General features: G+C 51.6%; 3 protein-coding genes across 4 annotated transcripts in view; all 3 read left to right on the top strand.

Moving 5' to 3' along the window:
* The window catches only part of ilf2 (interleukin enhancer binding factor 2), a 31285-nt gene extending 26301 nt beyond the window's left edge, over nt 1–4984 (top strand). For both annotated transcript variants that reach the window (XM_067975865.1, XM_067975866.1), the window contains 3 exons: nt 1056–1146; nt 3100–3273; nt 4826–4984. In XM_067975865.1, the coding sequence (XP_067831966.1) occupies nt 1056–1146; nt 3100–3248 (240 nt within the window). In that variant the 3' untranslated portion in view covers nt 3249–3273; nt 4826–4984. The remainder of the gene's footprint in view (nt 1–1055; nt 1147–3099; nt 3274–4825) is intronic.
* An 8993-nt stretch (nt 4985–13977) lies between these two features.
* On the top strand, nt 13978–51764 carry LOC137306571 (atrial natriuretic peptide receptor 1-like). The gene is made up of 22 exons (XM_067975855.1): nt 13978–14970; nt 17684–17883; nt 18891–19004; nt 21614–21749; nt 22261–22355; nt 24207–24342; nt 25545–25632; nt 27332–27452; nt 28728–28802; nt 29498–29575; nt 30595–30699; nt 30942–31013; nt 35094–35253; nt 36431–36583; nt 43836–44004; nt 44859–45005; nt 46362–46485; nt 48437–48505; nt 48975–49149; nt 49573–49671; nt 50208–50299; nt 51368–51764. Exons 1-22 carry the CDS (start codon nt 14196–14198, stop codon nt 51428–51430), a joined length of 3246 nt encoding a protein of 1081 aa, XP_067831956.1. The 5' UTR covers nt 13978–14195; the 3' UTR covers nt 51431–51764.
* A 6915-nt stretch (nt 51765–58679) lies between these two features.
* ints3 (integrator complex subunit 3) overlaps nt 58680–70619 on the top strand; it is a 64944-nt gene continuing 53004 nt past the window's right edge. Inside the window, exons 1-3 of the mRNA XM_067976018.1 lie at nt 58680–58885; nt 67529–67612; nt 68402–68485. Of these exons, the coding sequence (XP_067832119.1) occupies nt 58811–58885; nt 67529–67612; nt 68402–68485 (243 nt within the window). The 5' untranslated portion in view covers nt 58680–58810. The remainder of the gene's footprint in view (nt 58886–67528; nt 67613–68401; nt 68486–70619) is intronic.

The following is a 70619-nucleotide window of genomic DNA, read 5'->3' as shown; positions in this document are numbered from 1 at the left end:
TCCCAAGTTCTTAATTTGTGTCAGAGCCTGTTGAATCTTGAGGTGCATCATAGTCTGGCGGATTGGACTAGGCCCAACGTCCCCTGTGGTTGAATATCCTGCTAATGCTCATTGTTTAGGATTACCCACGAAGGATGGCCTTTGAACGATATATCAGAGGCTCACTGGCATCTGTGGTGCCAAATCCCAGCAAGGGTTCAACACCTTCAGAAGGGTAGAAAAGTGTTAAAATCCACCGCAGTTCCCTGCAGTAGGCTGAATATTAGAGAAGAACTTCTTTGTATTCAGAGAGGAATCTGTCTAGCAGAAGTATACAAGATCTTCCATCCTTTAAATCAATCATGCAAGAATTTTCAGAAAGAGGCAAAGACCATTAGGCCCAGCACTTGTAATGTTCTTTCTAACCGAGTTTCTGACTTCACCACATCTAGTGTGTGGAGGAAATCTTTTGACCCCTCATCCTTCTCTCAAGAAATGCATCCAGTTGTATTCTGAACCCATTTAGTGTCTGCTTCATGGGTTCTCCCTGGTAACTGCTTGGCTTCTCTCCTCACTTCCTCATTTTTAGACATGTGCCCTCTGATGTTTGAATCAACTTCACTCTTGTAGCCAAGCCAGGGTGTCAGCCTACTTGACTAAGTGGTAGCACACTCATCACTGAGCTGGACGTCATCAGTTCAAACCCCACTCCAGAAACATGAGCACATAACCTAGGCTGACACTACAGTGCAGTACTTTATTTGCAGAAGAGAGTAGTGTATTTCTGGTGTCCTGGCCAACATTTATCCCTTAAAACAACGTCACTAAAAACAGATTATCTAGTCATTTATCTCATTGCTGTTTGTGGGACCTTTCTGTGTGCAAATTGACTGCTATATTTCCCAACAACAGTAACTACATTTCAAAAAAGTACTTCATTGGCTGTCAAGCACTTTGGGGCATCCTGAGCTCATAAAAGGTGCGATACAAATTCACGTTCTTTGGTTCTTTCTTTCCATTTTCCTCTCTGAATAACAGAGTTGAATGCACTTAAAGACTTGTTCCTCTCATTCTAGGACATGGTGTGTTTCACAGCGCAGACTCTGGTCCGCATCCTTTCGCACGGAGGGTACAGGAAAATCCTGGGACTAGAAGGAGACGCCAGCAGTAAGTCCGATCCACAGTCCTATTTTGTGCCATGCCCTCTTTCCCCCACTCCAACGTTGTTTTCCAGGAACGTGATGCGTTTCTCCACAAAACCTCTGCCCTTTGAGAAACTGGAATAACTGACCGCTTAAGTAAATGCATTTCCTGCTGTGGTACTGAACCACACCAGTTAAAAGATGCCAGCTTCAATTCCTAAGCCTATGATGGGTTCGCTAATCTCAGCCGGGGAGGTGATAACTGGTCTCCTCACCTTTAGTCAGCTGGGCCTCCTGCTCCTGATCAGTGACCAGAGCATGTGTGTGGGCATTAGGTGAAGACTGGATCGGGCTTGGTTGTGATGTCTCCGTGGTCAGTTGAGCACCTCTGCTCGTGAAGAATGACCACTTGGCACCAAGGGCCGGGGGGGGGTTGCGAGGAACTGCAGGAGTCAGTGCCTTCAGGGGGAGGAGAGGAGAAAATCTCTAGTACTTCATCTGTCACTTGGCCTCCCTGTCGCAAATGTCAGCAGAATGCAGTGGGAGGTTAATTCCTTTCTAATTTTTTAGATAAGTCGCTGAGGGTAGCAGTCAAGCTGCTTAAACGAGCTGTTATGTTGTGCACATTCAGCACACAGCAGGCAGGCCTGATCTCAGTGGACCTGTGCTTTGTCTGATATGCTGATTTATGCAGGAACATGCAAATATTTTGGATTCTTGTGAATTTCGAGTAACAGCAGTAAATTCCATTGGGTCCCCAGTTTATATCTGCCTCCTATGGACGCCAGTGATAGTGATCTAGTTTTCTGGTTTCAAGATTTTAACTGAGGCTTTAAATATTTAGATTTGAATATTTTTAAATAACACATGGCTGCTGTCAGGGTTTGGTGCACAGAAATCCCCCCCCCCCCCCCCCCCCCACAAGTGCCGACTGGTTCAAATCTATGGCATGTGGTACTTTACCTAAATGGCTAATCTTCATGTGTGAATATAGATGGCCAGCGTCACAAGGCTATTCGGGTAGAGGTGAGGGGAGTAGGTACAGTCTAGGCTATTCAGGTAGAGGTGAGGGGAGTAGGTACAGTCTAGGCTATTCAGGTAGAGGTGAGGGGAGTAGGTACAGTCTAGGCTATTCAGGTAGAGGTGAGGGGAGTAGGTACAGTCTAGGCTATTCAGGTAGAGGTGAGGGGAGTGGGTACAGTCTAGCTGGCAGCCACGTGCTCATTCCAGCATGAGGCGCTGAGCAGTAATCAGCAATGGGCTCTTGGCTGACATTTTTTTCACACTCTCTGGCACTGAGGCCAATTGTAGGCTTCGTGCTGCGTAATTTGTCCGAGGCCTTAGGACCTCCCTGGTCAAAACAGCTCATTTACCCGCAGTGGAAACCCGTTTATACATATTCTCACAAAGTTGCAAATTAAAGCATCAGAGGATATGATTGTAGAGAAGAGGAACAAGGCTGATCCCAGGTGTGAAGGGGGTGAGCCATGAGGCAAGAGTGGAGAAGCTCGTGTTCTACCATCTAGTGAGAAGAAGGTTAAAGTGGGGGGGAGGGGGGAACCTCATGGAGGTATATTAAATGGTATACAGATAAAGATCAGCCCTGAGTATTACTTCAGGGTCAGTCGAGCGAGTAGGACAAATAACATAAATTAGTATCAAATACATCTGAAACATCTTGGAACAATATCTTTACTCCGAGGCTAATTAAACGTTTGAAACAGTCTCCCAGGAGAGGATGCGGAGTCGGGGTGTAATTAGATGCTCGGCTGGGTTAATTGTAGCACAGGAGGTTTGAGCTTGCATACTGTTCCCTTGTCCATAGCCTGGACTGATGTTCCCAGCAGCGATTGCTACCATGAGTGTGTCCCGTTCAGTGGTTGGGGCTTTGACGCTTTTCCCGCACATGCTGGGGGATTAATCTGTGTGACGGTGCCCCTGACGCGTTGAAATAGTGATCACTTGCTTTGCTTGCCAGGCCTAGCTGTGGAAATGTCCACTTGGGATGGAGTGATAGTGACGCCCTCAGAGAAAGCCTACGAGAAGCCGCCTGAGAAGAAGGAGGGAGAGGAGGAGGCCACAGAAGGAGCAGAGGAGGAGGAAGAGAACATGGAGACCACGGAGTGAAGGACTCCAGTGACAGTATTTAGTGGTATGTGTAATCCCACTTTCAATCTCTGATCCACTCAGTTTTGTCACCGGCATTATTTAGTGTGTTGGCACCATCTTGCTGAAACATCGCTTCAATTTATCCTCTTAAACAGCCCCCAACCCCAGTGACAGACCTGTACCCACCAGTAAGTCACTCCTATATTATACAGCTCGAAATGCTCGCTCTGGGTACAGAGCTAAGCTTGGAATGTCAAATCCTGTAATTGTACTGCTGGCTGTTTTCACGGTTGAAGTGGACGAAGTTCCACTATTGTACTGTAGCGCTATCCTTGTGACAACGCTGCCACTTTTAAACTCAAATGTGCCAAATTCCTCTGTGATCATTGGTGAGGAAAGGCGTTAATGGATGATGTTTAAAATGGCCATGTTACTGTTTCAGTTTTTATCTAAACATCTTATCCGTCTTTTGGATGAGACGTTAAACGTCTGTCCTCTCGGGTAGACATAAAAGATCCCATAGCACTATTGGAAGAAGAGCTGGGGAGTTTTTCCCCGGTGTCCTGGCCAATATTTATCTCTCCACCAACATCACTAAAAACAGATTATTTGGTCATCATCACGTTGCTGTTTGTGGGAGCTTGCTGAGTGCAAATTGGCTGCCACGTTTCCTATGTTACAACAGTGACTACACTTCAAGAAGTACGTCATTGGCTGTAAAGCGCTTTGGGACGTTTTGAGGTTGTGAAAGGCGCTGCATAAACGTGTGTCTTTTTTTCTTTCTAAATCTGGGATGGGACTAGTAGGGGTGCAGTAATAGTCGATAAGTTTGAGATGTTGCACAGAGCAGCTGAGTTTAACTTGTAGCTTTTCAAATGGGGGTGGAGGTCAATGGGGATTTTAGTGGCCCCTGAGATTGTGGTATTTCTGTCCATCTGTGATCTAGCTTAAGAATTTTCTTTCTCTTGTATTTGCTGACTTCCCGCATGTTATTTCTGTTGGTTGGTAGGTATATCTATTCTTTTATAGAAAAGAAAACTTTGAGCACATAACCTAGGTTGCCGCCTCAGTGCAGTACTGAGGGAGTGCTGCGTTGTCAGAGGTGCCGTCCTTCAGATCAAACATTAAACCAAGCCTCCATCCGCCCGTTCAGGTGGACGTTAACAGATCCCATAGCGCTATTTGAAGAGCGGAGAATTCGCCCAGTGATCTGGGTCAACTGTCTTCCCTCAACCAGCACCACCAAAATCAAATTAGTTGGTCCTTAATCTCATTATTGTTTGTGGGATCATGCTGTGTGGAAAAAGGTGCCTCATTTGCCTCTACAAGCCTCTGCACTTCAAAATAATTCACTGTATGTGAAGCACTTTGTGTCATCTGAGAGCCATGATAAGGTGCGGTGTACGTACAAGGTCTTTGTTTACCAAGTGCTGGTTTCTTCTGCTGGATAAGATTAGTTTCTGTTGACCATTATCTCAGCCTGTGACTCCTCAAAGCTGTACTCGGGGATCGATCCTCCCCACCAACACGGTGAATCTGGATTTAAAATAAAAGTTTTTCTTTTTCCCCTTTTTGCTCCTCCCCCTCTTTTTCAGGTCAGTGCCCTGGGACTGAGCATCATTCAGACAACAGACTTCAGCCTTACCGCTGGACCAAACTGCAGTCTGCCACCTTGAACTTTTTGTTATCTTTTGCCCTGTTGATTGTGTTCTTTTTGTAGTTGATTCAAATTGCAATAAAGTTTTTTATTTCCATTTTCTGATCCGTTGATGAAAGGAAATGTCGACTGGTTTCTGTAATGGTTTTTTGACTTGCACTGGATCTCTGCGCCTTGACACATTAAAGTTCTTGCCTGGTATACTTGTGGTTAGACTGAGAATATCAGTAATGTATACACTTTTAAAAACCATGCCTCACTGAGTATATAATTTCTTCTTCCAACTCCTGAGCTTTGAAAGGTTGGCCAGCCTAATGCTACAGAACACCAGATACCCTGGAGTGAGTTACAGGCTGGAATGTAATCGAGGGGTTCGGGGGGGTTTGTATATAGAATAACAGATACCCGGGAGTGAGTTACAGGCTGGAATGTAATCGAGGGGTTTGGGGGGGTTTATATATAGAATAACAGATACCCGGGAGTGAGTTACAGGCTGGAATCTAATCGAGGGGTTCGGGGGGTTTATATATAGAATAACAGATACCCGGGAGTGAGTTACAGGCTGGAATGTAATCGAGGGGTTCGGGGGGGTTTGTATATAGAATAACAGATACCCGGGAGTGAGTTACAGGCTGGAATGTAATCGAGGGGTTTGGGGGGGTTTATATATAGAATAACAGATACCCGGGAGTGAGTTACAGGCTGGAATCTAATCGAGGGGTTCGGGGGGTTTATATATAGAATAACAGATAGCCGGGAGTGAGTTACGGACTGGAATCTAATCGAGGGGTTCGGGGGGTTTATATATAGAATAACAGATACCCGGGAGTGAGTTACAGACTGGAATCTAATCGAGGGGTTCGGGGGGTTTATATATAGAATAACAGATACCCGGGAGTGAGTTACAGACTGGAATCTAATTGAGGGGTTCGGGTGGTTTATGTATGTGGGAGAACCTTCACCACACGCACTGCAGCGGTTCAAGAAGGCGGCTCACCACCACCTTCTCAAGGACAATTAAGGATGGGCAATAAATGCTGGCCTTGCCAGCGATGCCCACATCCCATGAAAGAATAAAAAAATATAGAATAACAGATACCCGGGAGTGAGTTACAGACTGGAATCTAATCGAGGGGTTAATAGCATATTGCAAAAACAGTGTAAGTGAAATTTGTTAGGCTGCAGTGTGTGGTTGGATATGGATTTATGCCTCTGATTCCCTGTGTAGAGAGTTCCCAGTCTTGGCCTGAGGAGGTATTGTGATGGGCAGAGCCAAAGAACCCTCTAAAGTTGAGTTATCCCCAGATTTGCTTCTACCTCTTTTCTCAAACCAGGAATTGTGAGCTGGAACTAGCATTTTCTGTAAAGTTTTGCCGGTGTAATTTTTTTCATCTTGAGGGCGAGTAGTTTTTTTAAATGTTCTTGCTGAATTAATAGCCTGTGTTTACTCATTAAAAGAACGTGTTTATCTTGTCCCAATTTCCTTTGACTATCTCTAGCCCCTTGGGAGGGCTAGTAGATGCTGGACTTTTGGCAGTATTAAGTAACAACACTGCAATGCTGCTGTTACATAGAGAATTATATAGAGTCTACAGCACAGAAATAGGCCATTCGGCCCAACTGGTTTATGCTTCACACGAGCCTCCTCCCTACTTCATCTCACTCTATCAGTGTATCTTTCTATTTACTTCTCCCTCGTGTGCTAATCTAGCTTCCCCTTAAATGAATCTATGCTATTCGCCTCAACTACTCCTTGTGATAGCGAGTTCCACATTCTCACCACTCTCTGAGTAAAGAAGTTTCTCCTGAATTCATTGCGATCCCGCTGTCTGCTGGGAAAAGAAAGCAGCAAGAACTTTTATTACCCAGGTGCTTTTTCCTTGCCTGGAGGTGCTGACTCGTGCTGTGATTCCGGGTCCCTACACATCACTTCTTCACTTCTCCTCCAGCAGGTCATGTCAGCCTTGACAGTGAGTGGTGACCAGCTGTTCAACCGTGGAAGGTATCCCACCCACGCCCAGTTTCTGCACACGTGCACTTATACAGGGTCAGTGAACAGTGATCATAAACGGGAACTCTGGCTGTTTCTCTTCTCCCACCCCCAGGGTCACAGGTCAGTTGCAAGTCAACAAACAAGGGGACTGAACCTTGGTCTTTCTGGTTTGTATAGGTTAGTGTTAAACTGGACAGTGCCTTTACCCACTGGGCTGTCCAGGGAACTCGACAAGTGCTGGGATTGAGGCTTCTGATTAAGACTTTGTCACAAGTGTTTCATTCTGCATTACAATTTTATTGGAAAATTGATGGAGAGCCACACCTCTGGAACTCTAGTTCCCTCTACCTCAGCACCCCCTTTCCCCACTTCCTCTAACCATGCCTGCTACCTCACCCGCTCTGGTATTTCCTGTTCCCCCTCCTGCTCGGCATTCACTTGTTTCTTTTCCTCAAAATAAAGCACCTTGAGACGTCTTCCTGCATGTTTGGAGCGCAGTAAAAATGCAAATCACTTTCCTCGCTGTGTCTAAAACCACCTGTTAAACCACTTAATTGCCAATACTTCCTGAAGGTTTCGATGCACATTTATCCCCCGTAGCTAATTTTTCACTGGAGTTTGATCAGGTCTAAACGCAGTCTAAGATGCAAAAAGAAATGTTCTCATTCTTTGGTTTACGATGCATTTTATCCGGGCTCCCTCTAACGGATATTGGATAAAGACTCCACCCGGAGAAGCAGTGAGACCAGTCAGTCTGAAGCTCAATTCCAGGCCGTTGCTGTGTCAGCTGGTCTCGCCTGAGGTGGCTGTTGGGACACTACAATTTGGCTTCAGTGCCCTGATTGGGGAGGTGAAACATCGGCAGGGTGTGGACCTCTGCTGAAGAAAGGACCAGGCTCGACTGCGATTTCCCCCGTGGTCGAATAGCTTCCTGACTCCCGTCATCCATCCCACTCGATATCCACCACTGGCTGCAGTGCGTGCTAACTGCGGGATGCACTGCAGCCATCACCAACCTTTCTTCAACAGCACCTCCCGTGCTCTGTGACGTCTTATCGCCAAGAGCAGCAATGATGTGAGAACGCCAGCACCCGCCCCAGTTCCTCCTCCATCCTGACTTTGGGCATATTTCGCCATTTCTTCATCATCGTTGGGCCAATGCCCAGCAATTCCCATCGTGGAAGCTCCATCCCCCCCAAGGACTGCAGCGGTTCAAGGCGGCAGCTCACCACCACCGACTCAAAGCACTGAGAGATGGGCAATAAATGCAGCCTTGCCAGTGTCTCTCATATCCCAGAGGAGAAGTGGGGAGCGATAAACCTGGGTGTGGTATCTAATAACAATCAGCACCTGTCACCTGGACCCCAGTGAGAGTTGGGGTTTCAGAATGGAAGGGGGGGGGGGGGGAAGAGTGTGGGGGTTTAAAAATAATGTATTTTAGAATATTCACCCATTGCAGGTGATTATAGTGGGGAAACTTAACTGGACATTCTGCTTAGAATTTTATCATGTAACTCTTTCATATGTTAATAGCTTTAAAAAAAATTAAATGGTCCATGGGAAGTGCTACTGCTATATAATTTACAATCCAGGTTCAAACTGCCTGCAACGTATTTTAATGTGTTAATTAAGGCAGGAACGAGTGCGAACCAGCCGTGTGCGAGAGACGGTTCAAAAGACCACAAGAGGCACATATTCCATGGTGTTGCCAGCTTACGTCTGGGCTTTTGTTTAAATGTGAAACGAAGCCTCCCCCTTGTGGCCCGATGGGTGAAGGTACCACCAGGTGCAGCACGCAAACCAAACATCAGAAGGTTCAAAGTTTGATTCTCGGTCTGCACTGAGTTAGCCTGTCTCAGCTGGGGACCGGTGCTTTTTTTTTTGTAATGCATAATTTACACTGACTGTCAAATCAATGAAGTGTGACACGGGTCGTGCAAAGTTTTCAATATGTTACTGGTAAATCGCCTGTGGTGTTGCCCTCGGACAGCCCGTGAATGTAACTTTTAAATATAAACAAGTTGCAGGTGGGAGGCTTCTGAATTTTGTTCCACAATGCCACCCATTGTCTAGAGTCTGCCACTACATTGTTACAGACAACTGTTTACATACAGAATTTCCAGTCTAAATGTTTACATAGGCGCTTTCAATGTTAAATGTTGACAAAAAAGTGTAACCAAAAATCGTGGCGACTGGGAGTGTTGATATACATGTGCATGATTTTCAATTGCATAAATAGATTATGTTTCCACATGAGCATTTCTGACACTGAGTTTCTTAAAGGCAAGAAGTTAAGAACATCCCATCTTTCCTCTGCTAATTTCTCCTGGGAGTAATTATTGGATTGACCTGATTTGACCTGGGCTAATAATGATTAGCAACAGAGTAAAGTCACTGTAAAATCCAAGTGTTGTAAATGGGATTAATGTGGCTGGGCTGAGCTGCGTGTACGGGGCGGGTCTCAGCTATTGCAAGCTCAGTGCTTGAGTGCCTCTGCCTCAAGTTGAGGGCCTCCGCAATTCTCTCCCTCCCTCCCCTGGCAGCGCAGATTCATTTCCGGAGTATAGGTACCACGGACACCTGTTATCCTCTGGTGCCTCACCCAAATGGCCATTCTTCATGCGTGAGCCCAGAGTGTTAGCAGGCCCCTCGATTATTGGGGGGCGGGGGGGCATCACAGCTCAGCCCGCAGATGAGGCCATCTTTATTGGCCTAGCCTAGTCGTCCCGAAGGCAGCAAGAGTCAACCTGAGGAGGTTACAGACTTCCCCTCCCAACGTAGCTGGGCAAAGCTGCAGGAAAATCAGTCGGGGGCCTCACAAATCCACATTCTTGAGCCCTGAGTAATTGCATTCCTCAGATGCCTGGTTCCATGTCCCTGACTGTACGGTACATTCTGTCGCACATGGTTCATGCATCAGTGGCTGTGACCATCAGATCATTCTGTATTCGACTCAGAGATCTGGAAGCACAGAAAGGTCACAAGGAGAGTACCTTCTCTTAGTCGTAAAGTGCAGTGCCCCTGTGGAGAACCGGACTGTAGAGACTGGGAATCATGAAATCTTACAGCACAGAAGGAGGCCATTCGGCCCGTTGTGCCTGTGCCGGCTCTTTTGAAAGAGTTGTCCAATTTGTCCAAGTCCCCTGCTTTCTCCCCTTCAAGTATTTATCCAATTCCCTTTTGAAAGTTATTATAGATTCTGATTCCACCGCCCTTTCAGGCAACGCAGTCCAGATCATTATAACCTTCTGCGTAAAAAAATTTCTCACCTCACCTCTGGCTCTTGTCAATTACTTTAATTCTGTGTCCTCTGGTTACCGACCCTCCTGCCAGTGGAAACAGTTTCTCTCTATCAAAATCCCTCATAATTTTGAACACCTCGATTAAATCTCCCCTTAACCTTCTCTGCTCTAAGGAGAACAATCCCAGCTTCTCCAGTCTCTCCACGTAACTGAAGTTCCTCATCCCTGTTAACATTCTAGTAAATCTCTGCATCCTCTCCGAGGCCTGACATCCTTCCTAGAGTGTGGACACTATTCCAGCTGAGGCCCAACCAGTGATTTATAAAGGTTTAGCATATCTTCCTTGCTTTTGAATCTCACAGGTTCAGTATGGGGTCTGTTCTGGGTTAAATGATCTCAGTTTGAGGGGCAGTTGGGTTGCTGCAATTGACTTTACGTGACTCTGAGGGGCAAAACCTAGCAGGGGGTCAGCTCCTGATCACTATCCAGACCTCCCACGGTTGACTGGCCTGCTAACACTTGCTGTCCAGCCTCATGAGATGAAGAACAGCTACTTGGATGAGGTACAAGAGGCTAGGTGCAGCCTGTGGAACCGAACCTTCAGAAGAGGCGAGAAAATCGGAAGGAGAAATTGACTTTCAAGGACAAAATTGGAGTGACTATCGCCAACTGAACTGCTTTTAGCAACAACAAAAAAAGTTCCAATTTAATTTTTTACATCCTTGTTTTGGAGTAGGTGAAATGTGGGAGACTGACCACTGAGGAACTGGATTGGGTCGCCAGCTCTGGTTGGACGTATTCCTGGAGGTTTCATCCCATGACCTCCGACTGCCCTGCCCCCACACTCCCACCATTGGTTGCCCAATATGTCCATCCTCATGGAGCCCTGCCCCCCCCCCCCCCCCGGCCCAGGCTCCCCCCATTGGCCGCCTGATGTCTATCCTCACAGAGCCCCCCCCCTGCCGTACTCCCGCCATGGGTGGCCTGACATGTCCATCCTATGGAGCCCTGCCCCCATGCTCCCGCTGTTGGTCCCCCAACACGTCCATCCTCATGGAGCCCTGCCCCCATGCTCCCGCCATTGGTGGCCTGACGTCCATCCTCTTGGAGCCCCGTGCTCCGGCCATTGGTCGCCTGACATGTCCATCCTCACGGACCCCCGCCTCCTTGCTCCTGCCATTGGTCACCCAACACGCCCATCACGGAGCCCCGCCTTTCCATGGCCAATTGGAAACCAAAAAGACTCTTCATTACCCAATTGGATGATTCTTGTCTTTCAGTCAAACAGCCTTTTCCACCCCCCTTCACCAATATTTTTATAACTAATAAAAGAAGTGTTCAAAGAAAATGAAAAAAACACTTTTTTTAAAGTCCCTATGATATTTCTCCAGTGTTTTTTGCTTGCAGCAGTTGTCCTGGATATTAATCTTCAATTACTGGAGGAACCAGGACAATCCTGGAGAGTTGGCACCCCCGAGAACTGGATGGGAGTTGTAACTGGAAGTGTAAAATTGCGTTCCGTCAATGACACAGACAATACCACAGTGACCCACCAGGTGGTAGTGTCGTTCAGCTGATTGCAACCCAGATTCATAGCATCATAGAACAGAGAAGGAGGCCATTCGGCCCATCGTGCCTGTGTTGTCTCTTCGAAAGAGCCGTTCAATTAGTCCCACTCCCCCCTGCTCTTTCCCCATAGCCCTGCAAATTATTCCTTTTCAAGTATTTATCCAATTCCCTTTTGAAAGTTATTATTGAATCTGCTTCCACCGCCCTTTCAGGCAGCGCATTCCAGATCAGAACAACTCGCTGAATAAACATTTTTTTCTTCATGTTGCCTCTGGTTCTTTTGCCAATTACCTTAAATCCGTGTCCCCTGGTTACCGACCCTTCTGCCACTGGAAACAGTTTCTCCTTATTTACCCTATCATAACCCCTCATGATTTTGAACGCCTCTATCAAATCGCCTCTTAACCTTCTCTGCTCTGAGGAGAGCAATCCCAGTTTCTCCAGTCTCTCCGCATAACTGAAGTCCCTCATCCCTGGTATCGTTCTGGTAAATCTCAAAGGCCTTCTAAAGTGCGGTGCCACAATACTCCAGCTGGAGCCTAACACAATCCCCACCTTGAGTGGCTCTTCATCTGAGGTTTTGCTCACTCTCAGCAACACTGCAGTACAGAGCAGTCGGGCGAGGATCTGGACCCGTGATTCCCCCACTGGGATGAGCAGCAGATTTCGGAGTTGGTAAAATGTGATCAAACCCCGGATTCCCAGCCTGTGCTGATCTCACCCTGGCCAGATTCAGGGGCGCTGCAATTGGCAGTCGGGGCTAGAGAAGCGGCAGTGGCTGGGGGGGGTCGGGGGGTGGGGGGTGGTTTTCAGCCAGGGCTCCCGCTCCTGATCGCGCTGGAAAGGGTTACTTCCAAGGGGGGACGGGTGTAGACTGGGCTGCGATGCCCCCTGCGGTCGGATAGCCCGCTGAGATTCAGCATCTCAGCTCACACGTGAAGAACGGACCACACGAGCAAAGGGTAGAGGAGGGCAACCGGTACCCCCAGCAAGAGTCCTGGCCTTGGGGAGATTCCAAGTGGAGGCCATGAACTCTCCCACAAGAAGGGAAACAGATGGCCTGTGGTCGTATTAAACAGCTCTGCTGGAATGGGGCCCTTTCACCCACCTGTGCCACTTAATAACATCCTCCCCGCCGCCTTTTACTGGAGAGCAAAGGGAAGGAGAGGGGAGCAGCCCCAACCCCCAGCTCGGGCAGCAACCCCACAGCCGAGACAGACCGTGAATAAAGCCCCTCGAGACCAAATGTTAAAGGTTCCCGAGCAGTGAAGCAATGCTTTCTGACTCTCTCCCAAGCTGTCTTGTCGGGGGAATGGGACCAACTGGATTGCACTTACAAAGAGCCGGCATGGGCTCGATGGGCCGAATGGCCTGCTGTGCTGTAACCGTTCAATTAGATTAACCGTTGCCTCAACATTCTGGAAGTGCCTGTGGTGAATCATAGATTCCTTCAGCACAGAAGGAGGCCATTCGGCCCCTCGTGCCTGTGCCGGCTCTTTGAACGAGCTATCCAATTGTTCCCACTTCCCCCCCTTGCTCTTTCCCCCATAGCCCTGCAAATTGTTCCTTTTTCAAGTATTTATCCGATTCCCTTTTGAAAGCTACAATCGAACCTGCTTCCACCGTCCTTTTAGGCAGCGCGTTCCAGATCATAACCACTCGCTGAGTAAAATAATGTCTCATCATCTCCCCTCTGATTCTTTTGCCAATAATCTTAAATCTGTGTTCTCTGGTTGCCGACACTCCCGCCAGTGAAGGTGCTAGACTGATGCAGGTTGCCATTGAGTATTTGGGAGCCAGCAGTTTAAGGGTTAACCCCCAGTGTTGGGACGACCCGGTTCTCCATCAGACTCTGGATGCTGCATTAATATCTCTGTCATTTGCCAGTGTGCGTGTGCGCGGAGAAGAGGGTCTGCATTTGGCACTGGAAGGGTTAAAGCATTCAGTCCCAATTAAGCTTCTCACGCTGTCACTCAGACCTCCCCTCTCTCTGTGTCTCTCTCTCTCTCTCTCGCTCTCTCTCAAAGCAAGCGTCTGCTACTGAATACCTCCCGGCAATTACAGCCAAGCTAGTCCATCACTGCTGAACTTAACGTTATCTGAGATCGAACCAGAGAGGAAAATCTGTGCATTCAAAATCTATGGACATTTCTGCATTAAACCAAGGTTAGGACTGGTCAGAGAGCAGCAGCTTGCTGTAAGTGAGAATTAAACGGCTTCACACAGCGGGGGCGGGAGTGGAGTGGGGGTGGTGGGCTTGAGAACGTCTGACTGGTGGAATGAGAAGAGAGTTGCGACCACAGTGGATTCAAACGGAAAGCAGACAGCGTTTTTTTTTTTGAGGGGGCGGGCTGCTCACCGATTGCAACTCCTGTCGCACAAACCCTCCAAATCATTGCCGATACGTTCTCCGAAAGAATAAAAGGGTTGAACTTTGGCGAGAGGGCGGAGGAGAGGAGAGCATGTGAGAGATGACCTGATTCGGGCGAGCAAGGCTCTTGAGGATGGATGGAATGAGCCGGGTCGGTGCGGAACTGGCTTGGAGTTACTCAGCCCAGAGGGCGGAGGGAGCAGGTGGGGTCACGAAGGGACGGTGGTGGGCTTTCTGGGCTCTTTGGGGGCTTGTCCACCTGGCAGCTGCCTCGAGACCCAAGCCCCTGACCATCGCTGTGGTCTTGCCCCAGAACAACACCGCCTACCCTTGGGCTTGGCAGAGAGTGGGACCCGCCGTCCGACTGGCCCGAGACGTCATCAACGGGGACCCTGACTTGCTGAGCAGCCACCGCGTGCGCTACGTGTTTGGGAACTGCGAGGACGAGCAGGGCACCTGTTCCGAGTCCATCGCCCCGCTGGTCGCGGTGGACCTCAAGTTCGCCAGCGACCCCGACGTCTTCGTGGGTCCCGGCTGCGTCTACACGGCAGCGCCCGTGGCACGCTTCACCGGGCACTGGAAGGTGCCCATGGTGACAGCCGGGGCCCCAGCTTACGGCTTCTCCTCCAGGACCCAGGACTACCCGCTCATGACCAGGACCGGGCCTTCCCACGGCAAGCTGGGCGAGTACGTGGCCCTGATGCACCGCCATTTCAACTGGACCAAAAGGGCCCTGATCGTCTACAACGACGAGAAGATGGACGACAGACCTTGTTACTTTGCGGTGGAGGGGCTGTATCAGGAGCTGCCCAAGTTCCAGAACCTCAACGTGTTTGACATTCCCTTCAAGGAGAGCGAGCCGATCGACTACACCTTCCTGGTCCAGGAGATCAGGCAGAAAGGACGGAGTGAGTACAGAAATCCATCTTTCATTCCAGCTTCACACAGCACAGGAGGAGGCCAGTCGGCCCCTCGTGCCCGTGCCAGCTCTTTGAAAGAGCTCTCCAATTAGTCCCCACTCTTCCCACCCACCCCCGCCCCGACCCCCTGCTCTTTCCCCGTAGCCCTGCAAATTTTTCCCCTTCAAGTATTTGTCCAATTCCCCTTTTGAAAGTTATTATTGAATCTCCTTTCAGGCAGTGTATTCCAGATCATAACAGCTCGCTGTGTAAAGACATTTTTTCCTCATCTCCCCCTTTGGTTCTTCCACCAATTTATCTTAAATCCGTGTCCTCTGGTTTACCGACCCTCCTGCCACTGGAAACAGTTTCTCCTTATTTACTCTATCAAAACCCTTCATGATTTTGAACACCTCGATCACATCTCCCCTTAACCTTCTCTGCTCCAAGGAGAACAACCCCAGCTTCTCCAGTCTCTCCGTGTAACTGAAGTCCCTCACCCCCTGGTACCGTTCTGGTAAATCTCCCCTCCGAGGCCTCGGCGGCCAGAATTGGACACCGTACTCCAGCTGTGGCCTCAAAACCCCAACTCATTCTGGAAACATCCCCATCATTTCAATGAAAAAAAAACCTTCCCTAGGTTGTCACTTTGTTAATTCCAGTTTTGTAAGTTGCATGAAATAAACCTCTGGAAATGCTTTCTTTTAGTCTGAAGATTCTGCGTTATGGCAGCACTGTATCAATCTGTACATCCCTTCCATTATAAAAATGTAACTGTTCTTTACATTTTATGTTCGTTAATATATTCCTGCGTAACAAACATTGTTGTAAATTCTAATATGCCGTGATGAGAGATTTTTCAAGAATGGTAAATTGGAATGGAATCAAAGTGAGGGGGCACTGAATGGGGGCAGAGGGTGTGTATAAAACGAACTTGCATTTCTGTAGCACCTTTACGCGACCTTTACAGTCAACGAAGTACTTTTTGAAGCGTAGTCACTGTTGTAATGTAGGGGTACGCAGCAGCCAATTTGCGCACAGCAAGATCCCACAAAACCGCAATGTGACAATGAGCAGATCGTCCGTTTTTTAGTGATGTTGGTTGAGGGATAAATATTGGCACCAGGGAGAACTCCCCCCGAGACGGGCAGTCGGGGCCTCGGTTTAACGTCTCATCTGAAAGACGGCACATCCGACAGCGCAGCGCTCCCTCAGTACTGGCACCGGGGAGCGTCAGCCTGGATTACGGGCTCAAGTCTCTGGAGTGGGGCCTTGAACCGCCGACCTTCTGACTCCGAGGTAAATCAGCCAGGGCACGTGCTCCTGATCACTGTCCGGTGACTCCCCCGGGACAGGTGCGAGTGTGCGGACAGGGTTAGAGACTCTGTTGTGTCGCTCAACACCCTGCCGACACTCGGTCTCACCCATGAGGAACGTGAGGCTGTATCTCTGGGGCGAGCCTTCAGGAGAGAGTGGAAGAGCGGGCGATTTCTGCCACACGCCATCATGTCAGCGTGACTTTCCCTGCTCTCCCAGCTCAGCCTCGAGAGAGAGGTGCGTTTAACTTTGGATCGGACTGGATTCCAGATGTCGGGTTTGATATTCCATCACATTCCCCGAGAGATGGGACGGGACTGTGGGAACGGGAGTGGGACAGTCAGGGGCAGCACGTACAATCCCTAATCCCCGCTGGGGCAGAAAAACTAGTCTCAGCATCCAAGGCCAACGGAGGGGGATCTAAAATCCGCCAGCGTTCCCGCCCCTCAACTGTTGCCAGGAAAATTCAGGAGGAAGATGTAAAACATGAGGAACGGTGGCCCCACTCCAGCCCTCCCGAAGGCCTCCTAAGTTTTGTTCCAGCTGTGTTGAGGGATATGGCATCCTGAGATACTCACACTGACGTCTGAAAGCAGTTCTGAACTTCATCTGACCCGTGTTAGCGTTCACACCTGAGCAGGTAGAGAGTGTCTGATCCGTGTCATTCACACGAGAACGGGACGGGTCGACTTCCAGAGTGTGGAATTGTTTCATTAAGAGTGGTGACAGCCACACTGACGAGCATTTAATTCATGAGAAAACAATTGTTGTGAAAACATTGATCGAACTCAACAAAACGCAAACACTGAGGGTTCTGTGTGGGCTGGAGACATCAGTAGGAAATTAAATACTCTTCCAGCAATTTAATTTGTCGGAAGCTGAGTGGCAGCAGATTATTGCAGCGCTGTAAAAGGGGCGACTGGATCGGGGGGAGGGGGACGAGTCCCGACACCAGCACCTGTCACAGAGAGGGAGGGGAACCCGAGAGCTGAGGCCAGAATTGGAGGAGCGCAGAGATCTCGGAGGGTTGTAGGGGCTGGAGGAGGATTTCAGAGATAGGGAGGTGAGGGGGGCGGGTGGCGAGGGCCCATGGAGGGATTTGAAAACAAGGAATGAGGATTTTAAAATCGAGGCGTTGCTGGCCCGGGAGCCGATGTAGGTCAGCGAGCGCAGGGGGTGACGGGTGAATGGGTGCGAGTTAGGATACGGGGCAGCAGAGTTTTGGATGAACTGAGGGCTATAGAGGGAGGCCGGCCAGGAGAGTTTTGGGATAGTCAAGTCTGGAGGTAACAAAGGCACGGATGAGCAGCAGACGAGCTGCGGCAGGGTATTGATCGATACAGTGCCTGTCTTTTCACTGTCTGCCTCTGTTCCCCATTCTCTCTCTCGAACCCCCACCCCACAGTCGTCTACATCTGCTGCTCTCCAAACACTTTCCGCCAGCTGATCCTCAGTGCCAGGCGGGCGGGCATGACCGGCGGAGACTACGCTTTCTTCCACGTGGACGTGTTTGGGGAGACCCTCCAGGGGGCGCGAGGGCAGGCGCCACTGTTGCCGTGGAGACGGCGGGACCGTGACGACACCGAAGCCAAGGAGGCTTACATGGTAACCCTGCACCGTTCTGCCATGGGGTGGGGGTGATTGGTTTGGGCCCCGGGGAAACGGACGCTAATGGCCGTCCGTCTGCGATTCACGCCTATCTTCTGCCAAAGTTACGCCGGGAGATCGGCAGAAGTCCTGGAGAAATTCTGGGTGACTGAATGTGCCGTCCCTGATGTAATCGTAGGTCCCCAAAACAGAAATACTTACCGTTGTTTTTGGAGTCGGGGGGGGGCATCATAGAAAAATACCAGTCTCATGGTTGACAGATGGGTCTTGGAAATTCTATGCCTGGAATGTCTTTACATAGAATTGCATCGAATTTACATAGAATTACACCAAGTTTACCTAGAATTTACATAGAATTACGTCGAATGGCATAGAATTTGCATTGTATTTACATAGAACTGCATAGAATTTACATAGAATTACACTGAATTTACATAGACTTCACATGGAATTTACATAGAATTACATAGAATTCACGTAGACTTACATCATATTTACAGAAATAGGCCATTCGGCCCATCTGGTCCGTGCTGGTGTTTATGCTCCACACGAGCCTCCTCCCTCCCCTCTTCATCTCACCCTATCAGCATATCCTTCTATTCCTTTCTCCCTCATGTGTTTTTCCAGCTTCCCCTTAAACGCGTCTATGTTATTCACCTCAACCACTCCATGTGGGAGCGAGTTCCACATTCTCACCACACTCTGGGTCAAGATGTTTCTCCTGAATTCCCTATTGGATTTATTAGTGTTGACTTGTTATTAATGTTGATTGATTATAATTTATCAGTATAGATTGATTATTACTTATCAGTTTTGATTTATTATTATTTCAGTGTTGATTGATTATTATTGATCAGTATTGATTGATTATTATTGATCAGTATTGATTGACTATTCTTGTATCAGAATGATTTGGGTCTAACTGGGCTCGGAGGTGATCATGGTCATTTCTCTAGTGGATCGTGTTCGGTCAGTATAATGATCTCCGTGTTCTTCTCCCGCAGGCGGTGATGGTTATAACGTACAGGGAGCCTGATAACCCAGAATACGACGAGTTCGTGCAAGACTTAAAACAATATGCCTTGCAGTATTTCAACTTCACCATCGAGGATACCCTGGTGAGCTGCTGCTGACGCAGAAACTAGGGCCAGTCCCACTCCAGAGACTTGAGCACTCAATCCAGGCCGACACTCCCAGTACAGTACTGAGAGAGCGCTGCATTGTCGGGGGGTCAGTACTGAGGGAGCGCTGCACTGTCGGAGGGTCAGTACTGAGGGAGCGCCGCACTGTCGGAGGGTCAGTACTGAGGGAGCGCTGCACTGTCGGAGGGTCAGTACTGAGAGAGCGCTGCACTGTCGGAGGGTCAGTACTGATGGAGCGCTGCACTGTCGGAGGGTCAGTACTGAGGGAGTGCCGCACTGTCAGAGGGTCAGTACTGAGGGAGCGCTGCACTGTCGGAGGGGCAGTACTGAGGGAGCGCTGCACTGTCGGAGGGGCAGTACTGAGGGAGCGCAGCACTGTCGGAGGGTCAGTACTGAGGGAGCGCAGCACTGTCGGAGGGTCAGTACTGAGAGAGCGCTGCACTGTCGGAGGGTCAGTACTGAGGGAGCGCTGCACTGTCGGAGGGTCAGTACTGAGGGAGTGCCGCACTGTCAGAGGGTCAGTACTGAGGGAGCGCTGCACTGTCGGAGGGGCAGTACTGAGGGAGCGCTGCACTGTCGGAGGGGCAGTACTGAGGGAGCGCAGCACTGTCGGAGGGTCAGTACTGAGGGAGCGCAGCACTGTCGGAGAGTCAGTACTGAGGGAGTGCCGCACTGTCGGAGGGTCAGTACTGAGGGAGCGCCGCACTGTCGGAGGGTCAGTACTGAGGGAGCACTGCACTGTCGGAGGGTCAGTACTGAGGGAGCGCTGCACTGTCAGAGGGTCAGTACTGAGGGAGCGCCGCACTGTCGGAGGGTCAGTACTGAGGGAGCGCAGCACTGTCAGAGGGTCAGTACTGAGGGAGCGCTGCACTGTCGGAGGGGCAGTACTGAGGGAGCGCTGCACTGTCGGAGGGGCAGTACTGAGGGAGCGCAGCACTGTCGGAGGGTCAGTACTGAGGGAGCGCAGCACTGTCGGAGGGTCAGTACTGAGAGAGCGCTGCACTGTCGGAGGGTCAGTACTGAGGGAGCGCTGCACTGTCGGAGGGTCAGTACTGAGGGAGTGCCGCACTGTCAGAGGGTCAGTACTGAGGGAGCGCTGCACTGTCGGAGGGGCAGTACTGAGGGAGCGCTGCACTGTCGGAGGGGCAGTACTGAGGGAGCGCAGCACTGTCGGAGGGTCAGTACTGAGGGAGCGCAGCACTGTCGGAGAGTCAGTACTGAGGGAGTGCCGCACTGTCGGAGGGTCAGTACTGAGGGAGCGCCGCACTGTCGGAGGGTCAGTACTGAGGGAGCACTGCACTGTCGGAGGGTCAGTACTGAGGGAGCGCTGCACTGTCAGAGGGTCAGTACTGAGGGAGCGCCGCACTGTCGGAGGGTCAGTACTGAGGGAGCGCAGCACTGTCAGAGGGTCAGTACTGAGGGAGCGCTGCACTGTCGGAGGGTCAGTACTGAGGGAGCGCCGCACTGTCGGAGGGTCAGTACTGAGGGAGCGCTGCACTGTCGGAGGGTCAGTACTGAGGGAGCGCAGCACTGTCGGAGGGTCAGTACTGAGGGAGCGCAGCACTGTCAGAGGGTCAGTACTGAGGGAGCGCTGCACTGTCGGAGGGTCAGTACTGAGGGAGCGCCGCACTGTCGGAGGGTCAGTACTGAGGGAGCGCTGCACTGTCGGAGGGGCAGTACTGAGGGAGCGCTGCACTGTCGGAGGGGCAGTACTGAGGGAGCGCAGCACTGTCGGAGAGACAGTACTGAGGGAGTGCCGCACTGTCGGAGGGTCAGTACTGAGGGAGCGCCGCACTGTCGGAGGGTCAGTACTGAGGGAGCGCCGCACTGTCGGAGGGTCAGTACTGAGGGAGCGCCGCACTGTCGGAGGGTCAGTACTGAGGGAGCGCCGCACCGTCGGAGGGGCAGTACTGAGGGAGCGCTGCACTGTCGGAGGGTCAGTACTGAGGGAGCGCCGCACTGTCGGAGGGTCAGTACTGAGGGAGTGCCGCACTGTCGGAGGGTCAGTACTGAGGGAGCGCCGCACTATCGGAGGGTCAGTACTGTGAGAGCGTTGCACTGTCGGGGGGTCAGTACTGAGGGAGCGCCGCACTGTCAGAGGGTCAGTCCTGAGGGAGCGCCGCACTGTCGGAGGGTCAGTACTGAGGGAGCGCCGCACTGTCGGAGGGTCAGTACTGAGGGAGCGCCGCACTGTCGGAGGGTCAGTACTGAGGGAGAGCCGCACTGTCGGAGGGTCAGTACTGAGGGAGCGCCTCACCGTCGGAGGGTCAGTACTGAGGGAGCGCCGCACTGTCGGAGGGTCAGTACTGAGGGAGCGCCGCACCGTCGGAGGGTCAGTACTGAGGGAGCGCCGCACTGTCGGAGGGTCAGTACTGAGGGAGCGCCGCACTGTCGGAGGGTCAGTACTGAGGGAGCGCCGCACTGTCGGAGGGTCAGTACTGAGGGAGCGCCGCACTGTCGGAGGGTCAGTACTGAGGGAGCGCTGCACTGTCGGAGGTTCCGACTTTCGGATGAGCTGCGGTGGGATTGCTGTAAACTGCTGGTGGAAACACAGCCTAACTGCTGCCTCCCCCTCCCTCCTGCAGATGAATTACATTGCGGGAGCATTCTATGACGGAGTCATGCTCTACGCCCATGCTCTGAACGAGACCCTCGCTGCTGGGGGGACCATCAGGAATGGGGCAGCCATCACGCAGCAGATGTGGAACCGAACCTTCCGTGGTAAGGAGAGTGTAGCATTAACCTGACCACTCAGTGGGGGGAGAGGGCTTAGTGGGAGGAGGACGATAGTGGGTGTGGGAGGTAGTGAGGGGAGGGTTAGTGCGGGAGGGCGGAGGGGGGAGTGGGATAGTGTGGGAGTTGAGGCAGGGGGATTGGGAGGGGCTGTGGTGGAGGGGAAGAGGGTGAGCGGGATAGGAGGGGGGAGTAGTGGGAGTGGGTGGAAGGGGGAATGCGGAGGGAGAGTGGACGGAGGGTGTATTGGGAGGGGGGAGTGGGGGAATTGGTGGAGGGGTTGGGGGAGGGCAGATGGGGAGGGGTGGGGGATGTGGGAGGTGGATGGGGTGGGGGTGGGGGAGGTGGTGGAGGGGGATGGGGAGGGGGTGGGCGAGGGGGATGGGGGAGGGGGATGGGGGAGGGGGAGGGGGAGGGGAATGGGGGGAGGGGGTTGAGGGAGAGGATGGGGAAATTCCCAGGTTAGTGGAATGCTCATTTTTCATTTCATTTCCTGCAGGAGTGACCGGCTTTCTAAGGATGGATGAAAATGGAGACAGAGAGAATGACTACTCACTGTGGGACATGACGGACACGGAGACCGGAATATTCCAGGTCAGCAAATCTTCTTTCCTTCTGCTGAAGATTCTGCCTCTCGTTGGGAGGGTTCCCATCGACTGCTCAGTATAGTGTCAGTCTTGGCTCAGTGGGCAGCACCTCTCGTCTCTGTGTTAGAAGGTCATGGGTTCGAGCCCCCACTCCAGAGACTCGAGCCCATAATCCAGGCCGACACTCCCAGTGCAGTACTGAGGGAGCGCCGCACTGTCGGAGGGTCAGTACTGAGGGAGCGCCGCACTGTCGGAGGGTCAGTACTGAGGGAGCGCCGCACTGTCGGAGGGTCAGTACTGAGGGAGCGCCGCACTGTCGGAGGGTCAGTACTGAGGGAGCGCCGCACTGTCGGAGGGTCAGTACTGAGGGAGCGCCGCACTGTCGGAGGGTCAGTACTGAGGGAGCGCTGCACTGTCGGAGGGTCAGTACTGAGGGAGTGCTGCACTGTCGGAGGGTCAGTACTGAGGGAGGGCTGCACTGTCGGAGGGTCAGTACTGAGGGAGCGCCGCACTGTCGGAGGGTCAGTACTGAGGGAGCGCCGCACTGTCGGAGGGTCAGTACTGAGGGAGCGCTGCACTGTCGGAGGGTCAGTACTGAGGGAGCGCTGCACTGTCGGAGGGTCAGTACTGAGGGAGCGCCGCACTGTCGGAGGTGCCGTCTTTCGGATGAGACGTTAAACCGAGGCCCCGTCTGCCCCTCTCAGCTGGATGTGAAAGATCCCATGGCCACTATTTCGAAGAAGAGCTGGGGGAGTTCTCCCCGGTGTCCTGGGGCCAATATTTATCCCTCAACAAACATCACTAAAACAGATGATCTGGTCATCAACACATTGCTGTTTGTGGGATCTTGCTGTGCGCAAATTGGCTGCCGTGTTTCCTACATTACAACAGAGACTACACTTCAAAAAAATATCCCATTGTCTGTAAATTGCTTTGGGACGTCCCGAGGTCATGAAAAGCGCGATAGAAATGCAAATCTTTCTTTCAACTCCCTGCTCTCTTCTCCAGTCATGCTACAGGACCTTGAATTGGCAGAAGGGGCCTCGGTTTAACGTCTCATCTGAAAGACGGCACCTCCGACAGTGCGGCGCTCCCTCAGTACTGACCCTCCGACAGTGCGGCGCTCCCTCAGTACTGACCCTCCGACAGTGCGGCGCTCCCTCAGTACTGACCCTCTGACAGTGCGGCGCTCCCTCAGTACCGACCCTCCGACAGTGCAGCGCTCTCTCAGTACTGACCCTCCGACAGTGCGGCGCTCCCTCAGTACTGACCCTCCGACAGTGCGGCGCTCCCTCAGTACTGACCCTCCGACAGTGCGGCGCTCTCTCAGTACCGACCCTCCGACAGTGCGGCGCTCCCTCAGTACTGACCCTCCGACAGTGCGGCGCTCCCTCAGTACTGACCCTCCGACAGTGCGGCGCTCCCTCAGTACTGACCCTCCGACAGTGCGGCGCTCCCTCAGTACTGACCCTCCGACAGTGCGGCGCTCCCTCAGTACTGACCCTGCGACAGTGCGGCGCTCCCTCAGTACTGACCCTCCGACAGTGCGGCGCTCCCTCAGCACCGACCCTGCGACAGTGCGGCACTCCCTCAGTATTGACCCTCCGACAGTGCGGCGCTCCCTCAGCACCGACCCTCCGACAGTGCGGCGCTCCCTCAGTACTGACCCTCCGACAGTGCGGCGCTCCCTCACTACTGACACTTGAGCGTTAGCCTTGGATTGAGTGCTCAGGTCTCTGGAGTGGGGTCTCGAACCCAAGGCCTTCTGACTCACAGCACGACTTCTGAGCCACGCTCTGATTACTGTTTCATATTAATTCTTTCTTTTCCTCTCCCTCCCGTCTCTTGACGTGTACAGGTGGTGTCGACTTACAACGGGACCATGAAGAGAATGCTGCCTGTTGCGGGAGTGGACATCGACTGGCCGGGGAACTCTGTGCCCAAGGACGTCCCGCACTGTGGGTTTGACAATGAAGACCCAGCCTGTCAGAAAGGTCAGGATTTCCCCCACTGCCCAGAGCGGCTAATTGGAGGAGACCCAGCTCTGCCCTCATTTAGAACGGCCTCCCTTTCACCTCTTGGCCCTGGGTTGTGATCCAGCCTGTTTAGACAGGGTTGGGATCGGCTGGGACTATCCTATGGCTGCGATACTGCAGGTTACGGCAGCCGGTGCGCGTGACCTACATCGGCTCCCGGTCCGGCAATGCCTCGATTTTAAAATTCCCATCCTGGTGTTCAAATCCCTCCATGGCCCCTCGCTCCCCCTCCCTCCCTAACCTCCTCCAGCCCCTACGACCCTCCGGGATCTCTGCGCTCCTCCAATTCTGGCCTCTTGCCCATCCCCCGATTCCCATCGCTCCACCATTGGCGGCCGTGCCTTCAGCCGCCTGGGCCCTAAGCTCTGGAATTCCCTCCCTAAACCTCTCCGCCTCTCTCTCTCCTCCTTTAAGACGCTCCTTAAAACCTCCCTCTGCGACCAAACCTGTCCTAATATCTCTTTATGTGGCTCGGTGTCAAATTTTGTCTGATTTACGCTCCTGTGACGTTTCACTACGTTCAAGGCGCTGTATAAATGGGAGTTATTGTTATATAGAGAAAATGGCCCATGGTTTCACAGAGGCCAGTTTCTCCTCTTATCTCCCCTCCTCCCCTGACAGCACCAACCCGTTTGCTGGGGTGCGGGTTCCACAGGGCCTCCGATAGCTCACCCGAGGTCGCGTCACAGCCGACCCCTAACCCCTGACCCTGTCCTTACCCAGCGTCCATACAGCAGGGGCTTCAGAGGCAGGAACCCGTGGCTGATATTCCACCCCTCCACCCCCTCTTCCCTACCTCTGGCCCAGACCTCCCAAACCACCTGGAAGGACAAGGGCAGCAGGCGCATGGGAACAACACCACCTGCACGTTCCCCTCCAAGTCACACACCATCCAGACTTGGAAATATATCGGCCGTTCCTTCATCGTCGCTGGGTCAAAATCCTGGAACTCCCTTCCTAACAGCGCTGTGGGAGAACCGTCACCACACGGACTGCAGCGGCTCACCACCACCTTCTCAAGGGCAATTAGGGATGGGCAATAAATGCCGGCCTCGCCAGCGACGCCCACATCCCATGAACGAATAAAAAAAAAGATGCTACATTTCCCATGCTTCTGCTGTGGAATATTTCTTGTTGAGATTTATTTTCTTCTTCTTCAGGACGAGCGTTTTCGACACTTGAGGTCCTGTCGATTGTGGTCAGTCTGATTCTCCTCATTATAACCATCACCTCGATCCTGATCTACAGGTAACGGGAGTTAGGGCGGTGTTCAGGAGGGGATGCATTCCCCATGGGAGGAGTTGGGTTCATTTGCTCCTCTTGGTTCCCCCAATTTTCTTTCTCCGCTCCTCCCCGAGCTCTGACTGAGTTTCAGGTTCCATGGTCCAAACCTGCCCTCTCGCACCGTACCCCAGTGACTGCTCTCGGGAAGTACGAGCCAGGTGGGGGCGTTGACTCTTGGAGGGCGTCTAACTCTGTCCTCGCCCGGCCACCAGGCAGGAATCACTGGATAATATCAGCGGCAGGAAGCCTGATATTGTCTCTCCCTTGGAGGCTCCCTCAGTCAGGCCCCTCCACCATCACGGTCTCCAGGGCCCAATCGCCGGGCCTCGGTGGGAAGCTCATTCACTGGCTGACCTTGTCCCTCCTCTCTCCTCGCCACCTACCCTGGCGGTGCAGCGCCCCGTCGGGGTACCAACCGGCCACTGACTCAGGACCCCACCGTCAATAAGGTGAAGGGCTGAGGGGCTGATTGGCCAACTTGGACCCATCCCCGGGGCAGAAGTGGGGTAAGAGGAAATGAAGTGGAGTGCGGGGGAGGGGGTGGGGTGGCGGGAGAAGGGGAGAAAGGTCAAGGGGAGCGTGAAAGGTGAGCCTGTTGCGTCAATCCTTCGATCACAGGAAACACAGCGAGCCGGGGAAAATGTGGAGCTTGCTGCCACATGGGCTGGTTGAAGCAGAGAGGATTGATGCATTTAAGGGGAGGCTTGACACAGACATGAGGGACATAATTTAGATAAATGTGAGGTGATGCATTTTGGTAGATCGAATCGGGCCAGGACCTACGCCGTTAATGGTAGGGCGTTGGGGAGAGTTACAGAACAAAGAGATCTAGGAGTACAGGTTCATAGCTCCTTGAAAGTGGAGTCACAGGTGGATAGGGTGGTGAAGAAGGCATTCAGCATGCTTGGTTTCATTGGTCAGAACATTGAATACAGGAGTTGGGATGTCTTGTTGAAGTTGTACAAGACATTAGTAAGGCCATACTTGGAATACTGTGTACAGTTCTGGTCACCCTATTATAGAAAGGATATTATTAAACTGGAAAGAGTGCAGAAAAGATTTACTAGGATGCTACCGGGACTTGAAGGTTTGACTTATAGGGAGAGGTTGGATAGACTGGGACTTTTTTCCCTGGAGAGTAGGAGGTTAAGGGGTGATCTTATAGAAGTCTATAAAATAATGAGGGGCATAGATAAGGTAGATAGTCAAAATCTTTTCCCAAAGGTAGGGGAGTCTATAACGAGGGGGCATAGATTTAAGGTGAGAGGGGAGAGATACAAAAGGGTCCAGAGGGGCAATTTTTTCACTCAAAGGGTGGTGAGTGTCTGGAACGAGCTGCCAGAGGCAGTAGTAGAGGCGGGTACAATTTTGTCTTTTAAAAAGCATTTGGACAGTTACATGGGTAAGATGGGTATAGAGGGATATGGGCCAAGTGCAGGCAATTGGGACTAGCTTAGTGGTATAAACTGGGCGACATGGACATGTTGGGCCGAAGGGCCTGTTTCCATGTTGTAAACTTCTATGATTCTAAGTGTGGGAAGAGGTGATTAGAGCAGGAAGAGGCTCGGGTGGAGTATAGCCCAGTTGGGCCGAATGGCCTGTTCACGTGCTGTAAAATCCCCTGTAGTTTTACGACGGATGTTCTTCCTTCCTCGCCCTCAAGGAAGTTTAAGCTGGAGAAGGAGCTGGCGAGTGAGCTGTGGCGCATCCGCTGGGAGGATATCCAGCTGGGTAACTTGGAGAAGAACCTGCGGAGCGTGGGCAGCAAGCTGACCCTGTCGCTGGTAAGAGGCCAGGCCTTTCTCAGGTGTGTGGGCCCCATCGGGGGAGAGACGGTCACGTTTTGCTGCGGCTCGGACGCTGTCCCAAATGCCTCAAAGCCAAGTTGAGTGTGGGGGCTCCTTTAACCCAGTCGGGCCGTGACTCAGCGGGTGACACTCTCGCCTCTGAGTCAGAGGTTTTAAGGGTTCGAGCCCCCCCCCCCACTCCAGAGACTTGAGCACGTGATCCAGGCCGATACTCCCCAGTGTCAGTACTGAGGGAGCGCCGCACTGTCGGAGGTGCCGTCTTTCAGATGTGACGTTAAACCGAGGGCCCGTCTGCCCCTCTCAGGCCACCATTTCGAAGAAAAGCAGGGGGGTTCTCCCCGGAGTCCGAGGCCAATATTTATCCCTCAACCAACATCACTAAAACACAAATTATCTGATCATTATCACGTTGTTGTTTGTGGGAGCTTGCTGTGCACAAATTGGCCGCTGCATTACCGACATTACAAGAGTGACAACACTTCAAAAAGTTATTCATTGGCCGTATCTAACCCGTGCTGTACCTGCCCTGGGAGTGTTTGATGGGACAGTGTAGAGGGAGCTTTACTCTGTATCTAACCCGTGCTGTACCTGCCCTGAGAGTGTTTGATGGGACCGTGTAGAGGGAGCTTTACTCTGTATCTAACCCGTGCTGTACCTGCCCTGGGAGTGTTTGATGGGACAGTGTAGAGGGAGCTTTACTCTGTATCTAACCCGTGCTGTACCTGCTCTGGGAGTGTTTGATGGGACAGTGTAGAGGGGGCTTTACTCTGTATCTAACCCGTGCTGTACCTGCCCTGGGAGTGTTTGATGGGACAGTGTAGAGGGAGCTTTACTCTGTATCCTCTTTTCCTTTCAGGCGTCCTATTCCCCCAGTGACACACAGCCCATTCCCCCAGTGACACGTAACCCATTCCTCCAATGACACACAGCCCATTCCCCCAGTGACACACAGCCCATTCCCCCAGTGACACACAGCCCATTCCCCCAGTGACACGTAACCCATTCCTCCAATGACACACAGCCCATTCCCCCAATGACACACAGCCCATTCCCCCAGTGACACACAGCCCATTCCCCCAGTGACACACAGCCCATTCCCCCAGTGACACGTAGCCCATTCCCCCAGTGACACCTAACCCATTCCCCCAGTGACACGTAACCCATTTTGATTTCTCTTTTGAGCAATAATCCACAGGGAGAAAATATCTAGGAATGTCCCATTTGCTGACGACACTGTTCTTTTTCTGTCAGCGTGGTTCGAACTACGGATCCTTTGTGACTAATGAAGGGCAATACCAGGTGTACGCAAAGACAGGATATTACAAGGTAGGGATCACAGAGAAATGCAAGAAACGCCTCCTTCGAAAGAAGCCCAAAGTTTGATTTTAGCCTTATATTGATGTAAGTGTCAAAAAAGGCCATGATTAGCTGGGAGTGATACCAGGACTGAGAGGTTATAACTATCAGGAGAGACTGAACAGGCTGGGGCTCTTTTCTCTGGAAAAGAGAAGGCTGAGGGGGCGACCTGATCGAGGTCTTTAAAATTATGGATATGATAGATGTAGAGATGTTTCCACTTGTGGGGGAGACCAGAACTAGGGGCCATAAATATAAGAGAGTCACTAATAAATCCAATAGGGAATTCAGGAGAAACTTCTTTACCCAGAGAGTGGTGAGAATGTGGAACTTGCTCCCACAAGGAGTAATTGAGGGGAATGACGGAGATGCATTTAAGGGGAAGCTCGATAAACACATGAGGGAGAAAGAAATAGAAGGATATGCTGATAGGGTGAGATGAAGTAGGGAGGGAGGAGGCTCGTGTGGAGCATAAACACCAGCACAGACCAGTCGGGCCGAGTGGCCTGTTTCAGTGCTGTAGATCTGATGTAATTCCATGTAATGGCTCCACAGTACACACAATGGGGCCTAGGAGGACAAAGGCTCCATTGGGGGGGGGTCAACATCGTGTTTTTAACCAAACCTTTTTTTTTTCTGCTCTTCTCTCGTTTCTCTCCCCTCAGGGAAACGTCATGGCCATTAAACATATCAACAGGAAGAGGGTGGAGCTGACTCGTAACGTCCTCTTTGAGCTCAAACATGTACGTACGTTCCAGATGGCCGCCTCTCGTTCTCCCGCGTCTTCCTCTCATTTCTCCTTCTCTGGGTGTTTATTTCATCTTCTGCACAATTCAATCCTGCAGGTCCCACTGGTAAACCAGTCCACTGTGCTGTACTCGCAGGCTGGGGGCTCGTAAGCAGAGAGGGGTTTGGGCGAGGGGAGAGTTTAGATGGACAGGCTTAGGTTCAGTACGGGACAGGGAAATGATCAGGTCCAGTGTAGGGTTGGGGGTTGGGGTGAAGCATTTGGGAACTTTCAAATCGACATTATACAAGGTGATAATGTTGAAAATCTATGGCTTGTTGGAAGGGATTCAGTCCATTGGGATTGTGTACAATGGGAGTGAATGGGAAGGGGTTTGGTCCATTGGGATTCTATATAATGGGAGTGAATGGGAAGGGGTTTGGTCCATTGGAATTCTGTACATTGGGAGTGAATGGGAAGGGGTTTGGGTCCATTGTGATTCTGTATAATGGGAGTGAATGGGAAGGGGTTTGGGTCCATTGGGATTCTGTATAATGGGAGTGAATGGGAAGGGGTTTGGGTCCATTGGGATTCTGTATAATGGGAGTGAATGGAAAGGGGTTTGGTCCATTGGAATTCTGTACATTGGGGGTGAATGGGAAGAGGTTTGGTCCATTGGGATTCTGTATAATGGGAGTGAATGGGAAGGGGTTTGGTCCATTGGGATTCTGTATAATGGGGGTGAATGGGAAGGGGTTTGGTCCATTGGGTTTCTGTATAACGGGGATGAATGGGAAGGGGTTTGGTCCTTTGGAATTATATACAGTGGGAATGTGTGGATGCCACATTCAGAAGGGAGAAAAAGGTGGGCCTTTATCTCAGCCCACAAGTTGTCTGGCCAGCCGACCATTACTGTGGAGTGATCGGCAGTCGGAACTGGGTGTCCTTCCAACTGAATGAATGCGGCACACAGTCAAATCTCGGTAGGTCTCCTCCTCAACCTCTCCCTGACTGTACCGTCCTCTTACTCTGCAGATGAGAGATGTACAAAATGAACATCTAACACGGTTCATCGGAGCGTGCATAGATCCACCAAACATCTGTATCATCACGGAGTACTGCCCCCGTGGCAGCTTACAGGTATGGAGTCCAACACCAGTCCTACACGGCTCAAGGGAAACGATATCCTGACCTGATCTCACTTGTTCCCAATTCTCCCCCCAACTCTTTGTTTCCATGTTTAAGCTGTTCTGCCTTGGGTTTTTCCAACTGTGAAGGACACGGGGGTTCCCCCAAATGATGACGTGAAAGGGGAGTGCCTCTCACCCTTCACCTGGCTTTGGAAGGTGCCACATGCTTATGTCTTCACCATTTATTTTTAGGACATTTTGGAAAATGAGAGCATTACTCTGGACTGGATGTTCCGATACTCCCTGATCAACGATATTGTCAAGGTAAGGCCGCAAATGATTTGTTTTCTACAACCGTTCAATGCAGCTAAGTGAAATATGCATGAGACTGGGCAATGAGGCACAGTCGGACTTAGAAACATACAGCACAGAAGGAGGCCATTCAGCCCATCGTGCCTGTGCTGGCTCTTTGAAAGAGCTATCCAATTAGTCCTACTCCCCCCCTGCTCTTTCCCCTATAGCCCTGCAAATTTTTCCCTTCAAGTATTTATCCAATTCCCTTTTGAAAGTTATTATTGAATCTGCTTCCACCGCCCTTTCAGGCAGCGCATTCCAGATCAGAACAACTCGCTGCGTAAAAAAAAATTCTCCTCATCTCCCCCCCTGGTTCTTTTGCCAATTATATTAAATCTGTGTCCTCTGGTTATGGCCCCTCCTGCCAGTGGAAAGACTTTCTCCCTACCTGCTCTATCAAAACCCCATCATGATTTTGAACACTTGGGGGTAAGTTTTAACCCGGAGCCGGGAAGGGGGCGGTGATTCCTGAGGGGAAACCCAATTCTGACATAAAGACGTCTTTTATTTTATTTCTTGTTGGTTTCCCGCCCGACAGGCTGGCCTGATTGACAGGCTGGCCGTCAGTCGAACGGGAGAGGAGCCAGGAGGTGGATGCGAGCAGGTAAGTCTTAGTTAGCGATGGGGGGGGGGGGGTTCGGAGGTCGTCGAGGGATCGGGGGTCATCAGGGGTCGGTCATCGGGGGTCGGTCATCGGGGGGATCGGGGGTCGGTCATTGGGGGGGTCAGGAGTCATCAGGTGTCGAGAGTCATTGAGGGATATGGAGTCATCGGGGGATCGGGAGTCACCGGGGGGGTCACTAGGGGGTTGGAGATCGTTGGGGGGGGTGGGGGTCGGAGATCGTGGGGTTGGAGATCGTTGGGGGGGTGGGTGGGGGTCGGAGATCGTGGGGTTGGAGATCGTTGGGGGGGGGGTGGGGGTCGGAGATCGTGGGGTTGGAGATCGTTGGGGGGGGTGGGGGTCGGAGATCGTGGGGTTGGAGATCGTTGGGGGGGTGGGTGGGGGTCGGAGATCGTGGGGTTGGAGATCGTTGGGGGGTTGGGTGGGGGTCGGAGATCGTGGGGTTGGAGATCGTTGGGGGGGGGGTGGGGGTCGGAGATCGTGGGGTTGGAGATCGTTGGGGGGGGGGTGGGGGTCGGAGATCGTGGGGCGGGGGTCGCTGCAGGTAGGCCTGTCGGGCCTGGGGGAAGTATTCCTGCTCTCCCAGGCCCACAAGCAGTGCGGTAAAGGCACTTACCTGCTGTTTCAGGCCTTCTCGCCTCCTCTCACTTGGCGCGAAGCGGAAGGCCCGGGAATCCTGACCCCCAGGAGTTGGAAATATGGGATTAGAGTAGACAGGGCTTGATGGCCGGCGCGGACACGATGGGCCGAAGGGCCTCTATCCGTGCTGTATAACTCTATGACTCTCTATGAAATAAAAAAAGCCGCAAAAATGGAGGCCCGCAGCCTCCTTGAAAGATTTCACTGACCGACGCGCCTCCTAAGAGCGGTTTGGTTTCCCGCCCCTCATGGCGCCCCCGTTAAAATCGGAAGTGGGCGGGTTGGGGTCGGGTTTTAGGTTTTTTTTTTACAATTTTTACCATCCCACCAGCTCCCCCCTCCCCCCCACCCACCCGCCCCCCCCCTCCCCACAACCCACCCATTCGTGGGGTTAAAATTTAGGCCTTGGTCTGTGTCGCATACAGACTGATTCACAAATTTGCAGAGGACTTCTCTGCCCCACGACTAGCCTACTCTCCCTGGGGCTAGGGAAGGAGGAGGAGCAGCCAGTAATGACCCCACGGGTGAAGTCTTAAAGGGACAGTCCTGCTTTATTAGGACGTTTCGAAAGAGTAACGCTTTGCGGGGATTGGAAGGGGAAATCAATGAGCGAGCCGCTCTGGCGCTGCTCTCAATGTGTGTTGGCTCCCCTCGACACCAAGTCCTCGATTTCAGCCTTGCTGCTGTAAGATGACATTAAGCAGGGGCTGGATGGCGACAGAGGATGAATCGGACTCTGCTGGACCCCACCTATCACAGGCCAGTTCCTGACGCCCATCGGATCCAATTCTCAGGCATGCAACGGCCAGCAAAAACCAACGGTTTCCTTTTGCGATTGGTGCAGGAGACCACCAATGTCCGAAAGAGAAGGTGAGGTAAATCAGAAAGCAGTGGTGAGGCATTAGGGGACACCAAACTTTGGTTTTTCAAAGCCGGTAGATTGTAGGAGATAGTGATAGTAACTTTCAAAAGGGAACTGGATAAATATTTGAAGGGGAGAGAATTTGCAGGCCCGGGCGGCAGGAGCAGGACTAATTGGACAGCTCTTTCAAAGAGCCAGCACAGGCACGATGGGCCGAATGGCCTCCTTCTGTGCTGTAAGATTCTATGATTAAGGGAAGACTGAGGGAGGGGTGGAGTTCACTGGAGGAGAATGAGTTGGGGTTGGAGACGTTGCGATGGGTCTAGATTTCAGTGAGGATGCAGGGGACGATGTCGGACGGGGGATCGGTAGCTTAGGAAGGAGGAGAGAGCAGAGTTCAGAGCACTGGCCACAGATGGATCGATAAATAGAGAGAGGCGAGGAAGAATAGAGGTAAAAGTGGTGGGTTGGGTTATCGCCTGTTGGTGAGGTGTGGGCTGTTCTCTGTGTTGCGTCTCCTCACCACCTCTCCAGCTCCTAGAGTTACATCATGAGGAGAGATTACATAAACTGGGCTTGTGTTCCCTGGAATATCGAAGGTTAAGGGAGGATTTGATTGAGGTTTTTAGGATCTTGAAAGGAATTGCTCGAATGGATAGAGTTTCTGCTGGTGGGGAGAGTCCAGGGCAAGGGAACATAACCTTAATATCAGAGCCAGGCCATTCAGGAGAGAAGTCAGGAGACACGTCTTCACGCAAAGGGTGGGAGAAGTGTGGAACTCTCTCCCACAAAAAGCAGTAGATGCTCGCTCAATTAATTATAAATCCGAGAGCGATAGATTTTTGCTAGCCGAGGGTATTAAGGGATATGGAGCCAAGGGGGATGGATGGAGTTAGGATACAGATCAGCCATGATCTCATTGAATGGCTGAATGGCCTCCTCCTGTTCCTGCGTAACGAGCTCGAGGGGCTGACTGGCCTCCTCCTGCTCCTGCGTAACGAGCTCGAGGGGCTGAATGGCCTCCTCCTGTTCCCGCGTGACGAGCTCGAGGGGCTGAATGGCCTCCTCCTGTTCCCGCGTGACGAGCTCGAGGGGCTGAATGGCCTCCTCCTGTTCCCGCGTGACGAGCTCGAGGGGCTGAATGGCCTCCTCCTGTTCCTGCGTGACGAGCTCGAGGGGCTGAATGGCCTCCTCCTGTTCCCGCGTGACGAGCTCGAGGGGCTGAATGGCCTCCTCCTGTTCCTGCGTGACGAGCTCGAGGGGCTGAATGGCCTCCTCCTGTTCCTATGTAACAAGCTCGAGGGGCTGAATGGCCTCCTCCTGTTCCTGCGTAACGAGCTCGAGGGGCTGAATGGCCTCCTCCTGTTCCCGCGTGACGAGCTCGAGGGGCTGAATGGCCCCCTCCTGTTCCCGCGTGACGAGCTCGAGGGGCTGAATGGCCTCCTCCTGTTCCTGCGTGACAAGCTCGAGGGGCTGAATGGCCCCCTCCTGTTCCCGCGTGACGAGCTCGAGGGGCTGAATGGCCTCCTCCTGTTCCTGCGTGACGAGCTCGAGGGGCTGAATGGCCTCCTCCTGTTCCCGCGTGACGAGCTCGAGGGGCTGAATGGCCTCCTCCTGTTCCCGCGTGACGAGCTCGAGGGGCTGAATGGCCTCCTCCTGTTCCTGCGTGACGAGCTCGAGGGGCTGAATGGCCCCCTCCTGTTCCCGCGTGACGAGCTCGAGGGGCTGAATGGCCTCCTCCTGTTCCCGCGTGACGAGCTCGAGGGGCTGAATGGCCTCCTCCTGTTCCTGCGTGACGAGCTTGAGGGGCTGAATGGCCCCCTCCTGTTCCCGTGTTCCTTTCAGCAGCAGGTCTCAGGCTGATTGCCCGCCCGGTCCTCCCGACACAGCCCAGTTCCTGATTCCTCCACTTCTCATTTCTTCCCAGGGAATGGCATTTCTGCACAACAGCGTCATCGGTTGCCACGGAAACCTCAAATCCTCCAACTGCGTGGTTGACAGCAGGTTTGTTCTGAAGATCACAGACTATGGGCTGGCCAGCTTCAGATCAACACTAGCCTCAGAGGACCTGCATTTGTTGTACGCAAGTGCGTCACTTAAATATCACTACTCAAATACTCAGCTTGGTTATGTGGGCAGACAAGAGGCAAAAAAAAAAAGACGGGCGTCATTAATGAGCCGTTAACTCTTTAATTGCCATCAAGCTTAGGGCACAGACAAGCGTCGGGATATCCCGTAAGGAACTCAGGAGAAACTTCTTTACCCAGAGAGTGGTGAGACTGTGGAACTCGCTCCCACAAGGAGTGGTTGAGGGGGAATAGCGTAGATGGATTTAAGGGAAAGCTCGATGAGTACATGAGGGAGAAAGGAATATGCTGATAGGGTGAGATGAAGTAGGGAGGGAGGAGGCCCGTGTGGAGCATAAACGCCGGCATGGACCAGTTGGGCCGAATGGCCTGTTTCTGTGCCGTAGATTTGATGTAATTCTATGTATCCCCTGTCCCGCTGGCTCAATTATTAGACACACTCTCCAGATATAGGACTGAGCAACACAGGCCAGGGAAGTGTGCGTGTTAAGTTATTTGGGACAGTTTCTGGACCAGCGAGGGATAAACCAGCCGGGGCTCCCACTGCTGGACACTGTCCAGTGCCCCTCGCCGGAGACTTCATGTCACCCGGAGGGCAGGATCAGGCTCAGCAGTGACGCTGTCCACACCATCGCTCGCTATCTGGGCTCACATGTGAAAACTGGCCACTTGAGTGAGGTACTGGAGGGCAATGGTTGTTTAAGGTTATAGGGAACCAGGGCTGGTAAATGGTTAAGATACAGATCAGCCATGATCCGTGTGAATGGCGGAACAGGCTCGAGGGGCTGAATGGCCTCCTCCTGCTCCTATGTTCCTACTGTGTCCCCCCCAGCGAGAATCAGCTCCTTCAGCAGAGGGTGGGGTCGGAGAAAAGATCGGAATTGCCCAGATGAGAAAAGTCCAAGAGTTTGCTTACGTCCGTCCTGGTAGCCGTGTGATCCAATGAGAATGGAGCTGTTAACTAATCATTGCGATCAATCTCCAGCAATGGGTTTCCAACAGACCGAGACACACGGGGAGGAAAACCCACACACTGTTTCCCAAAATGTTCTTTTCTGGAAGGAATCGATCTAGTTTGCATTTGCAGATCCCACTTGCTCCCAACATCTCACTGAGCATGGAGAGAACCAGCACAAACTATTTTGTCCGATTGCTAAGTGTCAGTTTCCTGTGACAGAGAAACTGTGGACAGCCCCAGAGATTCTGCGAATGGAGAGTCCCTCCACGGGCACTCAGAAGGGGGACGTGTACAGCTTCGGGATCATTCTGCAGGAGATCGCACTGCGGAACGGAGCCTTCTACATCGAAGGGACAGAGCTCAGTCCCAAAGGTAGGACAGTGTTAGCCGTGTGTGACTGAGAGGCTCCCTTAGCCCAGAACAGAAGGTCAGGAATAGGGAAAGGCCTTTAGGTGGAACGGACCCATCCGTTCTGTGATACATCAAGCTCACTTCCCCCCTGACTCATCAATCCCACCTACCCACCCCCCCATATCCCTCAATCCCACCTACCCACCCCCCCCATATCCCTCAATCCCACCCACCCACTCACCCCCATATCCCTCAATCCCACCTACACCCACCCATATCCCTCAATCCCACCTACACCCCCCCATATCCCTCAATCCCAGCTACCCACTCCCCCATATCCCTCAATCCCACCTACTCACCCCCCCATATCCCTCAATCCCACCTACCCACTCCCCCCATATCCCTCAATCCCACCTACACCCCCCCATATCCCTCAATCCCACCCACCCACCCCCCCCATATCCCTCAATCCCACCCACCCACTCCCCTTATCGTTCAATCCCACCTACCCATGCCCCCATATCCCTCAATCTCATCTACCCACCCCCCATATCCCTCAATCCCACCTACCCACCCCTCCATATCCCTCAATCCCACCTACCCACTCCCCCATATCCCTCAATCCCACCTACCCATCCCCCCATATCCCTCAATCCCACCCACCCACCCCCCCATATCCCTCAATCCCACCTACACCCCCCCATATCCCTCAATCCCACCCACCCACCCCCCCCATATCCCTCAATCCCACCTACCCACCCCTCCATATCCCTCAATCCCACCTACCCACTCCCCCATATCCCTCAATCCCACCTACCCATCCCCCCATATCCCTCAATCCCACCTATCCACTCCCCCATATCCCTCAATCCCACATACCCACCCCCCCCATAGCCCTCAATCCTACATACCCACTCCTCATATCCCTCAATCCCACCTACCCACCCCTCCCATACTCATTAATCCCACGTACACACACCCCCATATCCCTTAATCCCACATACCCAGCCCCCCATAGCCCTCGATCCAACATGATCGAGTTCAATGTAGTGTTTGAAAGGGAAAAAAGTGAGTCAGCTGCTAAGATTCTAGGCTTGGGTAAGGCCGACTTCAATGGGGTGAGACAGAGACTGTCCACAGTAAACTGGGCAAATCTGTTAATGGGTAAAACGACTGATAATCAGTGGGAAATGTTTAAAGAAATATTTAACGAGATACAGAACTGGTTTATACCCATGAGGGGCAAGAACTCTACTTGCCAAAAAAAACAGCCATGGACAATTAAAGAGGTAAGGGACAGTATAAGACATAAGGAAAGGGCATACAAAAAGGCAAAAAATGGCACAGATCCTGGCGAATGGGAAAGATACAAAGATCAACAAAGGGTCACAAAACAGATAGTAAGAGCTACAGAAAGAGAGTACGAAAAGAAACTCGCAAGGGATATCAAAACCAATACGAAGAACTTTTATAGTTATATTAGGAAAAAGAGGGTGGTCAGGAGCAGTGTTGGCCCCTTAAAAACTGAAAGTGGGGATATTGTCATTGACAATGGGGAAATAGCGGACATGTTGAACGATTACTTTGCGTCAGTATTTACAGTCGAAAAAGAGGATAGCACGCCGGAAATCCCAAGAAAACTAATATTGAATCGGGGACAGGGACTCGATAAAATTAACATAAGTAAAGCAACAGTAATGAAGAAAATAATAGCACTAAAGAGTGACAAATCCCCAGGACCAGATGGTTTCCATCCCAGGGTTTTAAAGGAAGTAGGTGAGCAGATTGCAGATGCCCTAACTATAATCTTTCAAAGTTCACTAGATTCAGGAACTGTCCCTCTAGATTGGAAAATTGCACGTCACTCCGCTTTTTAAGAAAGGAGAGAGAGGGAAACCAGGGAATTATAGACCAGTTAGCCTAACATCTGTTGTGGGGAAAATGCTGGAGTCTATAATTAAGGATAGGGTGACTGAACACCTCGAGAATTTTCAGTTAATCAGGAAGAGCCAGCATGGATTTGTGAAAGGTAGGTCATGCCTGACAAACCTGATAGAATTTTTTGAAGAGGTGACTAAAGTAGTAGACAGGGGAATGTCAATGGATGTTATTTATATGGACTTCCAGAAGGCATTTGAAAAGGTCCCACATAAGAGACTGTTAGCTAAGTTAGAAGCCCATGGAATCGAGGGAAAAGTACGGACTTGGTTAGGAAGTTGGCTGAGCGAAAGGCGACAGAGAGTAGGGATAATGGGAAGGTACTCACATTGGCAGGATGTGACGAGTGGAGTCCCGCAGGGATCTGTCTTGGGGCCTCAATTATTCACAATATTTATTCACGACTTAGATGAAGGCATAGAAAGTCTCATATCTAAGTTTGCCAATGACACAAAGATCGGTGGCATTGTAAGCAGTGTAGATGAAGGCATAAAATTACAAAGCGATATTGATAGATTAGGTGAATGGGCAAAACTGTGGCAAATGGAATTCAATGTAGGCAAATGTGAGGTCATCCACTTTGGATCAAAAAAGGATAGAACAGGGTACTTTCTAAATGGTAAAATGTTAAAAACAGTGGATGTCCAAAGGGACTTCGGGGTTCAGGTACATAGATCATTGAAGTGTCATGAACAGGTGCAGAAAATAATCAATAAGGCTAATGGAATGCTGGCCTTTATATCCAGAGGACTAGAGTACAAGGGGGCAGAAGTTAAGCTGCAGCTATACAAAACCCTGGTTAGACCGCACCTGGAGTACTGTGAGCAGTTCTGGGCACCGCACCTTCAGAAGGACATATTGGCCTTGGAGGGAGTGCAGCGTAGGTTTACTAGAATGATACCTGTACTTCAAGGGTTAAGTTACGAGGAGAGATTACACAAATTGGGGTTGTATTCTCTAGAGTTTCGAAGGTTAAGGGGTGATCTGATCGAAGTTTATAAGATATTAAGGGGAACGGATAGGGTGGATAGAGAGAAACTATTTCCGCTGGTTGGGGATTTTAGGAGTAGGGGGCACAGTCTAAAAATTAGAGCCAGACCTTTCAGGAGCGAGATTAGAAAACATTTCTACACACAAAGAGTGGTAGAAGTTTGGAACTCTCTTCCGCAAACGGCAATTGATACTAGCTCAATTGCTAAATTTAAATCTGAGATAGATAGCTTTTTGGCAACCAAAGGTATTAAGGGATATGGGCCAAAGGCAGGTATATGGAGTTAGATCACAGATCAGCCATGATCTTATCAAATGGCGGAGCAGGCACGAGGGGCTGAATGGCCTTCTCCTGTTCCTATGTTCCTATGTTTCTATACCCACCCCCATATCCCTCAATCCCACCTACCCACCCCCCATATCCCTCAATCCCACCTACCCACTCCCCCCATATTCCTCAATCCCACCCACCCACCCCCATATCCCTCAATCCCACCTACCCACCCCCCCATATCCCTCAATCCCACCTACCCACCCCCATATCCCTCAATCCCACCTACCCACCCCTCCATATCCCTCAATCCCACCTACCCACCCACCCATATCCCTCAATCCCACCTACCCACCCCTCCATGTCCCTCAATCCCACCTACCCAACCCCCCATATCCCTCAATCCCACCCCCCCATATCCCTCAATCCCACATACCCATCCCCCCATATCCCTCAATCCCACCTACCCATCCCCCATATCCCTCAATCCCACCTACCCACCCCCCATATCCCTCAATCCCACCTACACCCCCCCCATATCCCTCAATCCCACCTACCCACCCCTCTATATCCCTCAATCCCACCTACCCACCACTCCATATCCCTCAATCCCACCTCCCCACCCCCCCATATCAATCCCACCTACCCACCCCCCCATATCCCTCAATCCCACCTACCCATCCCCCCATATCCCTCAATCCCACCTACCCATCCCCATATCCCTCAATCCCACCTACCCACCCCCCCATATCCCTCAATCCCACCCACCCACCTTCTCACCCTATCCCTCAGAGGAAACTTGCTGACAATGTGTCCTTAATGATTAGGATTTAGGGCGAGTGAAGTCTCCATTTTAATCAATTGGAAATGACTCAAAGTGCTTCCAACAGTGAGTTAGATTAAAGTCCAGGGACTGTTGTTATGTTGGCAAACATGGCAGCCATTCTGGGCCAGGAACTAACTATAAACAGCCATGAGGTGATGGGCCAGTTAGTCTGTTTCAAGTTGATGGATAAATATTGGCCCAGGACACTGGAGAGAACTCCCCTGCTCTTCTTCAAATAGTGACCACCTGAGAGGGTAGATGGGGCCCTTGGTTTAACATCTTATCAAAAAGCTTGACAGCCATACTGCAGTTACACAGGGCCTCTTACTGCAGTTATACTGCTTGGTGAGACCACATCTGGAGTATTGTGTGCAGTTTTGGTCACCTTACCTAAGAAAGGATATACTTGCCATAGAGGGAGTGCAGCGAAGGTTCACCAGACCGATCCCTGGGATGGCAGGATTGTCGTATGAGGAGAGATTAGGTCGGCTCGGCCTGTATTCACTCGAGTTTAGAAGAATGAGAGGGGATCTCATTGAAACAGAAGATTCTGAGGGGACTCGATAGGGTAGATGCTGAGAGGATGTTACCCCTCATGGGGGAATCTAAAACTAAGGGGCATAGTCTCAGAATAAGGGGTCGCCCGTTTAAGACGGAAATGAGGAGGAATTTCTTCTCCCAGAGGGTCGTGAATCTTTGGAATTCTTTACTCCAAAAAGCTGTGGAGGCTGAGTCATTGAATACATTCAAGGCTGAGTTAGACAAATTTTTGACCAGCGAGGGAGTCAAAGGATATGGAGAAAGGGCAGGAAAGTGGAGTTGAGGTAAAAATCAGATCAGCCATGATCTCATTAAATGGCGGAGCAGGCTCGAGGGGCCGAATGGCCTACTCCTGCTCCTATCTCTTAAGATCCTCTCTTATGATCTCATTGAAACATATAAAATTCTGACAGGGCTAGACAGACTGGATGCAGGGAAGATGTTTCCCCTGGCTGGGGGGTCCAGATCGAGGGGTCACAGTCTCAGGATACGGGGTAGGACATTTAGGACTGAGATGAGGAGAAATTTCTTCACTCAGAGGGGGGTGAACCTGTGGAATTCTCTCCCACAGAAGGCTGTGGAGGCCAAGTCACTGAATATATTTAAGAAGGAGCTGGATAGATTTCTAGACACAAAAGGCATCAAGGGGTATGGGGAGAGAGCGGGAATATGGTATTGAGATAGAGGATCAGCCATGATCATATTGAATGGGGGAGCAGGCTTGAAGGGCTGAATGGCCTACTCCTGCTCCTATTTTCTATGTTTCTAAGCCTACCTGTGAGTAACGCCAGACGTGGCTCAGTGGGTAGCACTCTCCCCTCTAAGCCAGACGGTCGCGGGTTCAAGTCCCAACTCCAGAGACTTGAGCACATAATCCAGGCTGACACTTCCAATGGCAGTACTGAGGGAGTGCTGCACTGTCAGAGGTGCCATCTTTCGGATGACACGTCAAACCGAGGCCCCGTCTGCCCCTCTCGGGTGGACGTAAAAGATCCCACGGCCACTATTTCAAAGAAGAGCAGGGGGGAGTTCTCCCCGGTGTCCTGGGGCCGATATTTATCCCTCAACCAACATCACTAAAAACAGATGATCTGGGTCATTATCACATTGCTGTTTGTGGGATCTTGCTGTGCCCAAATCGGCTGCCGCGTTTCCTACATTACAACAGTGACTACACTTCACAAAGTACTTCATCGGCTGTAAAGCGCTTTGGGACATCCTGAGGTTGTGAAAGGCGCGATCAAAATGGAAGTTCGCTCCTCATCATCTGTGGGAGATGGATTGAGTGCAATACTTGTTGAGACTTTTCATCTCCAGGGGTCCTTCCTATCATTTGCCAGAAGCAGCTGGGCTTTCATCGAGCGTTTTATTTCTGTGGCAGATGAAGGGAGGGCTCGACTGTGAACGACTGCAGAGACACGTCAGACAGGGCCTCAGGAGCTGAGGCCTCACAATTAAATCCAGAAAGTTTTTTTTATCACTTTTCCTTTTACCATCAACAGCAGCCAGATTAAAAAATATTGTGCCCATTAGTCCCCTGTTCTTAAAGTGTCACTGGGTACTGCCTGGGGCAGCAGCTGTCTCACATTTAACCAAAGGATGCATTGCCCTTTTAAGAGGAAGAAGCAGCGATTGAAATATAAAAACCCATTTGGAAAATAAATTAGAAAGGATCAGAAAAATCGTTAAAAGAAAATAATGTTCCACAGGAGGAGATGTAACCGTATCAATACAAATGAAACGACTCCGAAATTGTTGTATAAAATGAGTTGAGCTGGAAATTATTTTTCTTGTTATTTTACAGTTGAATGTTCTTGTTCTCTACACCTCCCGTCCATGAGGAACGAGCCCACCCACCTTATATGGTACAGGTTCCACAGACACTGACTCTCACTGGGGTACAGGTTCCACAGACACTGACTCTCACTGGGGTACAGGTTCCACAGACACTGACTCTCACTGGGGTACGGGTCCCACAGACACTGACTCTCACTGGGGTACGGGTCCCACAGACACTGACTCTCACTGGGGTACGGGTCCCACAGACACTGACTCTCACTGGGGTACGGGTCCCACAGACACTGACTCTCACTGGGGTACGGGTCCCACAGACACTGACTCTCACTGGGGTACGGGTCCCACAGACACCGACTCTCACTGGGGTACGGGTTCCACAGACACTGACTCTCACTGGGGTACGGGTCCCACAGACACTGACTCTCACTGGGGTACGGGTCCCACAGACACCGACTCTCACTGGGGTACGGGTCCCACAGACACTGACTCTCACTGGGGTACGGATCCCACAGACACTGACTCTCACTGGGGTACGGGTCCCACAGACATTGACTCTCACTGGGGTACGGGTTCCACAGACACTGACTCTCACTGGGGTACGGGTTCCACAGACACTGACTCTCACTGGGGTACAGGTCCCACAGGCACTGACTCTCACTGGGGTACTGAAGTGTCGGCCTGGATTACGGGCTCAGGTCTCTGGAGTGGGGGCTTGAATCTTCCGACTTCGAGGTGAGAGAGCTCCCCACTGAGCCATGACTGACACCCAGTCCGCACTCGAGGCGACAGGGCCAGACAGTCGCTCTGGTTTCCCCAGTTGTCGGTGCTGCACTTTAAAATCGCACGGGATCCCCAGCCGGTTGAGTGACGTTCTGGTTTCTTTTTTGGCCCCCCCCCCCCGACCCCGTCAGAAATTATCGAAAAGGTAAAGGGGAATCAGCGACCGTCCTTTCGGCCCAGCGGGGGCCTGGGCTGCCAGGTGGAGGAGATCAGCTTGCTGATGCAAAGGTGCTGGGCAGAGGACGTCATCGAGAGGCCCGACTTCAACCAGATAAAGATTCTCCTGCGGAAGTTCAACAGGTGGGTCGCAGCCTGCGCTGTCCAATTTACTCCCCTCCCTCTCCTGCCTGCGCTGACTCTCGCTCGGGGCCACTGCCCTGCGGGTGCAGCATTCCCCGCGGTACCTCAGTCGGGTCACCACCCTTCACAAGGGACCCTCCCGGCTGGGAAGGTGGACCATTCAATTCGATCACGGCTGATCGGTACCTCGACCCCATTTCCCCGCCTTGGCCCCATTTCCCTCAATACCCAACAAAGATCTATCCATCCCGGTCTTGGAAGCCCCAATTGACCCCCAGAATCCACAGCATTTTTGGGGGAGAGAGTTCCAGATTCCCACTCCCCTTTGTGTGAAGAAATGCTTCCTGACATCACCCCTGAACGGCCTGGCTCTAATTTTAAGGTTCTGCCCCACCTTGTTCTGGACTCTCTCCCACCAGAGGAAATAGTTTCTCTCCATCGACCCCATCGAATCCTTTAATCATCTTAAACACCTCGATTAGATCACCCTCTGCACTCGAGGGAATACAAGCCCGGTCTGTGCGACTTGTCCTTGTAAACTTAACCCTTGGAGCCCCGGTATCATTCTGGTGAATCTGCGCTCTTTCCAAAACCAATATATTCTTCCTAAGGTGCGGTGCCCAGCACTGTACACAGTGCTCCGGGTGTGATCCAACCAGGTGTTTGTAGAGCTGTGGCAAAACTCCCTCCCCTTTATATTCCAGCCCTCTAGTTATAAAGGCTAACATTCCATTGGCCTTTTTGATTATTTTTTGCACTGCGTTTCAGTGATCTGTGTACATGGACCCCTAAATCTCTCATGGCCCTCCGCTGTTCCTGGCTTTTCACCGGTTATACTCAGATCTGTTCCGCAGGGAGAACAGCTCCAACATTCTGGACAACCTGCTGTCGCGGATGGAGCACTACGCCAATAACCTGGAGGAGCTGGTGGAAGACCGAACCCAGGCCTACCTGGAGGAGAAGCGCAAAGCTGAGGCTTTGCTTTACCAGATCCTGCCGCAGTACGTATCACGTCGTACTGGGCTATCTGTTTATAATTGTTATCCGTTCTGGGGATGTGGGCGTCGCTGGCGAGGCCGGCATTTATTGCCCGTCCCTAATTGCCCTTGAGAAGGTGGTGGTGAGCCGCCTTCTTGAACCGCTGCAGTCCGTGTGGTGACGGTTCTCCCACAGTGCTGTTAGGAAGGGAGTTCCAGGATTTTGACCCAGCGACGATGAAGGAACGGCCGATATATTTCCAAGTCGGGTTGGTGTGTGACTCGGAGGGGAACGTGCAGGTGGTGTTGTTCACATGTGCCTGCTGCCCTTGTCCTTTTAGGCAGTGGAGGTTGGGGGTTTGGGAGGTGCTGTTGAAGAAGCCTTGGCGAGTTGCTGCAGTGCATCCTGTGGATGGTACACACTGCAGCCACAGTGCGCCGGTGGGGGAAGGTGTGGGTGCTTAAGCTGGTGGATGGGCTTCCAAACAAGCTGACTGTTTTGACCTGGAGAATCCAGCCTCTCCTTCTCGCCGTGCCGCCCTTTTGGGGGGAGAAGGCATAGACTGTCATATTTAGTTTGTACTAGTTCATCTCCCATGGCATTGCTCGTGGTTGCTGGTACATGTTTGTTGTGACAGGCTGAGCGAGGTTCTAGCGCCACCTCTGGAGCAAGTAAGAACAGCGGGTGTTGCCATTATCGGATCGTTGAAGGCACGGCTGCCAATGGGGGGGGGGGCGGCGGAGGCAATCGGGCACGCACAAGAGGCCAGAATTGGAGGAGTGCAGGGATCTCGGAGGGTTGTAGGGCTAGAGGTTACAGAGATAGGGAGGGATGAGGACATGGTGGGATTTGAACACGAGGATGAGAATTTTAAAATCAAGGCATTGCCGAACCAGGAGCGAACGTAGGTCAGCGAACACAGGGGTTGTTGGGTGAACGGGACTTGATGCGAGTTAGGATACGGGGCAGCAGAGTTTTGGATGGTCTCAAATTAACGGAGGGTGGAAGGTGGGAGAGCATTGGAATAGTCGAGTCTGCAGGTAACAACAGCATGGCTGAGGGTTTCAGCAGCAAGCTGGGCTGAGGCAGGGGCTCAGTGATGCCCAAATGTGACAGGGTCCTGGCTACAGGCCCATCGAGCAGCCCCAGTGCACCGGGAGTGTCAGGTGTGCTTTGTGGGGTTAACGTTCCCTCCTGGACAGAGGCGGGCAGCCATTAGCTGCCTCTCCTGCAGAGCCGGAGAGCCTGTGGGGTCCCTGGGGAACTAAGGGCCAAAGGGCCATTGCACCTCCCCGCACTGGGACCACACACCACGGGTGGGAATGACCCTTCACCTCCAGTGTCGATGACCTCGCCATGACCTGACGTTTTGTTCCCAGCTCCGTTGCCGAACAGCTGAAGAGAGGAGAGACGGTCCAGGCCGAAGCCTTCGACAGCGTTACCATCTATTTCAGTGATATCGTGGGGTTCACGGCAATGTCTGCGGAGAGCACCCCGATGCAGGTAACCAGCACATCGCCAGACTAGGGCCGCTGACTCTTTAGCTTCATTCTCGGGGCGCTGTCTGGGGCGCTGTCTGGGGCGCTGTCTGGAGCGCTGTCTGGATCACTGTCTGGAGCACTGTCTGGGAGCTGTCTGGAGTGCTGTCTGGGGCGCTGTCTGGAGCACTGTCTGGGGCGCTGACTGGAGCACTGTCTGGGGCACTGGCTGGAGTGCTGTCTGGGGCGCTGTCTGGGGTGCTGTCTGGAGCACTGTCTGGAGCGCTGTCTGGAACACTGTCTGGGGCGCTGTCTGGAGCACTGTCTGGAGCGCTGTCCGGAGCACTGTCTGGGGCGCTGTCTGGAACACTGTCTGGAGCGCTGTCCGGAGCACTGTCTGGAGCGCTGTCTGGAACACTGTCTGGGGCGCTGTCTGGAGCACTGTCTGGAGCGCTGTCCGGAGCACTGTCTGGAGCGCTTTCTGGGGTGCTGTCTGGAGTGCTGTCTGGGGCACTGTCTGGAGGACTGTCTGGAGCACCGTCTGGAGCACTGTCTGGGGCGCTGTCTGGAGGACTGTCTGGAGCGCCGTCTGGGGCGCTGTCTGGAGTGCTGTCTGGGGCACCATCTGGAGCACCGTCTGGGGGACTGTCTGGGAAGCTGCTGGGCGGCGGGGGTGGGATTGATAACAGAACACTGAGCTATGGTAACCGGGACTTGTTACCACTGCAGTTCTGGAAGCTTCCGGGTGAATGGCCGGCCGGTCCAAGCTGCCAATAGCAGTGGAAAGGTGGGGGAGAATCGCGCTGTTGGTGGCCCGTTAATGGTGGGGGAGAGTGGGGTCACTGCTGCGAGCAAAAACCCGGGAGAAACATCAGAGGGGCTTTAATAAAAAATTGGTGTGTTTTTTTAAATTTTCTTTGAACATTTTTGTTTATTAAATATAGAAATATTGGAGATGGGGGGAAAAAGGCTGTTTGACTGAAAGGCAAGAATCATCCAATTGGGTAATGAAGAGTCTTTTCGCTTTCCGATTGGCCGTCAGGACGGACGTGTCCGGCGACCAATGGTGGAGTGTGGAGGCGGGGCTTCTTGAGGATGAACGTGTCGGGCGACCAATGGTGGGAGTGTGGAGGCGGGACTCCGTGAGGATGGACATGTCGGGCGACCAATGGTGGGAGTGTGGGGGCGGGACTCCGTGAGGATGGACATGTCGGGCGACCAATGGTGGGAGTGTGGGGGCGGGACTCCGTGAGGATGGACGTGTCGGGTGACCAATGGTGGGAGTGTGGAGGCGGGACTCCGTGAGGATGGACATGTCGGGTGACCAATGGTGGGCGTGTGGGGGGGGGGGCGGGACTCCGTGAGGATGGACATGTCGGGCGACCAATGGTGGGAGGGTGGGGGCGGGACTCCGTGAGGATGGACGTGTCGGGCGACCAATGGTGGGAGTGTGGGGGCGGGACTCTGTGAGGATGGACATGTCGGGCGACCAATGGTGGGCGTGTGGGGGCGGGACTCCGTGAGGATGGACATGTCGGGCGACCAATGGTGGGAGTGTGGGGGCGGGACTCTGTGAGGATGGACGTGTCGGGCGACCAATGGTGGGAGTGTGGGGGCGGGACTCTGTGAGGATGGACATGTCGGGCGACCAATGGTGGGCGTGTGGGGGCGGGACTCCGTGAGGATGGACATGTCGGGCGACCAATGGTGGGAGTGTGGGGGCGGGACTCCGTGAGGATGGACGTGTCGGGCGACCAATGGTGGGAGTGTGGGGGCGGGCGATTGGAGGCAGGTGGTCATGTGATGAAACCTCCAGGAATATGTCCAACCAGAGTTGGCGACCCCGGGTGAGGGGGTCCCTGCCCAGTATCAGGGCCGTTATTAACCACACCAACCGCAGTCCGGCTCGGGACACATTGGATAGTTCAGGGTTCGGGTGACAGCCCGCCAGTAACCTACACTCTGATTCGCTGCAGGTCGTGACGATGCTCAACGATCTCTACACCTGTTTTGACGCCATTATCGACAACTTTGATGTTTACAAGGTAAATCTCAACACTCCTTCCAGTCCCTTCCATTTCCTTTCCATCCTCTCTCTCTCTCCCTCACTCTCTCTCTCCCTCCCTCACTCCCTCGCTCCTTCCCTCTCGCTCCCTCACTCTCTCTCTTTCACTCTTCCTCTCTCCCTCGCCTTCTCTCCCTCCCTCTCTCTCTGTATCTCTCGCCCTCACTCTCCCCCTCTCTCTCTCTCTCCCACACTCTTCCTCCCTCACTCTCTCTTCCCCATTCTCTTCCTCCTTCCCTCTCTCTCTCTTTCTCTCTCCCTTACTCTCTCTCTCCCTCACTGTCTCTCACTATCACTCTCCCTCTCTCTCTCCCTCACTGTCTCTCACTATCACTCTCCCTCCCTCCCCCTCCCTCTCCCTCCCTCCCCCTCCCTATCAATCCCCCCCTCTCCCCTCTCTTTCTTTCTCTCTCTCTCTCATACTCTCTCCCTCTCTCTGCCGTGCCCAGGTTGAGACGATCGGTGATGCCTACATGGTGGTGTCCGGTCTGCCGGTGAGGAATGGGAAGCTCCATGCGCGGGAGGTTGCCCGGATGTCATTGGCCCTGCTCGAAGCGGTTAAAACCTTCAAAACCCGCCATCGCCCTGACCAGCAACTGAGGCTGCGGATCGGAATTCACACCGGTACGGAGCGCGTACCCGCCGTGCACTGGGGGGGAGCGCGTACCCGCCGCGCACTGGGGGGGGAGCGCGTACATGCCGCGCACGGGGGGGGGGGAGCACGTGCCCGCCGCGCACGGGGGGGGGGGAGCGCGTACCCGCCGCGCACTGGGGGGGAGCGCGTACCCGCCGCGCACGGGGGGGGAGCACGTACCCGCCGCGCACTGGGGGGGAGCGCGTGCCCGCCGCGCACGGGGGGGGGGGGAGCGCGTGCCCGCCGCGCACTGGGGGGGAGCGCGTACCCGCCGCGCACGGGGGGGAGCGCGTACCCGCCGCGCACTGAGGGGGGGGAGCGCGTACCCGCCGCGCGGACAAGGGAGCGCGGACCTGCTGCGCGGACTGCCTGAGCTTGCGAGCCCCACCATTAACCCTACTTTCTGTCCCCAGGGCCGGTGTGTGCTGGTGTGGTGGGGTTAAAGATGCCTCGTTACTGCCTGTTTGGAGACACAGTGAACACAACCTCTCGCATGGAGTCCAACGGTGAAGGTATCGCAACATTCCCCCCCCACCGTCCTGTGTGTTTATTGTCACTGTCTTGTTTGAGGAAAGAACTTGCATTCCCATCACACCTCTCACGACCTCTGGACGTCCCAAAGGGCTTTACAGCCAATGAAGTACTATTTGAAGTGTAGTCACTGTTGTAATGTAGGAAACGCGGCAAACTATTTGTGCACAGCAAGATCCCACAAACAGCAAGGAGATAAATGACCAGATAATCTGTTTTGTTGATTTTGGTCGAGGGATAAATATTGGCCCAGGACACCGGGGAGAACTCCCCCTGCTCTTCTTCCAATAGTGGCCGTGGGAGGGGCAGAGGGAGCCTCGGTTTAACGTCTCATCCGAAAGACGGCACCTCCGACAGTGCAGCGCTCCCTCAGTACTGCACCGGGAGTGTCGGCCTGGATTGTGGGCTCAAGTCCCTGGAGTGGGGCTCGAACACACGACCTTCTGACTCCAAGGCGATCTGGAGCAGCTCCAGAGGAGACATCTCCTTTAACACTGCCTCATTTATTTCTCTCCAGCCCTGAAGATCCACGTATCATCAGCCACAAAGACGGTGCTGGAGGAGTTTAGCTGCTTCGAGCTGGATTTGCGAGGAGATATTGAAATGAAGGTAAAGCTCACCTTCACTGTGGGAACTCCTTGTGACACAAGGGTCAGAGGTTGGTCGGTGGGGCTCATTGGTTCAACAAGCAGCAGTTGTACGTTCACCGTTACATCTTCTTATTTTATTGTCATCTATTTTTGTCAGTGCCCATCTGGTGCTGGGACTGGAACACTTTCCCACTCTTTACACCCAGTGTCAGCATCCGATACACCCAGCACTCCCAAATCAGGTACAGAGTAACGCTCCCTCTACACTGTCCCATCAAACACTCCCAGGGCAGGTACAGCACGGGTTAGATACAGAGTAAAGCTCCCTCTACACTGTCCCATCAAACACTCCCAGGGCAGGTACAGCACGGGTTAGATACAGAGTAAAGCTCCCTCTACACTGTCCCATCAAACACTCCCAGGGCAGGTACAGGGTTAGATACAGAGTAAAGCTCCCTCTGCACTGTCCCATCAAACACTCCCAGGGCAGGTACAGGGTTAGATACAGAGTAAAGCTCCCTCTACACTGTCCCATCAAACACTCCCAGGGCAGGTACAGGGTTAGATACAGAGTAAAGCTCCCTCTACACTGTCCCGTCAAACACCCCCAGGGCAGGTACAGCACGGGTTAGATACAGAGTAAAGCTCCCTCTACACTGTCCCATCAAACACTCGCAGGGCAGGTACAGCACGGGGTTAGATACAGAGTAAAGCTCCCTCTACACTGTCCCATCAAACACTCCCAGGGCAGGTACAGCACGGGTTAGATACAGAGTAAAGCTCCCTCTACACTGTCCCATCAAACACTCCCAGGGCAGGTACAGGGTTAGATACAGAGTAAAGCTCTCTCTACTAAAACAATAACTCTGCCACCATGTCAGACATTTAATCAGCCTGCGAATCCTTCTACACTGTTCTCCAAGGCGTAAATACGAAAAACAAACAAAACGCAGACTGGGTACCGAACCGTTGGACCTGAGTCCTGCGAGTTTGTGGCTGCTCTGGGCGAGGCTGCAACCTGGCAGGGTATCGGGGGAGCTGTATGTGTGTGCGGCCCAGTATTGAACCTCGTCCTCTTGTTTTTCAGGGTAAAGGGAAGATGAGGACGTACTGGTTGCTGGGGGAGCGGTCTGTCAGCAGCAGGGGCTGACGGGCCAGAGCTAACCTTATCCCCGCCCTCCCTCTTTCTGTTTCCTGTGCGCCCGTACCGATGATCTCTCCGCTCCTGGGATGTAGGGGAATCCTCTTGCGGGACTTTGCCTAATTTCCAGTCCGGCAGAGCGACTTTCCAGGAGCGTCATGTTCCCGACTCTGCCGGTGTTAACCCGGAGCAGGCGGAGGGGGAGAAGTCCATGCTCGGTACTGAGTCTTTGTTGCTGGATTGGATCTGTCGTCAGTTGTGACTCTTTGTGTTCTGCTCAGTGACCTTACAAGTGGCACCTGTTTACTTTATTGATATTAAAACCAGAAATGTGAAACTGTCAGTGAAGTCTCTCCTCGTGCCTCCTTTCTCTCTCTCTTCCTCTCTGACCCCCCGTCTCCTGTCTCCCTCCCTGTGTCTCTGTCACGCCAACCTGCACCCACCCCCCTCTCTCCCTCTGTCACTGTAATTTGTCCTTTTCACCATTCTCTGTCTCCCTGTCTACTGGTCTGTTTAATTAATAGTTAGAGAGAGATTAACGGCAATTGGTTAGAGAGAGATTAACGGCAATTGGTTAGAGAGAGATTAACGGGAATTGGTTAGAGAGAGATTAACGGGAATTGGTTAGAGAGAGATTAACGGCAATTGGTTAGAGAGAGTGATTAAGAGCAATTAGTTAGCAAGAGATTAAGAGCAATTGGTTAGAGAGAGATTAACGGCAATTGGTTAGAGAGAGATTAACGGGAATTGGTTAGAGAGAGATTAACGGGAATTGGTTAGAGAGAGATTAATAGCAATTGGTTAGAGAGTGATTAATAGCAATTGGTTAGAGAGAGTGATTAACAGCAATTAGTTAGAGAGAGATTAACAGCAATTGGTGTTTAACAGCACTACTTGATATTTAGGGGATTCTTTGGAGATATTTTGGGCACTATTTGAAGAGCAGGGGAGTATTTATCCCTCAACCAACATCACTAAAACACTATCTGGTCATTATCTCATTACTGTTTATGGGAGCTTGCTGCAGGAGTGCCTCAGGGCAGTGTCCTAGGCCCAACCATCTTCAGCTGCTTCACCAATGACCTTCCCTCCGGTCAGAAATGGGGATGTTCGCTGATGATTGCACACTGTTCAGTTCCATTCGCAACCCCTCAGATAATGAAGCAGTCCGAGCCCGCATGCAGCAAGACCTGCACAACATCCAGGCTTGGGCTAATAAGTGGCAAATAACATTCACGCCAGATAAGTGCCAGGCAATGACCATCTCCAACAAGAGAGAGTCTAACCACCTCCCCTTGACATTCAACGGCATTACCATCGCCGAATCCCCCACCATCAACATCCTGGGGGTCACCATTGACCAGAAACTTAACTGGACCAGCCACATAAATACTGTGGCTACGAGAGCAGGTCAGAGGCTGGGTATTCTGCGGCGAGTGACTCACCTCCTGACTCCCCAAAGCCTTTCCACCATCTACAAGGCACAAGTCAGGAGTGTGATGGAATACTCTCCACTTGCCTGGATGAGTGCAGCTCCAACAACACTCAAGAAGCTCGACACCATCCAGGACAAAGCAGCCCGCTTGATTGACACCCCATCCACCACCCTAAACATTCACTCCCTTCACCACCGGCGCACAGTGGCTGCAGTGTGTACCATCCACAGGATGCGCTGCAGCAACTCGCCAAGGCTTCTTCGACAGCACCTCCCAAACCCACGACCTCTACCACCTAGAAGGACAAGGGCAGCAGGCACATGGGAACAACACCACCTGCACGTTCCCCTCCAAGTCGCACACCATCCCGACTTGGAAATATATCGGCCATTCCTTCATCGTCGCTGGGTCAAAATCCTGGAACTCCCTTCCTAACAGCACTGTGGGAGAACCGTCACCACACGGACTGCAGCGGTTCAAGAAGGCGGCTCACCACCACCTTCTCAAGGGGCAATTAGGGATGGGCAATAAATGCCGGCCTCGCCAGCGACGCCCACATCCCATGACCGAATAATTTAAAAAAATTGGCTGCCACATTTCATACATTACAACAGTGACAACAATTCAAAAGCACTTCATTGGCTGCAAAGCGATTTGGGAGGTCCCAAGGTTGGGAGAGGCGCTATGTAAATGGAAGCTTTTCTTTCTTTATCTTTCTCAGCCGTCAGCCCCGACCTCGCTAATCTACGCTTGCTCGCTGTCCCCACAATCCACTGATTTTCAAATCCTCGTCTTCGTTTTCATGCCCCCTCTGCAGATTGGAGAGAGAGTTGGAGCCTGAGGCTCACTAGGTCCAAGTCACCAACCTGGGGTCAGAGGCCTGGGAATGGGTTAGTTAACTGGCTCGTTATTTGGTCAGGGTATGGTGACCAGAGACAGGCGCAAGGAGGAGGGGGGAAAAACGAACCAAAAAACAAACAAAAAAAATATGGAGAAGGAGGAAAAAAATGGAATAAGATTTTATATTTTGGCAATTTAAATATCCTTGATCTTTGACCCTTCCAACATTATGTCATGAATAAGCCGTGCCAGAGGAGGAGAACAGCTGGCCTTAAAGATAAGTCTTTATCATTGAAAAAAAAAACAGAATCTGCATTTTGATTATCAGATACTTCTCCGTGCTCCAGTGGGGAATCAGAACACATTAAGGGAAAGCAATAAAAATCACCATTTTCTAATGTCAGTTAGAATTGCCCATCTGAAGTGATACAAAAACCTCAGCCTCTCATCAGCACCCAGCCATTAAACTACATCACGATGGTGACTACACTTCATTGGCTGGAAAACGCTTTGGGAGGACCTGAGGTTGTGAAAGGTGCTATATAAATGCAATTTTGTTCATTCATTCTTACTTTATTACTTTTCATCTTTCTTTCCTTTTTTCTTTTCTTCCTTCTTTTTTTCTTTATTGCTTTCCTTCTTTCTTCCTTCTTTTCTTTTTTCTTTCCTTCCTTCTTTCTTTCCTTCCTTCTTTCTTTCCTTCCTTTTCTTTTTTCTTTCCTTCCTTCTTTCTTTCCTTCCTTTTCTTTTTTCTTTCCTTCCTTCTTTCTTTCCTTCCATCTTTCTTTCTTTCCTTCCTTTCCTTCTTTCATTCCTTCCTTCTTTCCCTATTACTTTCCTTCCTTCTTTCTTTCCTTCCTTCCTTTTCTTTTTTCTTTCCTTCCTTCTTTTCTTCTTTCTTTCCTTCCTTCTTTACTTCTCCCTTTCCTTTTTTTCTTCCTCCTTCCTTTCGTTCACAGTGTGTCATCTCTCCTACTCTGAGCAATGCCACGGGGGATCGCCGTTATTTTCGAGGGTGATCCCACACAGCGGGCAGGAGAGAGACGTGTGGCCCCTATCTCCACCCGGGCTCCGTGGGAGCTGGGAGCGCAGAATCAACCCCCCCTCCCCACACCCACCCACCCACCCACCCGCCCGATTAAACAGCAAAAGCCTGTGGCTGGCAGCTTCAAGCAGCTTGTTTGCTGCCTGTATTTTAATTTGTGTGGGTGCCTGATTGACAGCACTGTTGCCGTTAGACGTCATCGGCTGTGCAGCACCAAGATGAACGGCGTTAATTGGCTTGTCATTCAAATTTTATCTTGCAGCTTTCTGTTGCTGCAGAGCTGACCTCACTGGTAATGAGCAGAGGCACTGGAGAGGCTGTAGCATTTTACCAGAGTCGGAAGGTTGTGTTGGAATACCAAGCTCACAGGAGGTGCCACCCACAGCAGCAGCTGCAATGATTCATGCCCCCCACCGTCCAGCCCCTCTCCCCCCGCTTTTTAGTGATGTTGGCTGAGGGATAAATATTGGCCCCAGAACACCGGGGAGAACTCCCCCTGCTCTTCTTCCAATAGTGGCCTCTGGGATCCTTTACGTCCACCTGAGAGGTGCAGACGGGGCCTCGGTTTAATGTCTCATCCGAAAGACGGGCACCTCCCGCAGGTGCAGCGCTCCCTCAGTACTGGCACTGGGAGTGTCGGCCTGGAATATGGGCTCAGGTCTCTGGGGTGGGGGCGCGAACCCACCTTCTGATTCAGAGGTGAGAGACTCACCGAGCCACAGCTGTGGAGCAGCTTGACATCACTGCAGGACTCTCCTGTTTCTCAGTGCCTTTTTCTGATTGATTGTTATCTTTCCTACAGCTGTGACAATCTGAATCCTTTTGTGAGCTTGACAGCAGCTTTTATTCAGGATGAATAAAAACGAGCTTCTCAGAGCATTTGATGAGAGAGGCTTTTTATCAGTATTGCTCCCAACAGGAATTCACATAAAGGACAGTAGCTACTATGAGGTTAATCTCCTCTGTGCCAGAACAGACACCGGGCGCTCTTGTGATTGTAAGCTGGCCTACTCCCAGAATGGCACTGCCTGTCTCCTGAAAGTGGTGACGGGGCAGGGCACAGATTGATGGACATCAGTCGCCCTCCAGTACCCAACCCCAGTGCCCATTCTACCAGTGAGAGCCCTGACAGTGAGTGCTGGAAGGATGTTTGACAGCAGAGCTCGATCCTGTCCTCACCCAATGCACACACACATGCGTTCACCACACACAGATACGCTGCTACACACTCTACACTGGCCAGGGATCTCGTCATGCAAATGACCACAGGGCCATGTATACGGCCCGGGGGGAGGGGCACAGGGAGGACATCCCTGGTGTGAGCAGAGGCCCCATCTCTGCAGTAGATACACCCCCCCATCGAAAAATATATTTGTACAGTCGCCATCACTGGGCTCGCTGAGATCAGCTGACTCAGCACAGGCTGAGGATGGAATCTGGGATCTCCCTCTGTCGTGGTTCAGTGCCTCACAGAGTGGTGCATTAGCCAACTGCCCGTCTCAGCCACTCGATGGGCAGCCAGCTGATGCGCAGGTTGGACTAAGGGAAGAAGTGGCTTGGTTGTGATGCCCCCAGGACTGAATAGCCTACTAAGGATTGACCACTTGGATCAGCTCAGAGGATGAATTTTGGTAGCCTATTTGGCCATGACGTGCATCACAGCCCTGCCCTGACTCTATCCCCACCGCAGATCCAGATGTGTGCTTTGCAGCAAAAGTCACTGAACGCTGATCAAGAGCAGGAACCCTGGCTGATTTTTTTTCAGCTCTCTAGCCTGGGGACAGTGAAGCCAATTGTAACACCTGCCCCCATCCCCACTGGCCTTGGCTGGCCAGCCCCGGATTAGCAATTGAACCTGAGACCTTCCTCGCCTGTATGGCTGAGCCGTGTTTCAGATGGTGCATTACCCACTTAAGTCTTACCGCACTCACAGCTGCGTGAATTGTGCTGTTACCGTGTCACCCATGCCCAATTGGATAAATATTGTGCCCAACCAGAGAGTTGTTATTCCCGGTTAACATCAGCCATTAATGTAACATCCTTAGAGTTAGAGGGTTACTAACCTGTTGTGGAGGTCTGGAGCACAGAATAACCACACATCAGCCGGCAGTGCAATTGCCTTTTGGCAACGCATTGGATTTTGGTAACAATTCCAATTTATATTTTGGGAACCGAGTTGCATTTTGGTAACACACTCGTGTTTTGGCAACATGGTGTTTTTGTAACAAATTGCTGTTTTGGTAATACAATGGCATTTTGGTAATACAACATTTTGGTAATACAACATTTTGGCAACACGTTAATGTTTTGGCAACACAGTGAAATTTTGGGAACACATTATAGTGTTTTGATAATACGATGCCATTTTAGCAACATCTGTTAACACGAGGAAGTTTTGGTAACACACTGTTTTCTTATTGACATGATGCCATTTTGGTAACACATTAGTATTTTGGTAAAGCCAGTTTTGGTAACACATTGGTATTTTGGTAAAGCCAGTTTTGGTAACACATTGGTATTTTGGTAAAGCCAGTTTTGGTAACACATTGTGACTTGATACTGTAACACAATGATGTTTTTGGTAACACATTGGTATTTTGGTAACGCAATGGCATCTTGTGGTGCAATTTACAACAGGGCGGAGGGAGCAGCATCATTGCATTGCATATTGATGCACTGTCAGTCAGGGTGTTCCAGGATAGCTTCTCATAGACTGTCAACCCACCCCCAAACCGACACTACATCCCCACCCCTCCCCCCATAGACCCCCACACCTTCCTCCCCCATATACACACACCCTCCCCCATATACCCCCACCCACATACAACCACTCCACCATATACCCCCACCCACACACCCTCCCCATATACCCCCACCCACACACCCTCCCCCATATACCCCCACCCACATACAACCATTCCACCATATACCCCCACCCACACACCCTCCCCATATACCCCCACCCACACACCCTCCCCATATACCCCCATCCACATACCCACTCCCCATATACCCCCACCCACACACACACCCCTCCCCATATACCCCCACCCACACACACCCCTCCCCCATATACCCCCACCCACACACACCCCTCCCCCATATACCCCCACCCACACACACCCCTCCCCCATATACCCCCACCCACACACCCCCACCCTCCTCATATACCCTCACCCACACACTCCTCATATACCCCCACCCACACACACCCCTCCCCCATATACCCCCACCCACACACACCCCTCCCCATATACCCCCACCCACACACACCCCTCCCCCATATACCCCCACCCACACACACCCCTCCCCCATATACCCCCACCCACACACACCCCTCCCCCATATACCCCCACCCACACACACCCCTCCCCCATATACCCCCACCCACACACACCCCTCCCCCATATACCCCCACCCACACACACCCCTCCCCCATATACCCCCACCCACACACACCCCTCCCCCATATACCCCCACCCACACACACCCCCAACCACGCCCCTAAGTGGAAGACCCTCCCCCAAGCTCCCATTGGTCAATAAATTGTCAAAACACAAACTATGTTTTTGTTTTAAAAGACTTCCGTGTTACTGGTCGCTGCCCCTTAATCCAATACAATTGGTACTTTTACCTGCCAATCATTCAGATTAGATCAATTTGATTGGGTTATGAATGAGAATCATGGTCCCGGTCTCCCCCCCCCCCCACCCCCCAACCACTGTCAATCATCCAGCCGACGTAGATTGTGATTGGCTGATCGCCCTGTCAATCAGCGGGCAGGCACCGTGTACTTCCTGCGGGGGGGGGGAGGGGAGTGAGAAAGTTGATTGGCCGGCGCGGCCGTCGATCAAGTGCGGGTGCGATCGCGAGTGGCTGAGGCCGCCGTCGATCACGCTGTGGAGGCGGGGCGGGGGGCGTGTCCTTCCGGTTGTCGGCTGGTGAATGGAGTGTTGTCGCCGATTGGCTTCCATGCCCCCCCCTTGCAGTCAGCGCCCGCCGCTGAGGTGATTCCTTCTCGGGCTTCGAGGATCAGGCCAGAGGCCGGGGCCTGCCCGCCCGCCCGCCATGGAGGCCGTTCACAAACCCAAGGGGAGGCTGCTGGTCTCCAACGCCTTGGACGCCAAGGACGAGCTGGAAGAGGTAAAGGGGCGGCCGCCCGGAGAGAGTCTGTCGGCGTGGGGGGGGGGGAAGCTACTACTACCAGGCCCAGGCGTCAGCTGCTGCTAGGCCGCAGAGGGTCACTTAAAGAGGCAGCGTCCCTTCAGCAGTGGGCAGCCTGTCAGGGAGGGGAGTCACCAAATTCAGCCAAGAGATTAATTTAATTGAAAATCATTTGAAGCCAATTTTTGCAAAGTCCCAAAATAAGGGAGGAAATTCCCTCAAATTAAATTTTAAAAATTAAATTAATTTTTTTTTTGTGCACAAAACAAGCAAAAAATAATAATTCCAGAGGGTCTACATTGCCCCTTCTGTTTCTTCAGTGCCAGTGCTGAGGGAGTGCAGCACTGTCGGAGGGTCAGTGCTGAGGGAGCGCCGCACTGTCGGAGGGTCAGTGCTGAGGGAGGGCAGCACCGTCGGAGGGTCAGTACTGAGGGAGGGCAGCACCGTCGGAGGGTCGGTACTGAGGGAGCGCCGCACCGTCGGAGGGTCGGTGCTGAGGGAGCGCCGCACTGTCGGAGGGTCAGTACTGAGGGAGGGCAGCACTGTCGGAGGGTCGGTGCTGAGGGAGCGCCGCACCGTCGGAGGGTCGGTGCTGAGGGAGCGCCGCACTGTCGGAGGGTCGGTGCTGAGGGAGCGTCGGAGGGTCGGTGCTGAGGGAGCGCCGCACCGTCGGAGGGTCGGTGCTGAGGGAGCGCCGGAGGGTCGGTGCTGAGGGAGCGCCGCACCGTCGGAGGGGCAGTGCTGAGGGAGCGCCGCACCGTCGGAGGGGCAGTGCTGAGGGAGCGCCGCACCGTCGGAGGGTCAGTACTGAGGGAGGGCAGCACCGTCGGGGGGGTCAGTGCTGAGGGAGCGCCGCACTGTCGGGGGGTCAGTACTGAGGGAGCGCCGCACTGTTGGAGGTGCCGTCTTTCGGATGAGACGTTAAACCGAGGCCCCGTCCGCCGCCTGAGATGGACGTAAAAGATCCCACGGACACTATTTTGAAGAAGAGCAGTGGAGTTCGCCCCTGGCCCATGTTTATCCCTCAACTAACACCTAAAAGCAGATGACCTGGTCACTATCATGTTGCTGTTTGTGGGATTTTGCTGTGCGCAAATTGGCATCCGCATTTCCTAAATTACAATAGTGACTACACTTCAAAATGTACTTCAATGGTTGTAAAGCGCTTTGGGACGTCCTGAGGTCGTGAAAGGCACTATAGAAATGTAAGTTCTTGTAAATAAAATCATTAAATGATGGCAGTTCATAGAAGGTCAGTCAGCAGCTGCACAGAGAAAAGGCAGGTTCACAAAGGGTCCACACCTGATATAGTTTGCAGATGCAAACAGACCTGCTGTGTCTGTGTAGCAGTTTCTGCTTTTATTTCAGATTTGCAGTTTCTTTTAATTTGTCCACTTTTAAATGTTGGCCACCTCTGCTGATGGTTGGTTACTGTGTCAGTTGTCATCCCGTTTGCTTTAGATGAAGCCCAGGCCGACACTCCTCCTCCTCCTTCCCCGAAGGTGCTGACTCTTGTTGGGGTACAGATCCATGGTCACAAGCAACATGCCCCCTGGTACCTCGCCCAACCAGCCAGTCTCCTTGCATGAGCCGGGGCAGGAAGTGTTCAGCCATGGAGGGGACTCACAGCCCAGCTGAATCTTGCCCTCTTCCTGTTTGTTGACCGTGTGCGCTTTACACCAGGGATCACTGGCACAAACCAGGACCCCAGACCGTGGAGAGGTGAGGCCAAGTGCAGCACCTGAATCTCTTCCCCGACTGAGATCAGCTGAGTTAGCACAAGCAGAGGAGAGAGCCTGACACCATCTTGGTGTGTTAGGCTCAGTACCACACTGGCTGGCTCATTTTCCCAATCTGCTTGTTTTTGTTCATGATGCCCAAGTATCTGTGCAGCTGAAAAATAACTGGAAGAGACACTCAGTGTGGAAGGGCTATAATCCCCACCTCCACCCCCTCCAGGAAACACAAAGTCAGGGCCTGAGATTCATTCTCCTTTCAGAGTTGTACAACAACTCCCATTTATACAGCGCCTTTAACGTAGTACAACGTCCCGAGGCGCTTCACAGGAGCGATTATCAAACAAAATTTGACACCGAGCCACATAAGGAGATATTAGGACAGGTGACTAAAAGCTTGGTCAAAGAGGTAGATTTTAAGGAGCGTCTTAAAGGAGGAGAGAGAGAGGTGGTGAGGTTTAGGGAGGGAATTCCAGAGCTTAGGGCCCAGGTTCTTTCTACATTAAAGGCACTCTTCAAATGCAAGTTGCTGTTGTGTGTAGCACCTTCCACATAACAGAACGTTCCATGGCACATCACAGAAGGGGCTTTGAGTTTGGTTTGAGCAGGACTCTGAAGAAGGAAAGCTTCGGAAGAGCATTGCAGGGTGTGCACCCGGTGGCTGAAGGCTTCTCCACTGAGGGTGGGGTTGGGGGGAAACAGAAAGTAGAGGGTGCGAGCTGGCGCGTGAGTTGGAGAAGGTTGCAGAAGTGGTTTTAGTGCAGGGCACAGAAATGTGCGAAAATCGAAGGAACCCAAAGAATTGATGAGGAAAGCAAATAGCTCAGCAGGAGTAGTCGGAGCGGAGGCCAGATCCATCAACAAGCATGGGTTCAATGATATCAAGCTTGGATCTTAACAGCCTGTCGTTGTTGGAGGAATTGAAGATTGACTTGTGTTGTCAGTAGGATTTCAGTGAAGCTTGAAATGCTGAATACAAAACTGTTCACTTCAACTGCAACCCGCAAGATTCTGTCCTTCCAAACGTGGGCTAAGTCTGGAGAAAGCACTTGAGCTGTATAACACTGGGGTACAGTACTGGTGGGTACAGGTCTGTCACTGTATAACACTGGGGTACAGTACTGGTGGGTACAGGTCTGTCACTGTATAACACTGGGGTACAGTACTGGTGGGTACAGGTCTGTCACTGTATAACACTGGGGTACAGTACTGGTGGGTACAGGTCTGTCCCTGTATAACACTGGGGTACAGTACTGGTGGGTACAGGTCTGTCCCTGTATAACACTGGGGTACAGTACTGGTGGGTACAGGTCTGTCCCTGTATAACACTGGGGTACAGTACTGGTGGGTACAGGTCTGTCCCTGTATAACACTGGGGTACAGTACTGGTGGGTACAGGTCTGTCCCTGTATAACACTGGGGTACAGTACTGGTGGGTACAGGTCTGTCCCTGTATAACACTGGGGTACAGTACTGGTGGGTACAGGTCTGTCCCTGTATAACACTGGGGTACAGTACTGGTGGGTACAGGTCAGTCCCTGTATAACACTGGGGTACAGTACTGGTGGGTACAGGCCTGTCACTGGGGTGAAACAGTTGGTGGGGACAAATTAAGAGTATCAGACAAGAAGTGTATTATACAGCATTTAAATGCATATAGAGTGAGTGTGATTTTCCCACTTCCTCTCACCACAATAGTGGTACCATTATATGTAGGATACACGTTTTTGAGTCAGGCTTAAGTCAGGAGTGTGATGGATACCCACCACTTAGAATCATAGAAAGGTTACAGCACGGAAGGAGGCCATTCAGCCCATCGAGTCTATGCAAGAGCAATCCAGCTAGTCCCACTCCCCCGCCCATCCCCGTAGCCCTGCAGTTTTTTTCCTTTCAACTACTTATCCAGTTCCCTTTTGAAGACCATGATTGAATCTGCCTCCACCACCCCCTCGGGCAGTGCGTTCCAGATCCTAATCATTCGCTGTGTAAAAAAGTTTTTCCTCATGTCACCTTTGGTTCTTTTGCCAATCACCGAAAATCTGTGCCCTGGATCCGCCAATGGGAACAGTTTCTCTCTATCTACTCTGTCTGGACCCTTCGTGATTTTGAATACCTCGATCAAATCTCCTCGCAACCATCTCTCTGTTCCAAGGAGAACAACCCCAGCTTCTCCAGCCTGTCAACATAACTAAAGTCCCTCATCCCTGGAATTATTCTCGTAAATCTCTTCTGCACCCTCTCTAAGGCCTTGACATCTTTCCTAAAGTTCGGTGCCCAGAACTGGACACAATACTCCAGTTGTGGCCGAACCAATGTTTTATAAAGTTTCATCATGACTTCCTTGCTTTTGTACTCTATGCCTCTATTTATAAAGCCCAGGATCCTGTATGCTTTTTCAACTGCTTTCTCAACCTGCCCTGCCACCTTCAACAATTTGTGTACATATACCCCCAGATCTCTCTGTTCCTGTACCCCTTTTAGAATTGTGCCCTCTAGTTTATATTGCCTCTCCTTGTTCTTCCTACCGAAATGTATCTCTTCGCATTTTTCTGCGTTAAATTTCTTCTGCCACGTGTCTGCCCATTCCACCAGCCTGTCTATATCCTCTTGAAGTCTATCACTATCCTCCTCACTGTTCACTACATTTCCAAGTTTTGTGTCATCTGCAACTGACACCCAAGTCCAAGTCATTAATATATATCAAGAAAAGCAGTGGTCCCAGCACCGACCCCTGGGGAACACCACTGTACACCTCCCTCCAATCCGAAAAACAACAGTTCACCACTACTCTTTCCTGTTACTTAGCCAATTTTGTATCCTTGTTGCTGCTGCCCCCTTTATTCCATGGGCTTCAATCTTGATGACAAGCCTATTATATGGGACTTGAATCAAACGCCTTTTGAAAGTCCATATACACCACATCAACTGCATTGCTCTCATCTACCCTCTCTGTTACCTCATCAAAAAACTCTATCAGATTAGTTAAACATGATTTGCCTTTAACAAATCCATGCTGGCTTTCTTTAATCAATCCACACTCGTCCAAGTGACTGCTAATTCTGTCCCAGATTATTGTTTCTAAAAGCCTGTAGTTGCTGGGTTTATCCTTACATCATTTTTTGAACAAGGGTGTAACATTTGCAATTCTCCAGCCCTCTGGCACCACCCCTGTATCTAAGGATGTTTGGAAGATTATGGCCAGTACCTCTGAAATTTCCACCCTTACCTCCCTCAGCATCCTAGGGTGCATCCCATCAGGACCGAGTGACTTATCTACTTTAAGTACAGCTAGCCTTTCTAATACTTCCTTTTTATCATTTTTTAGCCCATCCAGTATCTCAACGACATCTTTCTTTACTGAGACTCTGGCAGCATCTTCTTCCTTGGTAAAGACAGATGCAAAGTACTCATTTAGTACCTCGGCCATGCCCTCTGCCTCCATGAGTAGATCTCCTTTTTGGTCCCTAATCAGCCCCACACCTCTTACTACCTATTTACTGTTTATATGCCTATAGAAGACTTTTGGATTCCCTTTTATATTTGCAGCCAGTCTATTCTCATACTCTCTCTTTGCCCCTCTTATTTCCTTTTTCATTTCCCCTCTGAACTTCTTATATTCAGCCTGGTTCTCACTTGTGTTATCAACCTGACATCTGTCATATGCCCCTTTTTTCTGCTTCATCTTACTCTCTATCTCTTTTGTCATCCAGGGAGCTCTGGCTTTAATTGCCCTCCTTTCTCCCTAGTGGGAATGTACCTGGACTGTACCCGAACCATCTTCTCCTTAAAGGCCGCCCACTGTTCAATTACGGTTTTGCCTGCCAATCTTTGATTCCAGTTTACCCGGGCCAGATCTGTTCTCATCCCACTGAAATTGGCCCTCCTCCAATTAAGTATTTTTACTTCAGATTGCTCCTTGTCTTTTTCCATAGCTATTCTAAATCTTATGATACTATGATTGCAGTTCCCTAAATGTTCCCCCACTGACACTTGCTCCACTTGGCCCACCTCATTCCCCAGAACCAAGTCCAGCAATGCCTCCTTCCTCACTGGGCTGGAAACGTACTGGTCAAGAAAGTTCTCCTGAACGTCAAAAAATTCCTCCCCCTCTTTGCCCCTTATCATTGTTATCCCAGTCTATATTAGGATAGTTAAAGTCCTCTGTTATCACTACTCTATGGTTTTTGCATCTCTCTAATTTCCCTGCAAATTTGCTCCTCTATCATCTTCCCACTAGTTGGTGGCCTATAGAATACACCCAGTAGTGTAATGGCACCTCTATTGTGTCTTAACTCTAACCAAATAGATTCTGTCCTTGACCCCTCCAGGACATCCTCTCTCTCCAGTACTGTAATATTCTCCTTAATACTGCCACCACCTCCCCCCGGCTTTTCTTCTCTTCCCTATCTTTCCTGAACACCTTGTATCCAGGGGTATTTAGTACTGAATCCTGTCCTTTTTAGAACCAGGTCTCCGTTATCGCCACAGCATCATATTTCCATGCGGCTAATTGTGCCTGCAGCTCACCAACCTTGTTTACCACGCTTCATGTGTTTACTCACATGTGCTGTAAGCCTATCTTAGACTTTCTTGTACTCTCTCTTAGTCTTGGCTGGATGGTGCAGCCAGAACAGCAATCAAGAAGCTCGACACCATCCAGGGGACAGCAGTTTGCTTGATCAGTACCCCTACCACTGGACTCGATACTCGTGTCCTCCAGCACCAATGCACAGTGATGGCAATTGTACAATCTACAGGATGCACTACAGCAACTCATCCAAGGTTACTTCAGCGGCACCTCCCTCCCCTGCGACCTTTGCCACAGAGAAGAGCAGCAGGTGCATGGGAGCACCGTCACCTCCAGCTTCCCCTCCAACTCGCACACCATCCTGACATGGACGTATATCGGCCGTTCCTTCGTCGTCGCTGGGTCAAAATCCTGGAAGACCCTGGTGTACCTGACAACATTGTGGGAGCACCTTCACCACAAGGACTGCTGCTGCTTAAGGCCCATGGCCACCTTTTCAGGGCAACTAGGGATGCGCATTAAATGCCGGCCTTTCCAGTGACGCCCAGATTCCGAGAACAAGAAGAAATTGGGATTTCCCAGGCCCTTGGTATCCTCAGGGCCACCAAATTTCTGTTCAGCTGACACTGGATTTCTGAATTTTCCTCTTTGTTGACTCGTTACTCCTGTCTATTTTCTGCAATGACAGGACTGTTTAGCTGACATTGTTTCATGGAACTTAGGCCAGTGAGTTCCTGAGAGTGCGTTAGTATTTTACAGGGTGCCCCCGGGGACTGTTAATATTTGGAGGAGGCCTCACGTGCAGAAAGAGTTTTAAAACTACTGATGCAGGGGTGCTCCCCATCTGCCTTGGGATAATGCAAATTGGTGGATGACCTCTCGTGACTGGTATAGGCTGGGCTAGGCGTGGGGATGGAGACAAGTACAGTACAAATACCATCAATTGAATTTAATCCGGTTGATTGTTGCTGTGATCTGGAATGCGCTGCCTGAAAGGGCGGTGGAAGCAGATTCAGTAGTAACTTTCAAAAGGGAATTGGATAAATATGTGAAAAGGAGACATTTGCAGGGCTGTGGGGAAAGAGCAGGGGAGTGGGACTAATTGGATAGCTCTTTCAAAGAGCTGGCACAGGCACGATGGGCCGACTGGCCTCCTTCTGTGCTGTAAGATTCCATGATTTGAGGTAGGAGGAGAGTGGTATTTGCAGCTGTGCAGTGAAGCTCTTCTCGCACAAGGCTTTATCCCGTGAAAACTCCGGGAGATCATCGGGAAAGGCAGATACGGGAGGTTCCAACGCAAGCTGAGGGGCGAACACTGTCGAGGGAGGAGGACTTCCGCAGTTTGAGGTCCTGGGACAGAGTGAGTCAGAGCGGAGAGGCTGTGATAGGTCTTGATTTGAACACAGGAGAGGGAAAGCAGAGTACGTAAAAAGAACAAACTTGCATTTCTCTCGCTCCCTTCATGACCTCAGGACCTCCCAAAGCGCTTTACAGCCAATGAAGTACTTTTTTTTTTGAAGTGCAGTAATGTCAGAAACCTGGCAGCCAATTTGCGCACAGCAAGATCCCACAAACAGCAATGTGATTATGACCAGATCATCTGTTGGTTTGAGGGATAAACGTTGGCCCTGGACACTGGGAGAACTTCCCTGCTCTTCTTCGAAATGGTGCTGTGGGATCTTCTACGCCCACCTGAGAGGGCAGACGGAGCCTCGGTTTAACATCTCGTCTGAAAGACGGCACCTCTGACAGTGCAGCACTCCCTCAGTACTGGCACCGGGGAGTGTCGGCCTCGATTATGTGCTCAAGCCACTGGAGTGGGGCTCGAACCCAGGACCTTCTGACTCGCAGGCAAGAGTGCTACCGGCTGCCACCGCAGGAAAGGAGATTTGGAAAGCACCAAATAACCTTGTCGAGAGATCACTGATGGTCCCCGGCCTGGTGTGGAACAGGGGGCTGTGGCCGAGCCTTCCTACCAAGGCACGGGGTGCATTGGCTTGGGATCGGCTTGGGGAGCTGATAGTTTTTCACTTAGGCGGGAAACTGCCCCTTCAGAAGAAGACCGGGACTCGGAAAAATAACCGGGGTCCCTGCCACTCCGTAATGCCCCATTTCTCGCCCGTGCTGTGTGAGGAGGAGGGTGGTAAACTTACAGATGTCTCAATGTTTCACCGGATTACTTTGTCTTCACTCTTAGTCCAACCCCCTCCCCCCCCTCCCCTCCCCCCCCCCCCCCCCCCCCCCCCCCCCCCCACCCTCCCCATCCTTTTCGTTTCGACCTGCAGAGTCTCACCTATTTCACAAGACTTAAAAAAAAAATATTCGATGCATTTTTCATTGTTTTCTGTTCTTGTTTAGAAACTGGAGAGATGTTTAAGTGTGATATCACCGATGATCAACGGAGTATCTGAGAGAGAAGCAAATGATGCGATGAATGCTCATGTAAGTGCATGGCGGAGTTTCTGTAAATATCTATTAAAAATCCTACCAGTGCGTGCACACCTCTTGTAACACCTCTGTCAACTTGTTTCAATTAGTAATTCCCATCTCCACAATTGTCATTGAAATGGAAGCTGCATATGTAAACGTGTCACGCTGTAATTACATCCTCCTGCCAGTAGTGGCGCTGTAGTGCTCCGGTTTTGTATCTCCAAGCTTCTTGACCTGTACCACGGAGGAACTCCTGTGTTTTACTCTGCTTCCCAAACTGTATGCCCTGGTCCAATTATTCCCCTCTGCACCATTCCCGCAGACACCGCCCGGTCGGGACTGCGCCCTGCCGGCGGGGGGGCACCGCCCGGTCGGGACTGCGCCCTGCCGGCGGGGGGGCACCGCCCGGTCGGGACTGCGCCATCCCGGTCCGCACTGACTGGTCCAGACTGCCCTGTTTACTGCTGCGGTTTTTTTGTGTGATTTTCATCGATGTGATCTCCCCCACCATCCACCCCTTGGCCTCGTGGCAGACGTTGCCAATTTAGAGCTAGGTTCGGGGAGGTTTTGTGCTGCATGTCCAATTCCAGAAGGAACTAGGACAAATCACCTCCAGCACAGCTCATTCAGAGGCTCTTACGACCACCAAACTGCAGACATTCGCCCCATCGGTCTGGATTCAGATCCAGGTCACTGAACCACCCTGTGCTCATGCTGCTGAGAAGTTTCGAACAGTAAGATTAGTTTTAGATTTGGCCATTGCCCAATCTTACTGACTCTTCCCCATTTTCTCTCCCAAAGGTCTGTAAAGGAGCACAACAACACGAGGAGGTTTGTTTGGGACTTTTAACAATGATTCTAATGGAGCCTTTGCAAGCACAAAGAGTGAGTAACGATAGATTTTTATACATAGAACTTATAGCACAGAAACAGGCCATTCGGCCCAACTGCTCTGTGCTGGTGTTTATGCTCCACACGAGCCTCCTCCCTCCCCTCTTCGTCAAATCCTCTCAGCATATCCTTCTATTCCTTTCTCCCTCGTGTTTATCAAGCTTCCCCTTAAATGTATTTACACTATTCCCCTCAACTACTCCATGTGGTAGTGAGTTCCACATTCTCACCACTCTCTGGGTAAAGAAGTTTCTCCTGAATTCCCTATTGGATTTATTAGTGACTCTCTTATATTTATGGCTCCTAGTTTGGTCTCTCCACAAGTGAAAACATCTTCTCTACGTCTACCCTTTCATAATTTTAAAGTCCTCTTTTTGTATTTGTTGTTTCTATCTATCCACCTTGAAAAAAATATTCTGAGCTGCAGGCTGAAACTTACAATCTGCAAAGTTTCCTGACCAAACAACAATTAAGTTCTCAATTGACCTAAATTAGTGTTCACATGACAGCACTTAGGCTTTGTGGCCTTAGCAGAATGTTACTTTTGTGCTTTCCAGATTATAAACAGTGCGTCATCACATTAACTGTGAGCAATGCCACTGGAGACCTGCTGGTTTTAAAGGCTTCCTTATTCCATGCAACCTTCCGTCACATAGACAGAGGAGATGAGAAGGAGTAGATGAAGGAACTTGGGTGATTTAGGGGGTTACACGCTGGCCCATCCGGACTGATGGGACGAAATATTGTCTCTGGAATGGGAGACACAAGGGGACATAACCTTAAAATCAGAGCCAGGCCATTCAGGAGAGAAGTTAGGTAACATTTCTTCACACAAAGGGTGGTAAAAGTGTGGAACTCTCTCCCACAAAAAGCAGTAGACGCTAGCACAATTAATCATTTAAAATCTGAGGTCATTAGATTTTTTGCTAACCAAGGGGTATTAAGGGATATGGAGCCGAGGCGGGTAAATGAAGTTAGGATATTGATCAGCCGTGATCTCGTTCAAAGCTGGAACAGGCTCGAGGGGCTGAATGGCCTCCTCCTGTTCCTACGTCTCTCTCTGCTGGCTCGTAAATTAAAACGTTTTATTTAAAATTCATTCTCGGCATTTAGTGCCCATCCCCAGTTGCCCCTTGAAGGTGCTCCCACAGCGGTGTTAGGTAGGGAGTTCCAGGATTTTGACCCAGCGATGATGAAGGAACACCTGTGCTTGTGTTTCGTCCCAGTCACTGGGTCGGGTTCCCAGCAGTGGTTCTGCTCCTGGACTAGCAACCCAGAGGCCGTGAGGTCAAATCACACCACGGAAAAGTTGTGGAATTGATTTCAAAACAATTGGCGCTGGTGCCAGAACAAATGACCCACGAGATTGTGGTAGCAACCTAACTGGTTCACCAGTGTACTTCAGGGAAGAGAACCTGCCGCCTTTACCCAATCTGGACCTACGCGTGACTCCAGCCCCCTCACTACGTAGTTGGCTCTCGACGCCCTCTGAAGTGGCCGAGCAAGACAACCAGTTGTTTTTTTTAAAAAAAAGCACCCAGGGTTATTAAATTGCCTGCCAAATCTGCTGGAACTTCACCAAAAAATAAAGGACTGAGCCTGTGAAGTCTAGAATCGGGGCTGTTTTTTTTTTAAAGCAGTTTTTTGGTTCAGTAATTTTGGAAGCAGCTGTCGGGATAATTGCATTTTTTGTTTCCAGTGACAGTTTTAGTTTCATTTAAAAAAAAAACGAGCAGGACCCTCGAGAGGCCGTCCCTTCAGAGCCTGGGAAATAAGAAGTGCCCTGAAGTGGTGTTTAATTATGTTACCTCCGTCATTAAGGCTGCAGCAGGCAGCTCCAACCTTTTAACGTCTGATTCGATTTAACGGCAAGGGTGTTTTACCCAGCTGCTGATGGCTGAGTTCGTACGACACCCGGAGACATCCCAGGAGTGGAATGCGAAAGGGGGTGGAAGTTATGTTATGGTTATCTCAAGCTCCGGTCAGACCCCATCTGGAGCGACTGCGTTCGGATCTGGGCACCGCACCTCAGGAAGGAAAAATTGGCCTCTGAGGAGGTGCAGTGCAGATTCACCAGAATGCAACCCGGGCTAAAAGGGTTAAATTACAAGGGCAGGACTCGGCTTGT

The sequence above is a fragment of the Heptranchias perlo genome, chromosome 44 (assembly GCF_035084215.1).
Source record: "Heptranchias perlo isolate sHepPer1 chromosome 44, sHepPer1.hap1, whole genome shotgun sequence".
Lineage (NCBI taxonomy): Eukaryota > Metazoa > Chordata > Chondrichthyes > Hexanchiformes > Hexanchidae > Heptranchias > Heptranchias perlo.
This window is presented reverse-complemented; position numbering and strand designations above follow the sequence as displayed.

What these genes read in the sequence shown, in the direction of transcription:
- LOC137306571 (XM_067975855.1), top strand. Translation starts at nt 14,196, where the DNA reads ATGGATGGAATGAGCCGGGTCGGTGCGGAACTGGCTTGGAGTTACTCA. An exon ending in GATCAGGCAGAAAGGACGGA is followed by an intron (nt 14,971 to 17,683) that starts GTGAGTACAGAA and finishes CCCACCCCACAG; the next exon opens with TCGTCTACATCTGCTGCTCT. An exon ending in TCACCATCGAGGATACCCTG is followed by an intron (nt 19,005 to 21,613) that starts GTGAGCTGCTGC and finishes TCCCTCCTGCAG; the next exon opens with ATGAATTACATTGCGGGAGC.